The sequence below is a fragment of the Stigmatopora nigra genome, chromosome 2 (assembly GCF_051989575.1).
Source record: "Stigmatopora nigra isolate UIUO_SnigA chromosome 2, RoL_Snig_1.1, whole genome shotgun sequence".
Classification (NCBI taxonomy): domain Eukaryota; kingdom Metazoa; phylum Chordata; class Actinopteri; order Syngnathiformes; family Syngnathidae; genus Stigmatopora; species Stigmatopora nigra.
The window spans coordinates 16,026,256-16,087,203 of NC_135509.1; the positions used below are offsets into that span (position 1 = coordinate 16,026,256).

At 38.0% G+C, this 60,948-nt stretch overlaps 2 protein-coding genes and 1 long non-coding RNA gene across 6 annotated transcripts; 1 reads left to right on the forward strand and 2 right to left on the reverse strand.

The window, feature by feature from the left end:
• Nucleotides 1-737: 737 nt before the first annotated feature.
• trim44 (tripartite motif containing 44) lies at nt 738-33,363 on the reverse strand. Of its 3 annotated transcripts, XM_077710531.1 has the most exons (7): nt 33,200-33,363; nt 32,205-32,353; nt 31,711-31,767; nt 30,439-30,516; nt 23,448-23,735; nt 21,857-21,879; nt 2,015-3,165 (listed from the first exon to the last, which is right to left on the reverse strand). In XM_077710531.1, the coding sequence occupies exons 2-7, from the start codon at nt 32,283-32,285 to the stop codon at nt 3,084-3,086; spliced, it is 609 nt and encodes a 202-aa protein (XP_077566657.1). In that variant the 5' UTR covers nt 32,286-32,353; nt 33,200-33,363; the 3' UTR covers nt 2,015-3,083. The 3 variants fall into 3 exon arrangements, with proteins under 3 accessions (XP_077566655.1, XP_077566657.1, XP_077566654.1); XM_077710529.1 differs by lacking the exon at nt 2,015-3,165 and adding an exon at nt 738-1,292 and having other exon boundaries at nt 31,711-32,353; XM_077710528.1 differs by having other exon boundaries at nt 31,711-32,353.
• On the forward strand, nt 32,975-60,502 carry LOC144186190 (uncharacterized). 2 transcript variants are annotated; one of them, XR_013324818.1, is made up of 3 exons: nt 32,975-33,256; nt 34,721-34,853; nt 59,290-60,502. It is a non-coding gene; the product is annotated as an uncharacterized LOC144186190 (long non-coding RNA). The 2 variants fall into 2 exon arrangements; XR_013324817.1 differs by lacking the exon at nt 59,290-60,502 and adding an exon at nt 42,625-44,083.
• Nucleotides 51,920-54,331, reverse strand: fjx1 (four-jointed box kinase 1). The gene has a single exon (XM_077710527.1). It carries the CDS (start codon nt 53,979-53,981, stop codon nt 52,749-52,751), a length of 1,233 nt encoding a protein of 410 aa, XP_077566653.1. The 5' UTR covers nt 53,982-54,331; the 3' UTR covers nt 51,920-52,748.
• Nucleotides 60,503-60,948: the final 446 nt, after the last annotated feature.

Here is a 60,948-nt window from a genome sequence, read left to right on the forward strand (position 1 = left end):
CACACACACACACATATATATATATATATATATATATATATATATATATATATATATATATATATATATATATATATATATATATATATATATATATATATATATATATATATATATATATATATATATATATATATATATATATATATATATATATATATATATATATATATATATATATATATATATATATATATATATATATATATATATATATATATATGTATATTTATCTATTTATGTCTAAAATGCCTTTCCTGTATGTATCTGCATTCTCACCCTCTTGCTACTGTGACAACGAAGTTTCCCAAATGCGGGATGAATAAAGTTACCCAATCCAACTAACTGAAAAACTGAATTCAATTCCCACTGAAAAATACATTACAACACAAAACAGGTACTGTAAAGAATGTGTTGAGTTCCAGTATGTAGTTAAATCTGAGTGGAGAAATGTGAAAATCCAAAGCACTCTTCCTTGAGTGATGGTGATTTTGTCTTGCCAATGTATGTTTGCATGTGAGGAGGCCATGTGTGTATGTGTTGTGGGCGTATAGAGGAGATGTAGAAGAAAGTGCATTTACTGTGAGACAAGCAATTCAATCTGTTGAATGAAACAAGAACATGCAATCAGAGCAAAATAGAGAGGTGTGGGTCTGTGCAAATGTGTGTCATTTATCACGAGCTAATGCACAGCCACACAAACGCCAAACGCAAAGACACAGACACTCAAATCTTTGGGTATTGGCTTGTTTGAAAGTTTCCTGATTCTGCCAGTTCTTACAGAGTAGCATCATGGCTGTACGTAGAATGCATCTCATTGTACAAAGTATGTACCATATGCATTGATGTACAATGGCAATAAACCTTTCAATTCAATTCAAACAACATCATTACATGCCATCACAGTGAAGTGTGGGGGAATGTTCCATCAATGCAAACTGGTAGTGTTCAAATGTATTGTTAAACTGTACAATCAAAGTGCCACCATTTCTAGTAAGCCTGTCACGTAGCTAATTCAATCACCCAATCCACGAACCAATTAATTTGTGTCAATACAAAAAAATGCCCAGCAGGATGCAAATGTCCCAGGGTTGTTTGTGTGTATGCACGCCTGCCTGTTCCTTGTATTGAACTAGGAAGAGCAGGTGTAATTGGCTGTGGAAAAAAAGGTACCCCGTGGTCTCTGAGGTGAAATGAGATCAGACATCTTCTCTTCTCCATTTTCTGCCAAAATCAACAGGCAGATTGCTACCTTCCTTCATTGTGTCTTTGATGTCGGTGGTCTCAACATCCTGCAGGTGAAAAAAATTAAACGAGTCACTCAAAAATTAGACTGGGTCACACACACCAAATAGAAGTTGATTAAAGAGATGCACTAAACAACACTCAACAATTCCACATCCATTTCCAAACATTCAGTGAATCAACTAAACAGTTCCAAACGACATCCCCATTAGATTTTGATCCCTTACATTCTGGATAATAAAACGCTATTTCTTCAGAAGCAGCTAACAAACACTCTGGAACTCAAAGCCAGTTTAAATGAACATATTTGTGCCTCATCACATGCATTATGACATTTTATGCTGAATATCTAGGGAGCATTTAGACTCTATCCATATCCTTTGTTCCAGAACCCTCTATCCCGACGACTGCCTGGAAATTGCTGCTTTGAATTTTGATAAAGTCAAAGTACAGCGACTTGCAGTGCTTCATTTACTTTCCTGTCCTCAATTACCCCCACCTGCTTAAAAAGTTTAAAGACTTTCCTGAAAAGAAAATGCAGATTCTACCCATCACATCACATCACATCATATCTAAAAGTGTTTATTATTTTATGTCAGACAAAAATAGAAAAAGATGGCATGGTGAAAAAAGCTCCCATCATTTTTTGATGAGCATCGCTGCATGCTGAGTACAGAATCCAGTGTGGTGTCATTAGTGATGGCTAATTAAACTCACGACATGATCAATATGCCAGTGTCATGATGTCAAATCCAATATTGTGAAAAAACAAAGAGAAAATCAAGCACCACAGAATATTGTGCTTTTTGGCTACATGAAAAGAAAAGCTAAAAAAAAAATCAATACTCATATTTGATCATCATAAAAAAAGTTTGTTTTCCGCTGGTTTTATTTATTTATGAGTTTAGCTTCGTCAGGAACATTGTAATTTTAGTTAGTTCATGAAATCCCATCTATCTTCAAACCAACAATCCATGATGGCGAGTTTGCTACTTACAAGTTAAGTCGGGGTGGACATCATATAGAGATAGCACTTAAAAAGAGTTTTGTATTTTCCTTCAATCCCAAATAGCCCTACTTCCAAAAGCATTTTTTTTCTGCCTGTCTGGCCAAAGGGTGTCGCCGTGTGCTTAACGTTGCTGGAGGTGCAACTTTGATATTTCCCAAATCATGGGGCAGTGAGTGTGTCAGGTTAAAAAATAGACATCATCAAAAACATGCATAAATAAAGTGGAAGGAGACCCTTCTGGATTTTACTTTGCCCAGAATGCCTCAGTTGACAGTCCTACAAGCTTTTGCATTTCGACTAAATCTAAGTGTGTCACTGAGTATTTCAGTATGAAGGCTTGTTGTGCAATAAAACATTTAGGGACCATGATGATAGGAAGCAGAAAAGACAAGGGGATAAAAAAGAAGTTAGTTTTTGTCACAAGCAAACTCAAAATTGTTTTCACCACTGCTCTTTTTAAAAATGAAAGAATCTAAAGTAAAAAATCCCAGTATAGAAAAAATGCCCAATTTCTGACATTTGCTGAGCTTAACATGTCCAATCTTCTACTACGAGACCGCAGGCATAGTTGTAGCAAATCCTGGCTGCAACTGCCACTGGAAATTGGACTAGATTAAAATCGATTGGAAAGAACTGCAGTGTTTCCATTATGGTAATTTAATGGTTTAGAAAAATATAAAATTATGGAGTTGGGGGGAAAAGATATTATGACCCCCTCGAGGGGTCATAAACTGCCTTTAAGGTCACTTCATTGTCATTTCAGGAAGGGAGAGACACCATGAGGGTGATAGGGGGTTCAGGCACAAACTCATGAACATAGAGGGTAGGATTATGGGGTGTGGTCCATGGAGGGTCTGGAATCTATGTCAAAGTCCCGCCTATCCACTGGGGCTGCCCTTGGAATCGGTAATCTGAAAGTGGCACAAAAAGAAAATGCATCAACAATCTTTTATTCCTTTAAAAAAAAATACAAATACAGCACAGAAATATTATGAAAAATAATGAAGCTTGGTAAGATGTAATCAGCTTCAATCAATCAACATTTCAAGCAGAAAATTATCCATTGGGTGAATTTTCTTTCAGTAGCTTTCCAATGATGGAGACAAAGTGAATAAAAAACTGCTAAGAGCTGTAGCAATCAGAGGGTGGCTAATAGAATCACTCTAACTAGAGACAGGTCTACTACACATCAAGTTTGCTGTAATTGAGTTCCACACCCATCAGCAGGTTTAATCCACAATTGTGGTTTAATTCCACAATTTTGAAACATTATGGAGGTGCAAGGAAAACAATTGAAAATAAAAATGGTACAACTGCAAAAACAAATTTACTGAAAGAAATAATAACACCCTCTAGATCGTGGAGAGTGAATAGTTCTAGAGTAAAATAAAAAATATAAACCTATAAATTCAAGCGTTGGTAAGAAATCCGCCTAACCACAGTTAGAACCACTGAACTTCATGATCACATGTGTCACTTTATCCCTCATGTTGGATTGCTCTTGTCTAAATTCAGATATAGATAACTACCCAAAGGTAAAGATGGGCAACATAATATTTTATTAATTTTCTGTTTGTACAGTAAACATGTTATGTGAATATATATTGTGTTATATCAACTAAAGGCTTACTGATGAGTGCACACTGTGCATTTTTTACGCAACCATGAACAATTAGATAATTTGACTAAAGCCTAGTGATCATTACAGATTTGCTTTGAATGCAACTAAAAATAACCATTCTGTTACATATAATTTGCTGGATGAATGCAAGAACAAACTGCTAAATGTAACAAACATAGTTCCTTCTATTAACTGGTACCCTAAAGTTAAATTATATCTCTATTAAGCCTCAATACACAGACCAAGACAAGACAATGATAACAGAGGAAGGTCATTGGAAGACAATAGGAGCTCATTACAATGTCTAAGGTTTCTGTATGTCCAGAGGAGCCAAAAAGTTGGAGTAATAAAACCTTACTGTATAAAACGCAGCCGCCTGATGGTGTAGTGTTTCACCCGCTTGACTTGTGTGGGCATGAGTGAGCTTAATTCCTGCAGGTGGCGGTATGATTGCGGTTGAATGGTCGTCTGTCTCTCTGTGTGCCCTATGGCTGACTGGCGACCGGTCTAGGGTGTAGTCTACTGGTCACCCAAAGTCAGATGGGATAGGCCCCCGGGAATCACTGTTACCCTTACAAGGATGTGCCGTATAGAAGATGAATGAATGATTAAATAAAAAGCCTCTAGTTCTGTAAAACTAAGCCCAAACCTAATAATTTCAAATATGGAGTCTTAGTTTTTCATGACCTTGTAATAGAGTTTGGCTGCTGTCCCCGGAATTGCTCTACTTTTGAGTCTTAGAAACGTTAAACCTTCAGACTATAAACTGTGACGCACTTGATAATTGGATGTGCTAAAGGGGTCCCAAGCCTCCAGATTTCTTCCTTTTATTATTGCTCAGCCTTTAATGTTAATAGTAAGTGTGTCTATGCAAACGTTTATGACTAGCGGAACTGGCACAGATTAATTCAACGATTGCCAAAAAGTTGTGCAAGACCATGTCTTTAATTATGTAAGCCACTGTGTGAAAAAATAATGTTTTTAAGGAATGTTATCCTTTCAAGCACCAGATTGATGCGATCTACACAATCCTGTTGGATTTGTGTTGTGTGGCGGCATGATTGTATTATCTGACCTCATCTCCTTTCTCTCCTAAAAGGACACATTTCTAGCATACACAGGCACAGCTCAACAGCGTAGAACCTTTACTGCATTAGTTTTTTCTAACCAATGCTGGGCCCAGTGGGAGCTTTGAGGGAAAGGGAAAAGCAACATCTTTGATATGAGCCAATGATCACTTTGAACACTGCTCCCAGGATATTTGTGTTCGTTCAAACAAAGAGCTGATTTCTCTCCCTTCCTGCAGAGACACCACTCTAAATTCACTACAGCATGAGCCAGAACTACCCTTGTTTCTTTAAAGCTTTTGAGGAAAAGAACAATACAAAAAACAAAACATAACAAAAACAACAACACCGCAGCATTCCAAAAAACACACGTTGGCACCTCTGAAAACAAGTCAGACTATAGAAGGGATGACATGGTGACTAATTTAAACCCATATAAATCCATTGCTAGATTTTTCCCATCTAGCTTTAGTGTACATTCAGTAGATTAACTACGGGATAAAGTGCTGCCCCCGCCCATACAAAATAATTGGCAATAGCACGAAATGTAATTTCATTGACCACAGTAATTTTACTGTATATTTTAAGATTGCTCCAGCATTAGATAGACTGCCCAGGCTTTGTTGCCAGCAGCACACACATGTTCAATGGTAACCTTTCCTATTTAAAACTGCCTTCCAGTATAAAATGTCAACGTTTTATATGCATATATTATTGCCTTATTTTTCAGGATACAAGTCGCACCTGAGTAGAGGTGACAAAAATCGACGCATACCCAATGGAGAGGGGAAGAAAATATAAGTCGCACTGGAATATAAATTATATTTTTGGGATTGCATTTTTTCTTTAAAATCAGAAACCAAGAAGAAACCACATTAAAGTAACAATAGGCTAAATTGACAAATGTTAACATTACAATTTTAAATGTAGCTTTAAAAAAAGGCAATTAATGGTCAGAGAAGAAAAAATGGTCTAACCTGACCCAGCCAAACAATGAAAAATTTAGCTTCATAGTCCAGAAAATACGGTACAAGGAATCAACAGGAAATTGTACAAATGCAATAGAGTTATATGAAGCAAGGCTTTTCTAAGACTTAGGAGATAGGTGTAATAACTTATTCATTCCACCCACAGAGAAATATGGCCTTGGGAGAAATGGGGTGGTGACAGAAAAAGGACAGAGAGAAGCCTTCACATGCAACAAAATGTCAGCAAGTGCTTGATACATTCTTGAGTGCAAAGTTAAAGCCCTTGCTTTGCTCTCCTTCTCTCCTCGTTCATTTATCTTCCATGCCCTATAATAAAAGATCATTTGGCTGTGGGTGTGTGTGTGCGTGCATATGGGTGTGTCATTGCTGTCACCTGGGTTCTCAGCTTACATGACTTATTCATAAGCTTTAATGCAGTCGATGTATTATTGATCAAGACCGATCATTGGCTCTTCCCCTTGATGTGACCGTGGCCCAAAGGATGGGGTTGATATTAGGCAAGGAGATCTAAAACCTTGGTTATGGATAAGCACAAGTACTAAACAGTCTGTCCTCATCAGTGAGGTGTGGGGGGCTTGTGAAAGATAATGTTACCTTCAGGAAACATTGGTGCTTTTATAAATTATGACTCCACAGTCTTTCCATTTTATTTGCTTGGTAGTTGTAAACAAATCTTTTTCCAAGATAATCTTGGTCAATTTTGATGACTATACATTGGAAAACATACCAGGTTGTTGACCTTTATCCAAAGATCGATGTATCCGAACTTTAACAACAAAATGCAGTGCGGTTTTGACTGCTTAAATCCTTGCAACACCGTCCTCATCTAGTGAGCAACTATCCTTTTGCAGACATAATTTCATTTAACTTTTGAAATTATTTTTGTATTCAATATTTTTGGCTTTAATTTAGATCAATATGCAACTATATGTCCGGAGGAATCACACTACTTCACTTCAATATCGTATGCACACTATAATATACCAATGAAGGACATTTAACAGGCCAGATTATCCATTTTTCTAAATATATCTTGCCGGATGCAATGCAAACTACAGTGTTTTCTTTTTTTCCCCAGGAGTGTGGATAGGGATAGTTAATTTTTGTGAGAACAAAGAAAAAAACGATGCAGTTTTCTTGGATTCATACCTTTTGGGAAGAACATTTCCCCAGCAGCCCTATAATAAACCCACCCTCAAGGTTAGCCCAAAATACAAAACAGTTTTAGACATTTGTCTGGATTATTTTGTTCTTTTTTTTATCCCCCAACCCCAGTAGGCATTGAGAGATAGAATGCCGTGCCCTGATTTCCAGCTCCTAGCAAGAGTGCTGCTAGTGTCTTAAGTCATTGTCGAGAAACACTCTCATATCTATGGCAGCTTCACATGCTTGGTCCAGCCAGATATAGCTATATTTGAATCATACTGCAGTAGCTTTGTGGTGTGTGTTGAGGGTGGGATGGGGTGATGTGAGTGAGTAGAGGAACGGGATATCTACAGTAGATACAAAGGTCTCTATACTTCTGTAAAAAAATCCAGGTTTTTATGATGTAAAATAAATAAACTGAGATAAATTAAATTTATTCAAATAAGTTTTCAATTCAACAATTTAACCTCAACTTTGAAAACACATTTAGTTTTGCAAGTAAGAGGCACCATGAGTGAAATTCAGTTTGGAAAAAGGTGCGTTTCGTCCATGTTTAAGGTGAGAATTCTAGAATTCCCTGTGTGACGCTAAGGCAATCCGAGATTTAACGTCTTCCTCGCGTTCTTTTTTTCTGACGTCGTTTTGCTGAAATCTTGCACTTTGAAAATTTGGTCCAATTTTGATCGTTTCTAATTTTTTAAATGATGGTTTAGGATACAGAAAGAGTAGATACAACAACAACAAAAATATTCTTCTTGAAATATTGCATGCTTTTTTTAAAAAATTGCAGCCACAAACATGAACTGCTAGGGCCCCTCCTCAATTCCTTGAGACCTAGCGCAATTTGGGGAGGGGCACGTATTTTCTTATTGAATTATAAATTTGACATCACAGGGAGGAGCGGCCACAGCTGCAGGCAATTACCCAAAATTCGAATTTAAAAGCCAAGTGGATGCACCACCACATTTTCACCCTTTTATTTTTTGCAATATAGCAGAAGCCTTTTCCTTAAGTTTTTGTGCAAATCTTGCCTGCCATTTGGGAGTGTTTCATAGCCTCATCTTGCTTTCGTCAGGTATTTTATTGCAAAGTGTTCATTTTCCTTACCGTCAACGTTCGACCTACATCCCAAAAGTATTTACCGAATGACACGTGCAGGATGGCGATGTTTTATGTATAAATATGAAAAATAGCAGGTTTGGAAAGTCAATTAGTTTTACCATGAACATCTTATATGCCCCACTAGCAAGTGAGTTCTTCAAACAGGCCACTTTTTATATCTTCTGTACATTTTGTAGCAAGTTATTTGAGGAGGATTAAGAAGATATAGATTGGATTAGATTCAGGTTATGTATACAGCATTGTGGCAATCTCCCAAAGAGGGGAGAAAAAAAACGGTGAACTCTCATTTGCATTTCCAACTAGAATGGGTTCAATTGGTATGACTTCAAATAAGGTGGCAATATTCTCAAGCTTCAGGGTCTAGGATGTTTGGTCTAATGAGAGAAGATCCTTAATGGTTATTGACAGAGCCCATGGGGATGAGTGGTACCATTTTTCTTGAGTGAAACAGCACACTCTGCCACAATTTAATGAAGTAAAACCCATCGCTTCTCCTGAGAGATTCAACATAATAGCTTTGTAAGGGTCAGGGTTGGAGAATTACATGAAATAGATGACAGAAAAAGAACTATCCATTTTATTGTATTTTGGAATGCAAAAAATAAAATCTGACAAATACACGTACTGTAATTAACCCGTATTTTGAACAGCACAGTAAAATGTCCATGGGCCTACTTTGTTCCATTTTACTGGCCAGCCTTCCCTCATCCATATAAATTGAATGTATTTTCTTTCAACTGACAAGCCTGGCTTCATCATATTAGGCCACACACACACACCTATGTGTGAGTGTGCCTCTGATCTTTCCAACACCTCGCCATGAACATCCTAGGAGACAGATATGAACTATATATTGTATGTATCCTAATGACGAGAATTTCCACTTCTCTTTCACAAAAGTGAAGAGAGAGGGAAAACATGGAAACTATAGTGGGATTTTACAATAAACAGAACAGTGGCAGTTTCTCCATTGTCAAGAAATAACAGTTGAGATGATCAGTGAGAGGATGGTGAGAATTTTTTTTCATTTTCCTTCCATGGTAACATTACAAAGCCATTCTAATGATTAAAGATTCTAACACTGATCATAAGAGATATGGTAATGATGTTATGATTAAACTGTATTTAACCATATTTAAATGATCCTAATCCTACTCATATTTTATTTCCTGTTTAAATTTCATCGAATTTTGGTAGTCAAAAATATGTGTATCACATGTTGATGGATTAAGGCATCTGCTAGATAGAGAGGATCGCCTCGGTCACTCACCACTATCTTTTCAACTTCATCTGGACCTGCTGGCTTTGGCTTTTCTGGCACCTTGGGGGACGAGCAGAAGGGAATGCTACCTCTTTGGCAAAGATAGCGCCTGGCCGGGGGCAGGACTTGACAATGTGCAAGCCATGACCCCATTTACAGATAGGAAGACATATACACACCAATGGTGTTTCTCTTGGGACTAAGGAAAGGCATGTGCACTTAGCAGAAGTGATGCAAAATTGGGGATACAAATCTCAATAAATGTTTGCTGAAATCAAAGCAACGGTTTTGTAATTTTTTAGTTTGATAAAATTTGACTAAAATAGTAGTCTGACGTGATCCATATTTATTTAGCTGGCTGAGTCATTTATAATGACAGTCTGGTCCTCTCAGACTCACTTTTCACTAGGACAGTGTTTCCCTTGAAAAACAAGACAACAGCCTGGAGTGGTCCATGACTGTTATAGAGACTTAATTAGTCTATGCAGGAATTGAAGTGGCAGGGTAAAATAAAAAGGCAATGCGTCATGGCAGAGACAAAGCTCTAGTGGCTGCTAAGTATGAATCTTTGTGAGTTCTAAAGCTTAGTCATTGTGAAAATTTGAGTTACTGTGAATAAATCTCATCATTCCGCACATGTTTACACATGGTTATGTTTGGGGAGGAAGGATCTCACGAATGAAACACGCTGTCTTTTCCTTAGATTAGTATTCTGACTTGGATTAGTCAAAAATAGGACACAGAATCCTGTATTCATTTATTCATTCATTCATTTTCTGTACCGCTTATCTTTGCATGGATTGTAGGCTGGAGGTTATCCTAGCTGACTTTCAGGCACCAGGCAGGGACAACCTGAATTGGTCGCCAGCCCGTCGCAAGGCACAAGGAGACGCACATCCATTCATGCACACACTCATACCTAGGGGAAATCCTAAATGTTTTGGGGATGTAGGAGGAAATCGGAGGACCCAGAGAAAATCCATGCAAGCCCGGGAGAACATAAAATATTTTCTATTTATTTAAATTTGCCAAGTTTGTTAACAACGGTCTACTTTCTCCCAATCCAAAAATGTATTCATTTTTTCGTTGATTTGTCAGTCCCTTTAAAGAATCACGGGCACACCACTCTGCATGATATATGTATCATCCTGAGGTTACCGGCATTAATAGTGGGCAGCAGGGTGGAAAGGTCAATGAAGCAGAATTCAAGACTGAATTATGCTAATGGGTCACACAGGTTTCTGTACTGCAGCAGGTGTGTTGAGTTAAATTATGGTAGAGCAAAATGAATGAATTCCCAACCCATTTGAACACAGATGCCTACTTCTAATTATAGACTAATTAATGCAGAGACATTATAATCATATCACCAGTTGACTTCCATCTTTGATTGGCTCATTTAGTGATTCAAAAATTATTTTGTCCTGAGAGTCCAAAAGACAAATTATTGAAGGACTGCTGCACTCTAAAACGAATGTGGAAAGAAACTTCCAAACTGAGCACATTTTCTTGCAGACAGTCCCCAGTAAATACCACTTTGAACAGACTCCACTGGTATAAATTGTAGCTGCATAATTGTTCTAGCTCTCTATTCAAATTGGAACGGTTCTTTTTCCTACGTTTCACAGACTACATTTTTGGAAATATCATTATACTCTTCATGTTTCAGTAGTGCAGTCATACTCCTACTTACGAATGCCTCTAGATACGAAATTTTCAGGTTACAGGCTTTCGGCCCTGGTAGAACGAGCCCTTGCCGCTTGCTCTGGCGGACAAAATAGTTTTTCTGAGGATCGTGGAACGAATTAGGGAATTTACATATAAAGTACACCTCTACTTACGAAATGTTCAAGTTAAGAAAACAGTTCTGACCCAATTGATTTCGTAAGTATAAGTACGACTGTATCTTGCACCTAAATTTGCCTTACTATTTATCTTGAGGGAGATCAATTATTTTAGACAATGAAACGTCTAAAGCTGCAGGCAAACCTGCATGAGCAGTGATGCATTCAAGGGCTCATAAAAAGCAGCACTCGTTTGGCATGAAATGTAAGTACAATTGGGTCGTAAACACAAAAACAACAACTAAAACATTCCTTTGTTGTATAAAAATGTATAGAAAAGGGTATATAAGCTATTGAAACATATACAGTATATTAATATGTACATCCAAAAATTCTGATGATGAATATCTTTTATCGTTGAGTGAAGGCCCGGTCGAAAGAGCAGGGTGCACATCTGATTTCTAAGTATTCTATAGTAAGGATTTATGTAGCAAAGGCAATTAAGACTACAGTTTTCTTTCTCAGCAAATTAATTTTAATAAGAGTCTGTTCTTGTTCGCTTGAAATTACTGCCCAGAGGGATAAGCACGAAGGTTGCCAAGCCCCAAGCAGCTTACCAATACAGAACTCTGAGGTAGAAGTTGTATTTACCGCACTTCATTACACAACTCCCTGGTCAGGTAATCAATTCCATTTTTGCAAGAAGAGCAAAATCTGTCTTCTCAAAAGTTAGATGATCAAATAAAGCCAAGGAGTTTAAAGTGAAAACTCTGTAGTATCTAATACTTTGTGAAGTTTGAATTTCATGCCCAAATGAGAGCAAAGAGAAAATGCATTGGGGAGATAAAGCTTTATCTGTTCTTCTGTAGGCACACAGCTTCAGCTTCGAAGTAATGAATACTGAGCACCTACAATGCATGGTCTCCACTCTTGAATTTTCTTTTGACTTGTTATTTGCACACTCTTCCATCAATAATATCACCTAAGCAGATTGTATCTGATATATATAGTCTTTTCCAACCTTCTGTGACTCCACCAATATTTCATCACGGCCCACTCTCAAACTTTTCACAACCAAATACAAGGCATTGTATTTTAAGGGTCACCCTGATTTATGCTCTGTGATGGAGCCAAACGACTATTATCTCAGGGCCAACTGGTCACAGCAGTGCCTACATACTTGGCAGGCTGGCAACCCTGCCCCCTGTTGACTTGCTCTCACAGCCCCTTCTTAAACAGTAGACTGCCGGCGCCATCTTAATCAGCAAAACAGAGGGCTTATCCAACATGTTACTACAAAAACTGGATTGGACTGGAAGGGCTTTGAAATTAAAATGATATTTAGACCCTGTGAAAAACTATACTGGCTCCTCCTCTTTCGGAACCATCCTCTCTAGTAGGATATCAGAGGCACATATGGTGAAGAGGGCACAGAGAAGAAAAAAGGCTGCGGAACAGAGGTCTATGACAGACTGCATATTAGGCAAAGCCTTCTGTCATCTAAAATTGCCCTTTGTCCAATCCTGTCATCCAAGTCAGTGATAAGAAAGACATTTAAGACAGATGGGGGGAAAAAAAATACAAGACCATTTCATTTTAACAACCCACAATTCATTGATAAACAATTCATTGCCACACTCATTCCTATCTGCATGATTTTTTCCCAACACAAACTACTGAAGATACGTTATACCAAAAATTAAGAAATAAAGATGTAAAAAGGTTGTTTTTTTCCTGGTAAAAGAAAAATCTAGTCCACCATTTGCTGTATTTTCTTTACATCAATAAAACAATATTCTTTGTGCCTTGAAAGATAGGTCAAAAGCATGGTAATCTCAGGGTTGTCTATATTTTTTAAATAACAAAAAAATGACTATTTAGCTGAAGCTTTGCATTATATAACTACAGGACACCAAGTGCACTTCTAGTGCATTTTAGAATAAACGTCATTAGGTGGATTTATTGAGGGGAACATTGAGGATTTGGAATAATTGCAGAGGATTCCAGAGAAGTTATTCCCATGCAAAAAAGCTAGTTTTGTTTTGTTATTTGTTAAGTATAAGTTCCATCATAATATACCGACTATAATTCGCCAAACACAGACTTCCTGGGATGATACTAGTCGAGTGCAAATCTGCATTTCAGTGTCTATTACTGTAATTGTATGCCTGATGCGTTGTGCTGTGGCACCTCGAAAAAATAAAAGCCATGCATATTTGATCTGACAGCCACAGTGGACCCGTACGGCAAACCCATTGTGTGCAACGACGCACGATGATGATAATTTACACATATTTGATCCGGCTGCTGTTCCATAACGGTGCACAGCCATTTAGGAAACTGGATTTTAACCTATACTTCACTGATTGTACTCGTCCCCAAAACCCACTTACAAAAATAACTGCCCTGTCAGCTTTTTAATTATGTTATTACAAAAAAAGGCTATAATCTGCTGATTGCTGCCACAACAAAAGAATATTTAAGCCTAAGCATGCGTGGTTGGATAGTTTTAAAAAAATAGTGATATCCAGTGTTCTATGATGAGGCTTCTATGTTAATGTCACTGCTAATCAGGCTTATCAAATGCTAGAGGGATTTTATTACCAAAGAGAATTATGTCCACTGTTTGGCGTCAGAATATGAAAATTGCAGGACAGCTTAGCTTTAACTTAGTTATTTTATGTTTTTCTATCAATCCTGAATTTGAATCAATCAAATCTTTTAAATGTAACATTTGTATTTTGTATTTTGTTGCATTTTAAACACTCTAGCTTATAGTATTTTGCTTTTAAACTGTGCTTTGTCTATCTTAATTTATTTTTTTGGGCATTTCCGGACGTCTTGAGTGTCTTGAAAGGCTTACAATAATTGATTTGAGTTCAGCTAAATTTAGTTACAAGGATGCATTATTTTGATAGAATGTTTTTTGCGCTTTTTCAATAATTTGATAAAAATGTAAACTTTCCAAACATCAAGCCTTCAGCAGCATTAATTCAGATGACTTTCCTGATAGTGCTGATGCTTGGAATTGACCTCAAATACTCACAAATATAGTCTTTACTTCCTGTTCTGTTTAAATAAACTACAGTAATTTCATTAAAAACTCATTCATAGAGCTATACCAGTACCTCTGTGCTAGCCTGCAAAACAGCAGAACATAATCTGAGGCAATATTAATGACATTGATTGACTGCCTAATTAAATACACATGAATCGCATCACATAGTTGGCTGAGCAACGTTAGTTATTGTTTTACATTAATTGGTTCCCAGCTCTCGCTCAATGACACAGTTGTTTTCTTTTGTCTTCTTTGTCTACTGGTGTTGCTGAGGTCGCAGTGGGTTATACTTAAGAATGTTGCGAACAGTTGATTGGGGTGAGCAAGAATCAAAGGAATGGATCAAAGGGAAATTAATTTCACTTTTAAAGTATCCAAATATTGGACAACATTTGGTATTGTTATTCATGTTGACATTTGCCCTACCCAATGAATACATGACAACTATTTTGCACCAGGTAGCCCAATTCAGAACTGGGTCATGACAACAGAATAATAATTATGGTCTCTAATGCTCATGGCAAACAATGCAGCAGATTACTGTAAAATAGTATTGTTTATTTTATATTATTATCGTTCAATGTTATGTTGCCGTGCCAGATGTTGACAGATGTATTATTGTTTGCATACATTTTGTGCATGTCTGCTTTCTAACTACTGTAAAGGTGTCCTTGGGTGCATCCTGCTTCTCAGCTCAAAAGGATCACTGACGTTTCTGCTTCTCCCTGACATTTGTCATTGCAACCCCGCACGGCTGAACGATACCATACTGTCGTCTCATTTAGTAGAGTGTAATATAAAATGCCTATGATGGATTATACTGAGTAAATACAGTAAAAAGGTTTTTAGGCCTTCCTGAGGTCTTAAATGATGACGATGACTGGTGGAAGCAGGCAAGAGAGACAGAAACAAACAGCCAGAGCAATACAGAATGACGAGATACACAGAGAGAGAGACCTCTGACCTGGCCGCCAGAAAAACACTATTTTTGGCTAGGGTGGCTCAGAGAGTCAGTATTAAATCCCAGCTGTCAAGAGAAATTTAATTTAGTGTTTTAATGGCCAAAGTGGGGCTTGGTGTGCTAGGGTGCGAAACCGACTGATTATTCAGCACAAGCTATTATGATCACTTTCAGGCAGTTTTTGGAAGAAAATATAACTCCGTATAACCAGGCACTGGATGCCATTCTCAAGGAAAACCAAGACACACCATTTTCAACTAAATCCTGGTTCTCCAGTGAAATGTAGCATTTTGAAGCAGATTGGTACAATCCCTCTTGTAATGTCAAGTGAAGAAATTGTTACATTGTCATAGTGTGTTGACTTCTAAACAAGGTGGAACAAATATAAATATTCTGTTGATCGTTTACTTTTACAACATATTTGCTGATGACCAAAAAATATACCCCACCTCAATAACGGGAGAAATTCAAAAACATTTCAAAATTGAAGGCAACAAAAAGACACACATTGCATCGCAAAGAGCAAGAAGGAATGGCAAAGAACAATATGCAAGGGGTGATGTAGTTTGCACACAGATTAACAATTCATTATTCATTGGTGCCTCAGATTTCAGTGCATTAACTCAAACACAGTCGTAACCCTATTCTACCATGTCAAAGCCTCCGATGCATTGCACACACATCATGTCTTATCTTTGCACTGCGATCGAGCTTTCTATCTGTCCAGAAAGCAGGTCAATATGAGAAGCACTCGTCAGCCCAACAAAAACATGTACTGCACCACAAGTAGGATCACAAGAAAGGCAGCATTAGAGCATATTGCTATAATTACAATGCAGGCTGTTATTTCTGATTAACAAAGCTAAATAGCTCGTTAGTGTTGCAAGGGTGGTAGAAGAGATCTCTAGGGGAACACACTGGCTTTCTAGTCAATTGCAGTTTAGACGAACAACCATTTACACAAATTGTCACATACAAATAGTTATTTGTTGTTTAATTGAAGCTAACATGTTTGTTTTGGAAACATGCGAAAATCAGAGTACACATGGAAAACTAACTGAAAAATGGGGAGAACATACAATTACATAGCGGAAGAGAGAACTGTGATACACTAGTTTAAACGCACTCGAACAGCATCATACGATTCAACCTCCTGCATACAATTCAAAAATGCATTATTCCAGCTCAAAACCATAGAAGACGTATTTAGAGAATTAAAAAATGTGTACAATGTACAAAGTGTGTGTACAAAGTTCTGCTTAAGCTTTTCTTTTGTCAGTTTAAATGCACGTAAACACACACACAAACCCACACACAATGCCTATCATCACATGAGTGCCTGAATGGCACCTTAGAAAACGTTGACAATATGCAGCATTGATATGAATTATGTATTCTCACAGTATCCTGTTTGCTACCTGTGTGCTAGTGTGTGTCCGTGGGTGTGTGCGCGTGTGTTCTGCTGTGGAATAGAAATGTTTGAGTGAGGCAATAAAAAAATTGAGTAGAAACATGTCACATAGAGATAGAGATAAAATACAAAAAAAGATGTTTTGAGCGCAAACTACACGGATAAGACAGATTCCATATTTGGCCAGCCAAAAAAATCTCGCCAGAGCAAGAACATTTCTATTTAAAACAAATCAATTATTAGAGAACTGAAATTCTTCAGAAAAATGATCCATATTTCTATCAGTGCTATGTTTGAGTTAATTTCTCTCTTCCTGTTATATATGAACCACAATATTTTTCTAATATAGATGTATGCTAATAAACCGAACTTGACAGTAACCAGCAGGCTTCAAAGGTGAGGAAATTAGTAGCTGCTTATTGCCAAAAATTTAGGGTATTATTCTTCATTTTCACTGGAGTATCTGTTGCTGTCATACATTGATGATCCTACAAAGGAGTTTTTCCGGTTAGCGCGTTCATGTCTGGTCTGTATTATCCATGAAATTCAAAGGACTACTGGAGTTGCAATGGTGAATGTCCTTGTTTACTGGATTCGCAAAGATCTGGTTAATAGGTGTTGCATTAAGTGGGCATCAGTGGAACAGTAGGATGGCTACAGTTGTCTTCTATAGACGGTTGTGAAAGGCCCATCATAACATTGACCGTATGAAGGTATAAAATCTCCATGGATTTCAGTACTAAAACAAACTACTACAGGGATGGCAGGAAGTGTTTCATGGTGCTACTTGCGCAAGATACAGTAACCTAGGCCGCATAGAAATCTGTCAAATGTCAGTAGCTTCACGGTAACAAAATTCTGAAGGATCCCTTCATCTTGATAGATGTAGCTTGTGTATTCTGACAGTTTTGTTGCACTCTCGGCCCTCCATCACACCACCTACTGATTCCTTAGGAATAGCAATGACACCTGACTACGTACAACGGTCTTTCAAACCTGGATCTTAGAAGTATTTAGAGAAAATTTTAAGTAAATTACAAATTACACTGGACTTACACCAGCTATGTCCTACTTTTGTGCAGTATCTGCGCCTCTTGCTGCGTCAAGTACGCATGCAAGCAACGGCTACTGAATTTGATCTCTCACATCAATGCACTGAGCACTTACGATATCGACAATTCATGCCAGAACACTTCAACTCAAGTTTTTGAGCAAGCCTGAAAGGCTTAATTTAGGGATGCTATGCTTTCCCAAATGGCAACTAAAGTCTGCTCAAATTTCATTCCAATTATCCATTCAGGGATGCTATGCCCACACAGTTACAAACAGAAGCCACTGTACCACACACAGAGATCTGATGTGTGGATATTTTACAATGTGTATAAGAGTAAAGGGTACATTTATAGCCAATAGCAAATCATGAAAATAGGGCAATTCAAGGGGTAAAAGGATAACACAAAAAAAATATTGAATTCATTTGACTATGACCACTGTCCATCAGAGGTGGAGGAAACGGGATTGCTTTATCCATTCTCTCATTTGGAGTCTTATGTGCTTACCTGAATGTAACTATTTTACAGATATAGCTCTACCAGAGCTGTACAAGACAATTGTCTACTACTAAATCGAAAACTTAATGGGAGTTTCACAGTCTTATATGGATTTGCTTTTTCTTATCCATAGCAAATGCACTTCAATTTCACTTAGGGTGCCATTGTTTTTTTTATTTTTTTTTTATTTTGAGGTGTGGTAGACCATCTTACAGGAATCATTACAAAGGAAATGGACCAATACTACTTTGAATACTAAGCAAGAAAGCCACTATATTGTCTATTTTCACAAAATAACAATACACAAGGTAATTTCTATAAATTGCTGAATACTTTACTGCAATTGAATGCTATGAAACCAGCATTTTACACCTTTTTTTAAATGTGAGATATGATCTAAGCAGTGTCCATCTGCTATTGTGTTTATTTGGTTATTTTACAGCATAGCCTTCTAGTAGAGAATCGGAGTTATTTAGATCTGGTCATGACTGTGTTACTAATCGGTTGATTTTTTAAATCTTTCTGGTTTACTTGTTTTGAATTTTACATTGCATAGTATTTAAAAAAGGTTATATATTTTGTTTAATCCAGAAAATTTTACCCGGGCTAGCTAAAAGCAATAAATATTTTTAACTCACGCATGTGCAATGTGTTGGTTTCGTGATCGGCAGATCTAAATCCATATGACTGGAATTGGAATCCAAAGTATAAATGCCTTATCCGACTACATTCCAAGTTGTTTTCACCAATGCCATGAAAAGCAGTCAGTGTATAAATGGTATCGCTACTGTGCTTGGTAGAATGCAGTTATGCTCGATTTGTTGTCCAGGGACATCCTCCATTGGCAGCATTGCATGGCTTTGGTTCAGTAAACAATTCAAAAGAGGGCATCATTTTTGGCATTCAACTGATGATGTATTGTCCAAAGATTGTTTTTCAGGTACTAATATGATATAGTCTAAGGTGCTGAAATAGTGATGAATGTAAGAGTCCAAAGTGTTTATATTGTATTATTGTTACAGTAATTTTTTTTTAAATTTTGCATTGTACTTTGATTGCTTGCTTTGAATGCAAACACACACACAACACACACACTCACACACATAATCTGAAAAATTCGCCATGTGGGCCCTCTTTTAGGGAAACTCGTGTAAATTTTTTATGAGGAAATGCAGCTCCTTTCCTACCTTCATTTTTTTATGCTACGTCCTCCAACTGTGATTCCCTGACACATCTCTGACTGGCTTTGCTCATTTGTTTGACCGTGTGAAGGGCAAACTACTCCGACAGATAGGCTGATAAGACATTCTCCAATGTCTCCAATTCCTTCTCTGTCAGAGTTGTCCCCTAGGTCTCCACATGCATTTATACCATAAAAAAGGAAGCCAAAAACTGCTATTAATTTCAATGTAATGGAATATGCTTTCAATGACCAATTGAGAGTTAAAACAAACACTAAGGAAAGATTAATTCATTCACTTCCTGAATCACTTATCCTCACAAGGGTAGTGAGGAACAAGGAAACAGTTAATAAATCTGATAAATTGTAATTATTTTTTTAAACTTTAAGATATACTTATCACAAAATAATTCTATGTATTGTAATGGAAATTAGGACAGCCCGGCGATTGAGTTTATTAATCGCAAAAAATTTTGTTCAAAGGCATTTAGTCAAATGCATCTCGTTGGTACACAATAAAAATCGCATAGAGTTGTGAAGTTTAGCTCTTCCCAACCCTGTAGTACTTCTCTGGTAAGCAACTAAATTTTTGTGTAATATGGAGGATGATAGTAGTTATACCTGGGAGTGTGAAAAGTGTAAGGGTTAACCTTGGCCAAGGGCAGTTGCATATCACCTTGCAGTCCAGCCTTGCTGCCATCTGCTCCAAAATGGAGCTCATAATACTGGTTGAACAATAAATGACTTGCCTATAAGTGCAAAGTCGATTAAAATTATTTTATGCAGAATCTATCTAGAATGTGTTTATTTTGACTGTTGTTCCCTATTTTCCTATTACTTTAACAAAGTGGTAGCCAAGTCCTCGTGAGCCCCTATCCTGTCTGTTTTCCATATCTCCCTCTTGTACTACAACTGAATAAAATGATCAACTTATCAGCAAGCTGCCCAGAAGCTTGAAACTGATCCAGATTATTTGATTCAGGTGTGGTGGTGGAGGAAGATATGGAAAACAGACTGGATAGGGGCTCTTGAGGACCAGACTTGGCCACCCCTGCTTTAACATATAATGTTGTATTGGCAGTCCGGTGGGCGAGTGGGAGTAGTGGATAGCGCGTCAGCTTCACAGTTCTAGGGTTCAATGCCAGGTGGGTCACTGTGTGGAATTTGCATGTTCTCTCTGGGCTTACATGGGTTTTCTCCTGGTACTCCGGTTTCATCCCATATTCCAAAAACATGCATAGTAGGCTGGTTGGACAATCCAAATGTTTTAATTTTTTTATTTTTCTTAAGTTTGTTTCCTCGTGCCCTGTGATTTTATGGCCACCAATTCAGGGTGTACCCTCCCTGGTCCCCGGAGTGAGCAAGCATGGGCTCAAACACCTCCATGAAGATAAGCGGTTTGGAAAATAAATGAATTAATGTATCTATAAAATGTATTTTAGTTTTAGACCAAATGCAGCCCAAAAATTGTACTGTTCTAACACGCACATGAGCCTCAATCTGGCCAGATGTGAGCCGTGCGCTAGTTCTATGCATCTTTTGAGTGCAACGTAGTACGCAAGATAAATAATGCAAATGCAAAATGGAAACAAATGTAACCATTTGCTAACACAGTCCTTGTTTAGAACAAATTGCAAGACAACACACAGGAATATGCAAAATATTCACAAATGGTGTTTGGAGCTTTTCTGTGTACTACAGTGTGAAGCCAGTGTACAAATAAAAAAAAAAAAGAGTGCACGCACTAAAAAAAAGATAGACTTCAATCTTGTTCTGTGGGTAAAAGTTGACCTTAAATGGGAGTGAAAAGGCAAGCAATCAAAAGACACAAAGGACCCCTTCCCTTTGACATATAAAGTCACCACTAAGTGTGAGTCATGGAATTTGGAGGATGGTTTTAGGATGGGCAGATATAGACAAAACGAAAAATTGCCTTTTGGTGCAAAAAAAACACCAACAAAAAGTCACTTAAGCAGCTTTTTAAAAAATCATTCAGTGTTTACCATTGTGACTTGCAACTTTGCAGGGATTAAAGGAGAAAATTTGACTGTACAAATGAAAGAACAATCTTTTCCTGGTTTGCACACAAACACACATTCAGAGTAATTTTATATAGATAGTTCGAGACATTTTATGTCGCATAGGGAGCAAAAGATACGATCAATTTTTATGCTTCAATCTGGCACACAAAGATGAGAACGACTAATTGCCTTGCTGAGAAGTCAACGTGACTCAAATGTGAAAACACCTCTTTGCTAGACAAGTATAGCTGAGAATCATGCTGGCAAAGGTGAGTTTGTATTGCTACTGAACCTTGAATGTTCTTTGTTAGTATCTAGTTTGGAGAGGGTGACAACATTTAAGATGGTAGAAGTGAATGGTTGTAAAGAGCCATTAGTTTATTCTTAAATATTGTGCTGCAAAGAAAGTGAACATGGATTTGTATCCTTACCTTCGTCTGGACTCAACTTCATGCTGCAAGCAGAGGGAAAGACAAAGTTAAAATGGGAACAACATGCTAAAAAATATTGTACAGGTGTGCGGGTGAAAATGAAGTAACAACAAATTCATTTTAACTAGGGCCTCATCTGGTTTGGCTTTTAAACCTGATGCGATAATTCTTACTTTTGTTTTGCTTTCAGAGAGAATTATTTTACATACATTCTTATGTTTAACAGCCATTTTACTGTTGATTTTTTTGACTGTTTCATATAAAATACCTACAAGACATTTTTTTCTCAAAGGACAATAGAAAATTAGGGCTGCAACTCATCATTTTAATGATGGCTTAGTGTATTATCATTGTTTGTACTGTTCGATAATTTGGTTTAAAACAATAAAAACTTTTTTGTAATTGCAGAATTTGTTTTTTAGCTACGAAAACAGTGCACAGCTGAGATACAACATCTATTGATATCTCTAGTGCTTCCCCCGCTGCGGCTGCACAAGAACACTTAAGATACCCTCACTGATGGTAACCTACGACCAATACAGCATTATGATGTTTAATTTGCAGCCACGGGGCAGTAAATGAGGCTCTTCAGTTTTTAAATAAGAGGTGAGAGAGTATGTTATGTTCTACTGCGTTTTAAAAAAAATGTATGCAGATATGCTTTGGGCTTCTGGAACAACAAGACTTAGTAAACAAGTGGCAATGTTAAAATGATTATTATGAGTTTGTGGAGTGTTTATTTTGGCTAGCCAATAGCAAGTAATTGCTTATTGACAAGCTTGTCTTTATAGACCCAAATTGCTGGTTGACCATTAATGTTCTTTTACATTTCTAATTAAAACAAAACCAATGGCAATGTTTGCTTCATCCTAAATACCATGAGAGACAAATCAATTTACCCTCGGGGTTAAAAAGTGCTCTTTTTTTTTAATTTGCAGACAGCATTAGTGCCCAATCGCAAAGCAAAGCCAGGGTTGGAAACGAATGAATACAGCTGAACTTTAACCGATAACATTAGATATAAAAGTCAAATGACATTAAGCAACACATCATTTTAAAATCTTTCCTCTGAAAAGAGTGAAATGTGAAGAAGAGGTCTACGTTGTAGCATATAACTGCATGAACTACATCCCCACTGTTACTAGTTGTTGTTAAACAAGAAATTTTAAAGTAGGGCTGCACATTTCTTTTTTAACTTAATTTTTTAATTATTTTATTATAATTTTTTTTTATAATTTCTTTCATGATTGCGCACTAACCATGAGGTAATACATGTGTGATGTGTTTAAATGTTCACAATAGTGAGACATAAATGCTGCCCACGTGGCAATGAAGTGTTATTTAACAACTAGGAAATGTGCAGATAATTAAATGTAATTTGGCAGTAGATCCTGAAAAATGTCTGAGCAAACATCTGATTTGCAGTTTGTGGGCATGGCTGTGCCCACTGACCAATAATACTACTTAAGCAAGAAGCCAGAGAGGTACACAAGGGGCATCTGGGTTAGATTTGAAGCCATTTTGGAGCAAGGGGCATGGCATAATTGGCTGAGTTGTGGAAGTAACATAATGTAGATGGCAGAAAAATTACCGTTAAACTATGACTTGATCCTGATTTGTCTTCGTGGCCCTCTACTGTCAGTATAGGACCCATTGTTGACCTGTCCAACAGGAAAAGCTGATGGCCAATATTGGCCACTTCTTCCTGGAGACGCTCAATTTGGACATTGATGTCTGCAATCTTCTCTGCAGCAGATGCCGTCAGTGATGCCTCCTTCAGATCTAGAAGGTGAAGTGTCTTCTTTTCTTCCAGATTTACCAATCTGTGAAGCATATTGAACTGAGTGCTCATATAGGCCTCCAATTCCAGTGCAGGCATCTGTGTTATAGTTGAGAGAGCAAATAGTACAGGTAATTAATATTTACATAGAAAATAATCGGGGTGCTGAAAATCAAATTAACTTAACAAACAAATACAATTATAAACCCTGGCGTTTTCAAAATGATTCCATCAGTGAATTACTTAGTTCCCATGTAACCCTCAGCTCCACTACCCTGAGGCTCTCAGCCATCCAGTCTGCTCAGAGAGCTGTATTTTTAAAAAGAGAGACGATGTTCGCCCAGTGCCCACACTTAGAAGTAAATGCAACTTCCACTCAGCTCCTCTGTGGCGTGCAGCCGTCTTACCAGCTCAGAGAGCTTTATTTTCGGATAAGAGCGACAGCATATTCCCAGTGCCCGCCAATTTTGTTCTTCGGCGCTGAGTTGAGTGGCGTAAATTTTGACATTTTATGAATTTTTCTTTTATTTGGATACTTAACGTGATATACTCAACAGACTTAAGCTGAAAAGTGGCAAAAGATGACAGTATATCGCACATTGACCTCCAAATAAATAAAACTACCTATATATTATGAAATACATTTGATTTGTTTGTTTTATTTTAGCGGCCCGACGGCTGAATGGTTCGCGCGTCGGACTCACAGCTCTGGGCTTTTGAGTTCAAATGCAGGTTGGTCCACCCATGTGGAGTTTGAATGTGCTGCCCGAGCCTGCGAGGGTTTCCTCCAGGTACTCCGGTTTCCTCCAAGATTTCAAAAACATGCATGGTAGGCTGATTGGACACTCTAAATTGCCCCGAGGTATGGGTGTGAGTATGCATCGTTGTCTGTCTCCTTGTGCCCTGCTATCGGCTGGCTACCGATTCAGTGTGTTCCCTGTTTCTGGCCCGCAGTCAGTCAGGTTTTTTTTTTGTCTTATTTTTTTTTCTTCCCATAACCAACCCCACATAAAGCTGTACAACCCATCACTGCTTGGCATCAATACTACAATGTGTATTGACTGTATTTCAGATTTTCCAATTCCAATCTTCAGTTTGTTTGTGTAGTGGGGCATTTTCTATGGATTTGATCAGATCGTGTAAAGGGCCTAAGAGGCTTGCTTCTCCACTGATTGCTGTGTTTAGACGTGCATCTAACGTCTAGGAAAACCCTAGTGATTCAAAACTGCTTCCATTTAGACGCTAGACTTCACTATGAAGTCAAAACATAGAGCCACATGTATGCGGAAACTTAAAACTTGTACATTTAAATGTTATTTAACAACATAAAAGGCAACAAATATACATTAGACCAGGGGTGGTCAACTGCGGTCCTTGAGAGCCCCTATCCAGTCTGTTTTCCATATCTCCCTCCACCAACACACCTGAATCGAATCATCTTGATCGGTATCAAGCTTCTGGACAGTTTGCTGATAATTTGATTACAGGTGTGGTAGAGCAGGGAGATATAGAAAACAGCCTGGATAGGGACTCTCGGAGACCACATTTGGCCACAGCTGCATTAGACTGTACTTTAACAAGTGAATGATATTTTATAACACTAAGGGCATCCTGATGATGCTGTGGATAATTAATAGTTTGAAGTTAATCCCCTGGAGGTAAACATCATGCATCCCATCTGTATATGGAGACTGAAAAGGCCCTTTCTACCATAACAGGCCATCTGTTTGGCTTTCAAAGAAATTAAATTGCTTACTGCCATTCCTTCTTAATCTACCGACTTTCCCACTGAGGATCTCTTTAGCTATAACTCATTACTTACTTATGTATATGTGTATACCCAGTACCGAGTGGAAGACCCTTATCGGTCTATCTCTCATTAGAGGAAACTCTTACAGGACTTTGGTTCTGGTGGTCCTGAACGCAGCACTTAGCTTTCAGCACTAACACACAGGAGGAAAAGAAATGAAACATTCACCAAGTAAACTGAACCAAACATGCAAAAACCAAAACAGTTAACAATATAACCATGTGAACCATTACCCCTAATATAAGTACCTCCACATCTAATACATACCTACATCTTCCTTCCCTACCTTTACCACAGCGGTCTCTCTAAAGATCATTTTCACTTGATAAGAACTCTGTATGCCAACATACAAACCAAATACAGACTAAAACATAACATTTAAGCATACACCATTATCTTTAATATGTACAAGAAAATGCCAAAAATGGTAAGACACTGAACTAAAGAAGCCTTACAAGATTGGGGTCAGCCTTTACAACCACTCAAGCTCTCTCTTTTCACTTTGGATGAATCTAAGTGGAAAGAAAGCAGTAGACATAAATCTTTGAAGACAACTGCTCCGTCCATTAGCCAAGCCACAACAGGAATCTTAACATAAATCTAATCACCCTTATTATCTTATCTGTCATGATGTGGCACATTCTTTCAGTACTACGACCAATCTCTTAGACCACCTTGACGTACATCGATCTCTCTGCCCTCTCAGCGAGTTTTTGTTGCCTCAGCGACAAATGGATCCTGGGAGGCAGATTTGGCGCTTTAGCAATATTTTCTAAATTATTTTGGGAATCAAACATTTTTATCATCCAAATGCAATGTTTGTGGGAAAAAATCTACATTATTCTTAAAATACACAGTGAAGCTACAATTGATCACAGTTCTTGAATTTTTATTAATGTCATCGAGTAAATCTTTAGAAGCTAAAATAAACATCATTTTTAAGTTTTGGGGTTTTTGTTGTTGTTTTTTGAATAACCATTGATTGGTTTCACTAAAGTTTAAGTGGCCAGCCAAGCCACCACCTTCGGGAAAGATACTGATTCATTCAATTAAAATTCTGTGAGCAGTGCCAGGGCCACAGACCTACAATGCAATGGGAGTTGGGGGGCTGAGAAGGAAACGCAGGAGCAGAGAAGATAGGACAAAGTAAAATAGGAAAATACATTAAAAAAAGGAAGAAAAAACATTTTTCCACTCTTCCTTCCCCTAGTTCTTCTGCAGCCTTCTCTCCAAAAAACAACATGTGTTTTTGCAGCTAGTGGTAGTTTTATAAAGAGGGGGGAAAACATTTTCTGAGCTATACCGGGTTGCCAAATGGGTTGAAAGAAGCTTTGAAATGTACAATTCTCTTTTATGTGAATAAAGTCTAAAACGTTAGCTTGTCTTTTGTTAGAGTCTGTGATAATTAAATACTTCATGCAGCCATTTCCTCCTGAAACTCTTCAACTCATTAATACAATACAACTCCAACTGGTGCAACTTATATCTGGCTCTTTTACAAGCACTCTCACACACAGACCTTTCCTCACTAGGAGCTGTCACTCTAATGCTCTCCTGCCATGCATAACAATTTAAGGCCTGACATTTGAGTGCAGAGAGGACATGCTGACAAATCAACATAATATCGCTACTATTGCCCAGTAAGGAAGCTGGAAAATAAGTTTCAGCCAGCACACTGCACCTTGACAGTACACAGTAAATGCATATGTTTGATTAATGTATAGACAATCTTTGGGGCAGTACTGAGATGTCAGAATGATAAGATGCAAATTTAGCTGTGGTGTCAGCTGCCAGTTACTCAAATTAACCTTCTACAATATTCTGCTGCACTTAGGTCAAATCTCTGCAGGCACTTAACAACGCTCCTATGTTCTCATGATTTCCGTTGGGTTCAGACCCAGTTACCAGAGGTGGCTGACAGAGCGGCTATACAGATGGTCTCAATGATGGATGACACCCTGTGATTGCCATTGCTGTACCTGTCCTTGAAGCTAAACTTGACATTGAGCAACAAGGACACAGGCCCATTTTACTTGCAAAATATGTCCCATGATTAAAATTACACATATTGCAAGGTTATGATTTTTTTTTAAACAGGGTTCCTTTTGTTTTTAAATGGCAAGCCGTTGATAATGTATACAACACAAGAGTCAGAAGCAGGAATAGAAATGAACAAAGATTTTAACAAACAGGGAGAACACACCAAAGAAAATGTGAGTATCACAAAATGGAACGAACACACCAAAGAAAATGCAAGTATGACAAAATAGAACAGACCAAAGAAAATGCTAGTATGACAAAATACAACAAAAGTAGCACGACCGAGTCGGCGATTAAACAAGGAAGAAACACAAATGGCCAGCAAAAGTCTAAACTACGGTATCACTAGATCTATGTGGTTAAATGAGGGGTGAAAAACTAAGGTCTTTGAGGGCCCGATCCAGCCTGTTTTCCATATCTCATTCCTCTAATACACCTAAATCAAATGATCAAGCTGTCCAGAAGCTTGCTAACGATCCTGATAATTTGATTCATGGGTGCTGGTGGCTGGAGACGTGGAAAACAGCCTGGATAGAGGCCCTCAAGAACCAGAGCTGGGCACCCTTAGGTAAATCAAAAACAGCATAACTGAGTCAACGAGTAGATTAAGAATGCAAAGTACCAAAATAATCACAAGTAATACAACCATGTGAAGCCAGGAGTACTCGGAAGGAATATTGGGCGCACACAACGGTAAACAAAGCAGTTGTCTGTCTGACACCTACTGCTCGACACCAGTGAAAATAAAGCCTTTATAAAGACTTTTTAATGTTGTTTCAAATTCAATTTCAGATCAACTTGACAGAAAGACAGATTGAAAAAAATTAAGAAAAATAATCATGGAATCAAGTAATTTGGTCTAGTTGCCGCAAAATGTCCCCGCCTACGGTTGCAGGACAGATGGTACCTAGAAGTGGACCATTTTATTATAGTACCACAAAATAAAATAAACATATATTTTTAAAATCAATAACTCAATGCCTTTTACAGATTATGCAGAAACCCTGTTTATTCTGTGTAAACAGTCTTCACAATATTACTACTACCGTCAATATCCAAATGATTGCATCAATAATTACAGTGTTAAAATCTATTATGGAAAGGTACCCTAAGAGGTTTCGCAGATAAATTTACTCTTAGTTGTAGATTTATGACAGTCACAACAGGATAAAGTGTAGGAAAATCTTTTCATTTAATTTAAAACAATATTGCTCTCCGCTAAGGTTATAAATTAAAAACATTTTGTATTTCAGGAAAAGGATGAAGTATTGTGATTGTCACTCCAATGGCTCTGCATATTGAAACCTAAAACAAGGATATTGCTTCTTGACTGTCTTGGTGTCTGTGTAAATTTGATCTATTCCAGTCATACTTATATTGCATTCATCACTATAGAGCGTGACGTACTGATGAGTTGCAAAAGCTGAAATAATTTTACCTTGACAACTAATGATAAATTGCTGTGCAGCAGCACTCAATTTTCCTAGTGCCATTTTATTCCGTTTTTAAAACAAAAATCTAATTGAGTATACTGATTATATGGTGCCTGATCAAAATAATATCTGTGACCAAAGCGCTTTACAGAGGATGTCATTCACCCTTTAAAGAAAAAAATTCTATTCAAATTAAAGGCTAATGCCAAGCAAAGCTCAAAAAGACTCTGTGAGTTGTAGTGACTGACTTTACGTAGCCAATAATCTGATTCACACTTGGTAACCACTATAAAGCAGGGTATTCCGATCAAAATTTTCTTTATAGTCGTATTGGGCATCTAAACTAGTACTGAAGTAGAACATGAATGGTCAAATTCTATGTTTGTTTGTATATATATACTAATTTTTAACAACATCTTTAAAAAAAAGATAGATAGATCAGACGCTATGAGAAACCTAAGAAGTCTGAAATAGCAGTAATACACAAAAAGGGTACACATCCTACAGTCGAGTCATAAATAAGAACTGTGTAAATTGCCCCTGTTGTAAGAATAGGGAACATAAGGTACTACATAATATCAAAACTTTCAGTCCATCCATTCTATTTACGATTGAATTCAATATTCTGCTTTTAAGCACTGTTTAAAATACATAACACACACTCCGCTAATTATGTGATTCAATTAACTGATTTTGGTCCACAAGGGTTTAAGACACGGCTCGAGAAAATCAGGTTAAATGTGTTCTCTTCTATTCTATCTAAGACAATGTCAGAATATATCTTAATGTGGACGTCTAAGGGTGAAGTCAGTAATCAAATATTAACCCCCCAGTTCTTTTATGAAATTACATTTGCATGGAAGAAATTCAGACATGTGCTAGTTCATTGATGGTGTACCAAGATAAATATATAAACCAGGGGGTAAAATATGGCTCTGCACACTATTGTGACATAATCCATCCCTAATTACTAACTCTCCATTGTGGTTGTCTTTGCCACTGATTCCCAAATGAGAAATAGCTTGATCAAGACACACCATTTACATGATGGAAAAATGATATGAGCGTAATCTCACTCAAAATAAAAGCCTTATTACTCCAAGCCCTTAATATGAGTCTAACAGAAATACATTCATTATCCATACCACTTATCCTCATGAGGGTCATGGAGGTTGCTGGAGTCTATTCTATCTAACTACACTAAATTTGTGTAATGATTTATTTACCTGATAAAAAACAAACTATGCTAGATATTTCTCATTTCCATGACACATGGCATTAATATGCATTGTGTAATGCTGCTTAAGCCGCATTTTTGTACAGCGCAAGTATACTCAAGAGGAGGATTCTTTTTTCATTTCCTCAATTGCTCATATAACCTTTTTAATTTCACAAAGCTAAAGCCAAAAAGTGATGCTGAAGTATCATAACCTTGTTTTCCCTCTCTGCATAAGCTCTAAAGACACAAATAAAATTGGCTTTTTGTTCACTATTTATTTATTAAGATATTTGGACTCACCTCTGGATTCGTCCATTTTTTTGACATTTTTTCTTCCACCTTTTGTGTGCAGTCAAGCAGGTCACATCCCGGTCTATTCTACATCGTAAGCACAAACAGCAGATGCAACAACTTATGAATTGGTTGCTATTATCCATAGTATTATTACATATAATACAAACTGAGATCTGTGAAACTCAATTTTAGGATCACTAAAATTTCACTTACTGCAATTGTTTCTACAATACATTTAACAGCATAATGTGGAAGGTCAGAAGAGTTTAAGACCCGATACAGAAAAACTGCAAAAAAAAAAAATGCAAACAGAATCCATATCACAACTCCCACGTTTTTGTCACGGGAATACACAGAGAGGATAAAGAGATTGAGTGGTTTTCGCATAAATAATACAGCTTTGGGCCATGAGTGACCCCCTTTGTCTCGCACCAATCTATATGCGGCCCTGATGGAAGAGAACGTGTTGTAGCTAATGTCAGAGACTCTGTTTTTCAGAGGCCTAGCCGCAGGCCAGAGGACATCACTGTTTCTACAGCAACACTGCAATACTCCACGATAGCCATTGCCACTATGTTCTTTTATTATATATTTTAATGCTAATGAGTTTTGAGTACTAAGATTGGGACATTTTTAACAGAGCTAAAAGATGTTTTATCAATGAAACAGTATGTTAGTCATTTTAGTTTTTCAGATAGCAGTACAGTCCCCTTTTTCACTCACCAGGTTCTCCAATTTAAAGCACTACTCTGCATTGCTCACCCCATACATTTGTGTTAGTGATTTCTAACTGGGGATCTTAAACAACAACAAAAAACAAACAAAAAAACCCACAATATTTTGTAAAAGTGTCTCAAAAATTCCAAATTGTTGTCTGCGTGTGTGTATGTATACATATGTATTTTATAAAAGGAAATACGCTAACAGATAACTGACAAAAAAATATTTGACCATTTGTTAGGAAAATATATACGTGTATATCTTATTGACTCCCCAATCGCCAAAAAAAATCTAGAGACACATCGATTGTTGAGCTATTGTGAGGCTGGGAATCAAAAATGAATTATTGATTCCTAGCCTAAAAATAGTCTTCACATTGTATTCTATTTTTGAAGCAGTGCGCATCAACTGACTTTGGTGATATTGGACAGGAGTGAAAATCTAACTTAAACCAAAGAATACTTGACATAATTTGATTGTATTGAGAATTTTGGTCCTAAACACCAGTGTGACTATGGTTTGCATCATAATCAGTCAGGTTCTATGTTAGAGACTCACCTTCTGCCATTTGTAAGCATCATGAAGGGTAATGATCTCATGTCCCTGGTGCTCACCCTGCACAGCACAGACAACACAGATAATCTTTTCATCCTGTTTACAGTAGAGGGTGCCTTCCTGTCCATGCTCCTTGCATCGTAGTCTTTCTACTGTCACTGTGTCCCTCTTCACATCCTCTTTAGCAGCTATGTGATTCTGCCCATTTTGTGAACCCTGAGTTCCCAACACAGCACCCTGCATCAGCATGTGATTCTTGGATTCATGGCCATTCATGTGCTCACCACTCCTATCTTCATTCGCTGCTTGCCTCGGATTTACATTCTGTTCATTTGGCAAGACCTTCAAACATTCTTCCTCGACCCCAATTCCGAATCCAGATAATAGGTTTGAGTTATTTCCTTTGGCGTGGTTGCCCACATGTTTGAAAGGTGTTAGCAAGTGATGTGTACTGGAGGCATGTCTGTCACCATGTAAACAACAGAAGGCAAACCTACAGGTGTGGCACACCTGGGTGGCCAGTAGAGGCTCATCGGGTTCGCATGCATCACATGTTCCATCCATCTGTGGCAGCGCATCCATTTTCATGACTCCCTCCAAAGGCTCTCCATTGCACTCCATGAATATTGGAATATTGATCATATACCTGTGTGACAGATGACAATGCCTTTTAATATAATACAATATTGGATAACTTTATTCATCGCGTATTCAGTAAATTTCGTTGTCACAGTAGCAAGAGGGTGAGGCTGCAGAAATAGGAAAGGTATTTTAGACATAAATTGATAGTTAATAAGTAAGTTAATAAGTAAATACATGAATAAATATATAAATAAATAAGTGTGTTGCTGAAATACATATATATAAGCACAGATGTACATGTATGCATAATACAATATATAACATTATATATATATATATATATATATATATATATATATATATATATATATATATATATATATATATATATATATATATATATATATATATATATATATATATATATATATATATATATATATATATATATATATATATATATATATATATATATATATATATATATATATATATATATATATATATATATATATATATATATATATATATATATATATATATATATATATATATATATATAATTGTTGTTGTTATTATTATTGTTATTATTATTTGCGATCACTGTATTCTTAATTCTATATTTCTGACATAAATATAGTCAGTCCACTCCACTCCAGTGTGATTTTCATCTGCGTCTGCGTGTCTGCGCGTCCGTGCGTCCGAGGTGCGGCAATGTAGGATCTCGCAAAAAGTGACATTCCTCAGACCACCATTGCCGTTCCTCATGACACCAGAAAACTTCTGATAAAATCCAATCTATCTTACCAGCGTTCATCGAATTATCACAATGGCATCTGTCATTTTTGCAGGGTGCTTCCTCACGTGAACACACGCACCAACGATTCTGAGACAAAGTTTGCATACTTACCGGTTGGGATCTGCTTGCTTCAACCTTTGTAGAACTGCTCACCAGAAGTCAGGAGAGGTATTATATTGTTATCTTTCTTCGTATTTCGTAAGTGTAGGAGAAATTGTATTACTGAGCTGATATTTTGATCAAGCGACGTCACCTGGCGAAATTCACTTCCTAGGTTTCCATTTCCCGGAATGACGTCATGTGTAAACGCGTATTGTAAAAAATTAAAATTATTAATCTCATTCTAAACTCTTGATCGTTTTTACGATGTAAAATCTTTGTAAAAATTGCCCTCGATGCAAAAATGTCTTGTTTTGTTTGTAGTAGAATATCTCAATATATATATATAGATATTTCAATTTATGTTGAAAATGTACTTTAAGGTCTGTAAAATGTGCCAAATATTCTAAATAACCTTATTAGCCATATATTATTTATTGCAAGATTACATTTTCACAAATGTAATGTTTCTTAAGGGCAGCGTGTGTTGACATAATTAACACAAACAGTATGTCATGTCAATATCAGGTGCAAAGGGTTAGAGTTAGAATTTAGGGTAATTTATTATTTTTTAATATATATTTATGTATATATAATTTAGGGTTAGGTTTAGTATTAGTATTTCGGGTTTGAATTTAGGGTTAGGGTTATAATTTAGGGTCAGAATATAGGGTTAGTGTTAGAATTTAGGGTCAGAATATAGGGTTAGTGTTAGAATTTAGGGTCAGAATATAGGGTTAGAGTTAGAATTTCGTGTTAGGTTTGGAATTTGGTATTAGGGTTAGAATTTAGGGTCAGAATATAGGGTTAGTGTTAGAATTTAGGGTCAGAATATTGGGTTAGAGTTAGAATTTAGGGTCAGAATATAGGGTTAGAGTTAGAATTTCGTGTTAGGTTTAGAATTTCGTATTAGGGTTAGATTTTAGGGTTAGAGTTAGAATTTAGGGTTAGGGTTAGAATTTAGGGTTAGTATTCAGGTTAGTCTGGAGGGCCGCTGCACGTGCAGCTTTTTTTTTCCACAGACACATTAACTAACTCGTAGGATCAGTGATGGTGTGACTAAGTATTGTTGTCCATGTTTTTATATGCCCTACATTTGATCGATTTCCAGTTCACCTCGCAGGGGCTTTCCAAAACATTAACTTCAGAAAGACTCATCGCTCAAACATCTGTGTTAGGAACTGCATATGCTGTTTAATTTTTCCTCACAGCCTCAAACTGACAAGACCACAGCCTTTTGAGGCATCCACAAAGGAGCATGTGTATGATAATTGACACCACATTGTCCTATAGTGTAATGGCAGCACATATGGATCTTGTCATATTCTGTTCCTCAAACATTACTTTCTTCATTACCAGTCTTCCAAGGAATCTGTGGTTTTCATTTGAGTTTCTTTGATCACCCATTTTTCACATGAAGGTCATATATACTAGATTCCTTTTTTTAAAATTCTGAATAAAAAAAGCTGAGACTGGTAGGGGAGTTGCTAACATGTCAGCCTCCCAGTTCTGAGATTGATTTTTCATTCCCAGGTTTTGACCTTTCGGTGTGGAGTTAGCATGATCCAAAAGTGAGCTGGGATAGGCTCCAGCACCCCCTGTGAGGATAAGCGGTTCAGAAAATGAATGAATTCTCCTCAGACTGTTCACAAAATGTCTATTGCAGGTGAGATATTCTTCTTTTCTAAAATGTTTTCCATCAGCCTAATAAATCTGCCAAATCAAACCAAATATTAAGCAGCACTGGATGACAATGAATGATATCTCACACTTTGGACAGCGATAGATGTCTAATTTTGGGTAGATCATGTTTATGCAAAGCCAGCCAATGAATTAAAATGTATTGTTAAACATTTCAATGGAATAGCCCTTTTATTTTTTGCAGAGTCTTGGATCATTTGAGTTTGTGCATGAAAAATAGAGTGAAACCAAAAGTATCTATAATTATGATCATAATATCAAGCTTACCCGATTATTTTTATGAACATGTGCGTTTTTTCTTGTCCACCATCAAAAATAAATTATTCCAAGTAGAAAACTACATCCTGAAATTTCATTTATTTCTTTATCTCTTTTATTTAAACACTCAAAACGGCAAGATGACAACAATAGGATGCGGCAAAATCATAGACGTTGACCATGACTTGCACCAAATCAGGATTTATGGTTAAGAAATTCAAGAGCAAGATTTTTTTCTAAATTATTTTTAGACAAATGGACCACTTCGAGATGGCTTATCTGATTTTTCCCATTATAACTCCTTTTGCTTTCTGTTGCCTCGCTTTATCATCCACCCCTGAGTGACATTTGAAAAAATTAGATGTATGACCTGGAAGAGAATATTTCTCTGCATAGTGTCCTAAAGAGTCTTCGCATAAACAGTATCTAGCCGATAATTGTTGCTCCTTCTCTGATTTAAATGTCATGCAATAAACAACCATAAATAATTGTCCAGGAAAGATTGCAGTCTTAACTGCAAGTGGAGAATGGTGCCGTTATTATCGAAGTAAAGTGGATTGCTTCCAAAGATAGATTGCTGCAAGTCATATTTTTATAGTGTTGGTGGGAGGACAAAAATATATGAAATAATACGAATGTATTTAACTAAAACTTTCCTGTGTCTGTTTTATCATTGGCAGTAAGAATTGTGGTCAAAATGGCATAACTAAGGGTCTCATTTTGAAAATAATTTGTGATTAAATTATGGATTTGATAAGATCATGTTGGAAGAAACATCTAAAATATGTTTTGGGGAGAATAAACTAAATCTAAATGTAAGTTGTAATAATACTTCACTCACCAATTTAATCACTATTGACACTTCTTAATCAATTGATCTGAATCTAGCATATTGGGAATGGGGTGAACATACACTCTGTTTCATTTGCATATAAATAACACCATGAACTATAAAACAGTCCAATCTGCCAAACAGGAGAGAAGGCAGTCTGAGGTTTGTGGTGTTTTTGACAAGGAGACCGGATGCAAAACACATGCCCTATGAATCAATTTTATATCATTTTATTACCATTGGGTATGTTGTTTGTCTTGAGATAAGACGTCCTTCAGAGCATCATGAATTGATTTAACACTCTTTTTTTGTTGTTGCTGCACCTATCACAATTATCTTTGTCACTTTCCTTGCACAGCATTTTACTTGGTAATCGCTTTGTGGATGCTGTTGATTTTTTTTTCCAATTATCTTGTTGTCAACTATAATGCTACAATTGTTTTATTTTCTGGACTTCATATTTCGGTATATCACAAGAAACTAAGTTGTTTAAATTTTCTTTATCAAATCTGCTGCCTGGTTAAGTACCATAAATTGTTTTGTAGTTCATATCGGAATGTATTAACAATCCCATTTTTTTTGGCATATTAGATGCATCCATCCATTTCTACCCCTTAACTGAACCTGAGTTGCAGGGGCAGCAGCTTTAGCAATGAAAGCCAGACTTCCCTTTCCTTAGCCACTTCATTCAGGTCTTCCGGCTGGATCCCAAGGTGTATACCTGGGCCAGCTGGTAGACATAGTCTCCCCAGTGTGTCCTGGATTAGCCCCATGGCCTCCTTCCAGTGGGACTTGCCCAGAACACTCCTGTAAGAGACCTAGGAGGATGTGGTTGAAATAGTTGACATACTTATCATGCTTCAAATAGAATGCATTTGTAAACCCAGACAACAAATTATCTTCCGGACATCATAGTTATACATGTGTGTAATGTGATTGGGAGTAAGCACCTAATCAGAATTTGCACTGTATGACATGAATTGCAAGCGTATTTGAGCTGTATATCATTAGCATACGCTCCAAACACATTTTATGCAGGCAATATTTCAAATTTTGCTTATGGAATTCTGGCATGCATCTAACGCTATAGCTAAAAGGTTAAAAATAAATATTATTGTTTGTATTACAATAAAGGGATTCATGTTTCTTAAATAAATATGTCAATTGTTTTTGTCTTGTTACATGAAACTTCAATTCCTAAAATAGTCAACTATGTATAATCAAAGAGAACTTCTAGGGCTGGGCAGAAAAATAAACAGGCTTTCTAACAATAGCACATTTACAGTATTTTTAGAGTAGTTGACAAACACATGCATTTGACCTGATTTTTTTTAATCATTACAATACAGTTGAAAAGTTCACCTTGTTAAGAAATCTACACTTCTGTTTCAAAACTCTACCATTCAAATGCATTTTATTTCATTCTGCCATACTCCTTATTTCCCAATTCGTACCATCAATGCATTATTGCTGTTTTCATGTGTCTCATGCAAGTCATATCATTACAGTCTGCTTGTAGCAAAGATTTATGGACTACACTCTTGAGCCTTTTTGCCTTACTACTGATAAATAAATAAAAAAACATCTGAAAGTTACTCTATCAGAGTAAGATTCCTAATTTAGGAAGAGACTATTGAGGTTACCAAGAGTTTCAGATGCTTAAATTATAGATCCAATAAATCTATCCCAAAATAGATATTCATTCATTATAGTTAAACTTGTGAATCAGAACCCTTGCAGGTTCTGTACTGCATTTGCGGCCGGGCGCTGATTGCACCAGCGTTGCCTATCTTGTTTGATCCTAACTTTCTATCAGGCTTTTTTACATGCTATGTGATCTGGGAAATTCGCTTTTTCGCTTACACCACTAATTGTAGGGCAGTGAGATAGAACGAGTGGTTTTCAGTTGTTTAATGGTTGCCTCCTTTTTCAAAAAGGCAAAAATTGCTTTTCTGGGGATGACTGTATATTATTAATTATTAAAAGCAATTGACTATGAGTGTGGGAGGCTTGAATGTGATGCTCTGTCAGCCAATTGGTGTCAAAATAGTTTGAGGAATGGACTCCACATGGGTTATTCTGGTATTTGACATCAAGACAGTAATTTAAGTGATAAACCGTCCATTGAAAAAACCTTTGCTGTCCTGACTGAAGACGTGAAGAGATTTTTCTGTCCGACTGGAGTACTTTTTAAAAAACTAGAGCTCACCTGTTGCATAAATAGTTTAGATAAAAGTGGGGCTCGCTATATAGCTAAAATAAAATAAAAACTCACGGACACACAAAATACCTATAGACATGCGTGTATCAAGTCAAGTACCAACATTGAAAGCTTCACATTTTTCAACTGTCTTCCAGACTTTGACACCCATCTGTCATTTTTGATGGGCCAGGACATGAAGCATGATATCTCTGTTTTTGCAGTTATGACATTCAGTATTTGTCCCAAGGTTGATCTCAGGAGCCTCTTAAATGTGGCCAAATCTCCTGTGCCTCAAATGTATGGCCTCTAGGCACTGATGTGGATTTAAAACATTCACAAGATGCTTGCAACTTTGAAATCCCTATAATCTTTGTAGGGTTAAGGTTTCATTGTCTGAACACGCATCATTAAGGGAGTAGAGTCAAATTCTTAGCCTTATAAACTGCCAATGACAGTGGGCCCCAATCCATCCCATTGCATGAGACGTGTGAGCATGGGGAAAATGATGATGAAAATGAGGGGGTGGAGTTATGTTTAATTTTTAAAGCCATTTTCAGTTAGAGTGCTGCTGCTTCAGCCACACTATCTGTTTCTAAAAATGGCTAATGCTCAGCCATTGTTCGCCAAGGCTGTACTTCATAGTGGCTATGTTTGCTGTATTAGTAATAAAGTTTGTGTAAACCACAGTGGAGGTTTGCCATTGTTATTCCAGACAAGGAAATATTATTAGGTTACAAAAAGTCACAAGGCTAAAATACTGTAAACAATTCATTTTTGATACATGTAAAATTATTATTAATATAAGTGTCTATTTAGCAGCCTTTTCTTTGTCATAAACAAACCCCAACCTCTTTTCTAATGAAATACCAGGCTCATTTTGGCTCCTAATTGTTTTAAATGAAGTAAAATCCAAATGGCATTCAAGGTTTATGCAACAAAACATTTATTTTTAGCAAATTTTACAAAATATTTTTATTTTGCAGGGGTAGAAAATGCAACATAATAGTCAGTCTGAAAGGAAGGTTGCCTTACTCTCTTTTTTTATTTTTTTATTTTGAATTCTTCAAATATTCCCACTCAAATTTACAAAATCAGAGGCTGGTTTCATATCATTTGTTTTAAATGGAGTAATTCTTAAAGGACATCACATCAATTATTTTGAAATCATATAGTTCTTTCTTTATACATTGAAGATCATCTATCATTAACCATATCCTATAGTCTAGCAGTGAACTGAAGACAGCACTGCACCTTCCAATAAAAAAGGTATAATTCTTCCAGCTCTGAGAGAAATAGGAACATAAAAGATAAGTAACTGCCAATGCATTTGCCTTAATCACCAAGGTAATTAGACATTTAAAGGTGGGTATTCAGTGTTCAATTGAATAACCTTTCCTGAAAGGTTATTTCAATGCCTCTGATGCTGATGTTACAGCAAGGAGGCAACAACACAAAGAAGATTGAAAATGAGAAGAAAAAATGAGGAACCGGTTTGAGGAGGAACAAAGCGATGACGGATCGAACAAAACTGTTATGAGGATCCAAAAGGAAACAGTATAAAAGGATGGGTATAGAATTTCGTCTTAGCAGATGGAAAAATGGTCTGTGAGCAAACAAGAGGACCAAAAGATGACCGTCATCTTTCCTCCGATTGACAGTTGAAGAGGCTCCCATTTTGCCGCAGCCTCGTCCCTTTTTCTATTCTTGCGATCCGACTGTGAATCTCCACCATCGACTCCTAAAGCAATGATTGGCTTGCTAGAGGGCGGACACACTGCTGTGTCAGCAAACATTAATAGAAAAGTACCTGTCAAAGCAGGTGGTGGGGGAAGAGGGGAGGCTATGAAACCCAGAGGGTGGAACTGAAAGGGTGGCAATGAAAGGGTGGGCGGAGAAAAACGTAAGGATTATTCATTTGAAGGATGGAATCTAATGATTGTTAAAATGGTTATTAAGGTGCCGACTTTGTGAATCTGTAGGTGTGTGTCTGTGTGCACGGGTGGCCTTATGTTTATGCCTTACGGTCTATACATTTTTGTCTTTACTCACTGAAAAAAATCGACATGAGTCATCCAAAAAAAGATTATAAGATTAAGCAGTGTATTTCTGGGGGAACAAAAGATCGTACAATTTTTGAATGTACGTGAAAAATGGAAGAATGCCATTACTGAGCCATTCAGTCTCATTCTTATGTATAGTGCACTATATACATGCAATAGGTCGTGCAACGTAAGGAAGTATTACAAGAGAAAATAGGAAGAGAAAGGTTAAACTGACTTCGCACAGGTTGAGGGAAAGCAGAGTATTGCGTCACAAAACCATTAGCATTGGCTTTGGTTGAGGAATAACCTGCAGAGAATCACAATGAGTGCTTTTATCTCTCAGAGTTGCAAACCTTTTCAAAATTGCCTTGCAAATACACTGGTTAATCCCAAAGGATTAACTTGTATTTGCATGCATGTGTAGCTCCCTAAGGAAGAATTTGTTCACAAATGTAAATATAACATCAGGATTTCAATTACTGGAGGGGGGACACATATCCTTTCAACTACCCTCACCCTTTTCTCTTCATTCCTATTCCACTTGCTACCCTCTCGAGTTTCCACTCGATGTTTTGAAATAAGATCTTGTTTCCTCAAAAAGGAATGGGGTCCTTTCCACAACACTCAACACATGGCAACAGATGTGTATCAGAACGTGTGAAGGAGGTGGGCAAAGGGGCACTAAGACAGAAACTGGAGAATTGAATGTGATGAAGAAAGGGAGAGGGGGGAAAAATACCAGGAAGACCCAAAGAGACAAATGGAAAGGAGGCGGGGCTGAGGGTTGAATCAATTGAAAGAATGAAAGGTGAGGGGGGAGGGGTGTGAAATGGAGAGGAGGTTTTCAAACACTGCACAGCAGATGCCACATTCTGTCTGGCACAATAATATGTGGGTCGCCTCTATTTTTACCCTCCCTGTGTCACTTCGGGGTAAGCACACATGTCCAGAATTTGTGCTCTTTATGTTGATTTGCAGACATGACACATTGGGCCATTTGGTTCACCCTAGTTCATGGAAACACTAACATTCAGATTTGGAAAAACGATCATCCCTTTAAAGATGACAACCAAAAGGAAAGTAAAACAAAACATAAGTCTTGTTTCTTTTGGTATTAGTCACACAGCTTTCTGGAAGAAATTCTTGGCAGTTTAAGAAGAGAAAATCAAGCAAAACGTTCGTGTCTATATTTGGGGATTTTATGTACTTTGCAGAGGCGGCTCGACTGCTGAGTGGTTAGGTTCAAATCCAGGTTGGTCTATCTGTGTGGAGTTTGGAAGTTCTCCTGTGTGGGTTTTCTCAGGGTACTGTGGTTTCCTCCCACAGTCCAGAAACATGCATGATAGGTATGTTGGACAGTCTAAATTCCCCCTAGGTCTGAGTGTGAGCTTGACAGTTTTTTTTTTTTTGTCTCCTTGTGCCCTGCAATTGGCTGGCCACCAATTCACACATGCCCAGTCAGCTCGGATAAGCTCCAGCACCGCGCGTGAAAATTGTGAGCATAAAGCAGTTCAGAAAATGAATGATGAATGTACTTCACATTTTATCTGGGTTTGTTTAGATCGAGGGTTCAATTTCTGGTGTGATCGGCCTTCCTTTTCTTGCTCTCCCTGTTTTCTCAGGGTGCTTTGGTTTCTTCCCACATGCCAAAAAAATATTGCCCGAAGGCATGAGTGTCTATGTGTGTGGTTGTTTTTCTTGTTGTGCCCTGCGATTGGCTCACAATCAATTCAAGGTCTGCCCTGACTACAGCCCGTTATCAGATGGACTCGGGCGCCCCATGACCCCTGTGAGCTTCAGTGGACAATGAATGAAGAAAGGTCTTTACACAATTCAAAAGTAACATTAAAAATGACTACATTTTACAGAGGCAGACATTAGGGAAAAAAAGAACTCAGCACAGAACAAAAGCCGCTGCATTATAAAATGAGCAAGTTGAGCACAGATGGTTATGCCCTGCATACATGCAAATGCAAATCTCCACAGACATGCTCAAATAGGGTAGGATAGACATTTCTATACGACCTTGGATTTCATAATCAAAGTCACAAGCTAAGAAGCAACATTTTAAAGCGGGGAAATATTGTATCCAGTGCCAATAAAAGAAGCAATCTACAAAGGGTCACCTTTAAAATCATTGAAAATGAAAAGCTAAACCTTGTCTCAAATAATTATATACATTAGACGAAGCTAGAAAATCCTCAAATGGGCCATGAGGTGAGCTGTGCGCCACTTTTTTAGAGTGTGCAAAGAAATGATTTAGCACTGCAGCTGTACAAAGTGCAGCATATATGAGAAATGTTTCTCACTAAGTAAAATTTAGAGGACACTACAACAAACATTGCTTATTCTTGCTACGTCTCATACCAACTGCACTCTCACTTTCACTGTCCATCAGCAGGTTATAAATCTTCCCTTTCATCTGCTGGTGTGCCTCTGAAGTTCACAAATGTCGTCATGGTATGTGAGGCCTTGTGAATTATGGGAACACCTGGACTGGATAAAGGCGTGTTAAAGTACTATTGAAATGGGATGTATAAAAATCCATGAAAAACAATATGATAGCTAGCTGTATGGGTTTAACAAATTGTGGTTATTATTTTATTATTCAAATTATGGAATAAACACAGAAAGTTGATGGGTTTTTCCAAATTGCATCATTAAATGGATAGATAACGTTCTGTCAATTCAAGGGTGTTGAGAATGGATTTGTTTTTGTTGTTTATAACACTCAACGTGTCTGGGTTCAGTCACTAGACTTGCTTATTCAGTGTTGTGTAATAGGATCAACATGCCCAAAGGAACTCAACCATTCGACCCCAAAAATGGACAGTTGTGGCAAGTTTGAATTTAAATGTTTGTGCCTTTGCTTTCCTCTTTCAGTATATTATTCATATGTTGGCCATTATTTACAGTGAAAATTGATTGTATGCTAATATATCGAATGAGTCTCTTGAGTGATAAAATACGAAACATTTTTTTCCAAACACAACTGTTTTATTGCACCTACAAAACAACTACGGAAACGAAATCAAAGCTCTTTATTGAAACAATTTTGGAACATTTTATACATATATGTTTTGTTGAATGAAAATATTTGCAAACTTCAAACGAGAAGTTTGCCTCTTAAAGTTAACTAATAGGAAATGATCCACCTACTTTTCACATTTGTCTACTTTGAATTACTTCATTTTTGTATAAAAATGTGAACAATCAAAATGTACTGTTTATAATGTTTTTGAGGAGTGTAAATAACTTCTTGATTTCCCTCATGCCAATGTACACATACTTATATGCATATCCTTTTTCTGCACGCAAGAGAATTGGTCCTCCTAAAGAAAAAAGAAGGCATTGTTTTGCTGTATGTTGTTTGTTTTTGCTCAAGGGCAACTCAGCAGTGTTCAGTGTTCAGAGACTCACAGTTTCCCATCATTCAAATTTGGATTTGGATCATACACAGTTATTCATTGTACTGGTTTTCCAAAAATGCATTTGTTTTAAATCAACTTTACAGGACCTGTAAAGAAGTACACTTGATCGCTTTAAAACTGATGGCCAAAACTCTGCTGTGCAGTTTTACTAAATGACACATCATGTTGGGAAACGGGCCATTGTCCTTGCTGTTTCTAGAAATTTGGAACCATGTCCTAATTGAACAATTCAAATTCAAATAGCGAAGACTCTTTGCCAGCAAATGATTGTTTAATTAACTGATGTACGTAATTATGTTGTGTCCCAACCATTTACATGCTAAAAGGCATTCAATACTATCAGCATTTCTTTACAATGTCTGGAGTGCAGTCCTGCAGATGGCAAACCTTATTATTAAATGAAATCTAAAAGGTTTTTTAGATTTATTTCTCAACACTGTATTTTTGGGTTATGGAAAGATAAATAATATTATGGGATGAGGTTTCAAATAAAAACAAAAAGCAAAACAGCAGACAAAATGACTGTCAATGTGGATGAAATATCTGAGTTAAAAAGGCACATATGGCAATGATAAAGTGAATACTCATCTTCCATCAAAACTCACTTGTCTTTGTAGTTTGCCGATGGCCAATGTTTGCAAAATGGAAATATTTACACAGGACTGGAAGCTGTATGTAACCAGATAAAATAAACAGGTAAAAAATAAACCGGAAAAGGACACAGCGTTACTATATTGAATCTATACTTCCTGAAAATGTTTTTAAATTGTTCTCTGTGTACTAAAGGGTCATTAAAATTTCCTCTGTTGTGGGTTAGGAAGTGAGTAAGACTACCCACCCTTCTTTCCTTTGTTTAAGGTAATGCTAGGTTGCACTAAAGCAGCAAACAGCCGGTTTGAAAGGCTGAGACTGGATGACTTCCTTTTTGAGACAAGTCAGTAAAGCATGTGACATAATATAAACGCATCTCCACACGAGTGGGGGAAACTCAAGCGAACAGTATTATGCATGAAAAAATCTTCACAAAGGAGCAAGTGTGCCACAGACCTCATGACCACAGCCATGAATTCTGCAACAGAATAATCCAGTGTTCTGTGGATGAGTCAATGTGGTTGGATGGAAAGACTTGGTGAGACCCAGTGAGCATCTTACCTGATCCAATCATATTTTAAGAAACTCATGCTTGATTAACTATCTGAATAATGTTTCTGATTTCAAAATATCGCTTCAGTATCAACAACGGTCAACATAATTCACAAAAATACATAAATATATTCATATTCATATTCATAGCCTCATAAGGGTCGAGGGGAGGGGTGATGGACCGTATCTCAGCTGACTTTTGTCACGAGGCAAGGGACAGCCTTTCACGCTTACACTCATACCTAACGGCAATTAAGTGTTCAAGCAGCCTGCCTCACAGCTCTGGGGTCCTGGGTTTAAATCCAGGTCGGTTCACCTGTGTTGAGTTGGCATGTTCCCCCAGGGCCTGCTTGGGTTTTCTCCCGGTACTCTGGTTTCCTCCCGCATTCTGAAAACGTGCATGATAGGCTGAATTGCCCCTTTTCCTCTGAACCAAAGTCAGCTGGGATAGGCTCCAGCACCCCTCGTGACCCTAATGAGGCTGAAGCGGTTCAGAAAATGGAAAAAAAGCACCCTACCATGCATATTATTTTGGAATGTGGGAGGAAAACAGAGTGCCCGGAAAACATGCCAACTCTACACAGGAGGCCTGACCTGGGATCAAACACAGGACCCCAGGACTGTGAGACCAACACGTTAGCCACTCGTTCTCCGGACCGCCCTGGAGGAGAATATTGAATGTTAAACAAATTTTCTGAAGAATGTAGAAAATAGTGTTTGTATTTTAAATGTTTTTTGTGTGAATCAAAGCAGTAAAAGGAACTAGATCACAAGCCATGATTGTTCATTCAGAAGTACTGTTGGGGCTTGTTTTTAATGTTGGTGGTTCAGAGAAAAAATTATGAAAGTTATACCTCGCACATCGTCATTGACTAGATGAAAGTTTTTTTTCACTACTGTGATTTTAGTCGTTGGTCTATGGCCTTTGAAGGCAATGCTATGCTTTGAAGTCTTGACTTTGGTATTTTGGTTGTCACTGCTTTGTTTAATGTTTTGCCAAAGTGGTGAGTGAGGAGGAGTGAGAGTATGATTTTGATGTCAAATAGACTACAATTTGTTTCATTATTATAAAAACTTAAAATTTTAGGACACTGACAAAGACAATGCACAATGTTTTATTTTCTTCGACTGCAATTGGGACCATTTTCAAAAGGACATTTTAACCTTGTTATACTGAGGTAATGAATCATTTCAAGAACAAGGCAGATTTTCGAGCCAACTTGTTGACCTTTAGTAACAAAGTGTCTCTGTTGTTTTCCCCTCGAGACAAGTAGGCTACATCCATTCTTGTTTATGGTCTGTTTTTGCATGCATGCCAAAAGCAGATTATCCATCAACTCACATCAGCTTCATTAAGCTATATTTGTATTATCATGTCACACTTATGACAGATTGCCTCCAGTCTTCTGTATTCAGCACTAGGTGGTCTCATCGCACCATCAGTAAGGCACATCAAATTTTATTCAAATGCCAATAAAACTACATAGTCAGCTATAAGGCTACTATTGTTTTATTTGGTTGAGTTGTTGCATTATCTCACTGATACTGGGGGAGAGTTATCAGGACCTGGATCCAACCCAAAAAAAACCCACCTGTCCCCACTCCTGCATGCTCGAGTGCCCCCTGCTTCATTCCCTACAATCTCTGTCACATACTTACTTAACTGATTGACTCTTTTGACACCTTCCAGCAGCTTCAATCATTTCGAGGAGAAAACAGCATAGAAAGATGTAGTGCTTTTGCGGTACAACAGACTACGATGGTCTCACAAACACACAATTTACATACAAATTACCAAATTACAGAGTTCCCGCACTGTCAGTGATAGGTATAATTCAAGAACACCACCTTGGATAGGTTACAATCTGAAACTGGCAGAACAAGTGAGGCAGGAACGGATCAAGTCAGCCTGGAGGAATGTGCTTTTTCAGCAGGGTCGAAGAATTTTGTCATCACACGTCCTCTTGCCCTTCTATGTATTGATTCTCTCTACACTTCAGGCATGTCTGGCACAAAGCCTGTATGACTTTGTCACAGCAAACTGAGCTAATCGCAAAAGCTGAAATTCTTCTGTCAAGCAAGCACTAAAGGGCCAATATCATTTTTTGACTTTAGATTTACAGCAATATTGCTGGCAATTGTTAGTTTAGTACAAGTACCACAGTGAAGGCTATGCCAGTTTCTCTAGTTGAGTGGTGCATGAACACTTAATTACAGGAATAGAAGTAACATACATTTGAAGCATTAAAATTACAACGTAACTGGTGCGGTTAAAAAAAAAACATTGTTAGGGTACAATTTCTAATGATAGTCATTTCCTATTAGTGAGCCAAACGACAGCAATGTTCAAATTTTGCAGACAATATGAGAAATTACACTTTTAAGTGTTATTTCTTACTTTTGTTGAACACTTGGTCCTCCATTTCAATAATTCCCTGTTGTTATGACACAGACTAAGGATGGAAATTAGCTTTTGTTCAATAAATGTCAACTCAAACTAGCAAGTATGAAAATAATTGTCTTCACTTGTGAATAAAATAATTCCATCGTGTTATTGTCGGATTTGTGATAGTTTCACATCAAGCATCAATTGTAAGCTCAAGTAAACAATGCTTTAAGCTTAATACTTGAGGAACTTACTTGTTTTGCTTCTGAAATTGGATAGCATGTTTTGAATTGGAATGGAAAACCACTCCAAAAAGATCCCTGCTAATTAGTGTGGATGAGTGATTATGGCTTTTAACAACGCTTCCCACTGACATTCCAAAGTGCAAGCTTTCGCCAGTCTACAAAATGCACCTTTGAAGGAAATAATTTTATCATATTTGTGCTACCTCAGAAATGGGCAGGTGCTGGTCTTTATGTACCTTCTACGTACAGTGAAATGTGTTTGACAAGCTAGAGTGAAAAAAAAACCTCAAAGTAATTTCCATAAATACACTAATACTCATTTACATAAAGATGAACGTCATGCAAATGAGTATGCTCTACAAAGTTTTACCTTTGCTGCAGCTAAGCATAACTGAAAGTTCATGAGTGCCTAAACACGTCAATCAAATCCCATTCAATATTTTCTTTGTAATCTGGAGATGAAGAGCAAAACCGGCAACCACACTAAGTATCCCTATTAAAAATTATAAATCATCCTAAAACAAAACAGTAGAAATACTTAGTATGGACGAACATAAACTGAACATCGTGAATTTTTCTTATAGACAGCAATTCAGTTTTACTGAACTTTCCAGGGTTTTGCTAGTGTACATTGGGATTTGGTACTATTTCCACAGCTCTTATGTCACTCAATAATATTACAAGTAGCAGGGGCAGAGTTTTGGGTTGCTGAGGGTGCGGCTACACCTGGATCTGGTCCTCTAGGGGGCCTGGTTTGCGGGCATAGAGTGTACATGGTTGGGCGAGGGTGGGGTAAAAACCAAACAGAAGATGATGCACAGACCTATAATGTAGTGTTTAAATGTTAAAAGATCCCTGCCTGAAGGGCCCTATGAGTCAATAACCCCTATTACCCTCCCACACTCATCCACTTCATCCAAATGGCCTGTTGATACTCATCACACCCTGGCTCTGTACACTTTTGTTCCGCCACTGACCTTTTAAATGTTATAAGTAAATATTTTAACTGTAAACAGAGTATATATGCTTTTCCACTTTCCATAAGCCATTAAAATGACACATTTCTCAACCAATTTAACTGTTTTACATGTAAACAAATATTTCTTTACTCTACTTTTCCTGCTTCAGCATAAGAGAAAATAGCTTAGTATTGACTATTTAAGTAGTAGTTATTTCTGGGGAATAAAAGGTGACTCACCAAAGAAATGTAATTACTACAGCAAAATCTTTTGTTAGCTACCTTTCTTCAAAAAGTGTTCCTTTCAGTGAGCTGAATGTTAATTTATTGTGACGTAACACTGCACTGAATTGCAGAATATTGTCTTACCTATCTGCTAGGTTGAGAAAAGGACTATTTTTTGTGTACTAAATGAAAGCACAGTCTTGTCAAAGACCAAATGTATGGAGAGTTGAAATTTTGTCTCAATCATTGGTCTCTGATAATCAACCAATGAAATGTTCTGAAAAGTTTAAAATATGGGGTGTTGTGCTTGATACAAGTCACAGTATAGTTATATACTGTAAGAATAGATTTATATTATGTCCCTGTTTTACATCCAATTAAACTGAAATTACAAAAGTCTGAAAAAAAATCTACTACCTTACGTAAGCCTGGTGCCCATAGGTAGCCGGGATGGGCTCCAGCATCCCCTGCGACCCTTGTGAGGATGTTTCAGAGAATGATTGAATGAATGAATGAAGCGCTCTTAATGCGATTGCACATGGATTTTTCTTGACGTGTATATACAACATACAATATATTGTAAAAAGAATATACATCTAATTGCTTTAGTGTTTACATCAAAACAATAAGAATGGACTCAACTACCTAGAGAATCGATGCATGACATGAAAGGAGCAAAACTTATGAAAGGAGGAATGATAAAGCAGTGAGCAATATTTTCTTTAATTTACAAGCATGTCATCACTGAGGGATTGGACAACAGCAGTTTATATATTTTCTCTGATATACAGCAGTCTTTAATCATTTTCATTTTGCCCCTAAGAGCTCTAGAAAATGCAAAATCACAATTTGAGGTTGAGTTAAATACATCCAAGCCCAAAGTTAAACTTGAATGACATGTCGAAATGTCGACCAAAAAGTATTTGTATAATTTTGTAGTTAATTGATGGGAAATTTTGCATTTCACACATTTTTTTGCTGAGAAAGTAATTGTTCTCTAGCCTGAATACAACTTCCATGCTTTTAAAGGAACAAACCCCAAATCCATGACCTCATGTTTGTACCCCTGGTTTGAACACAGACAGGCTTTGTGTCAGCTCTCCTTGTACACCAGTGCCTGGATGTCCAGCTGACAGTGTGAAAGCCCCTCTAGGCGTTGCCCCAGCACCCATCCCAACCCCCCGCTTGACCCCTTATGGACGGTATCCACTCAGCTGTGACTAAGTGACTCTCTTCCTATGTGTTTTATAATGAAATCATTCAACCATGTGCAGGAAGTCCCCTGCACTATGTAACCTCGAAAGAATTCCAGTTACGTCTAACCACTCACACACAGCAGGGCCACTGAGGAGAGACCCTAATTAGTGACTTGTTGTTGCATGGGAAACTAGCTAGACCTTCCTTTATCCACTTTATTTTTTTTAATAATCTATATAGGTTGTCTGCGCCCCCCACAAGTAGTAAGTGATCACAAAAATGTCAACTCTTTCCATATTTTATAATATTTTCTTGTTAGCCTACTCGCTTTGGATATGGTTGCTCGTAAGTCGACAGAGTTAAAAAAATCAATAAAATAAGCATTTGTTCTTTATATTTGTTTTAATGTAACAATTTTTATTTTTAATTTTAAAATGGATTAAAATGGATCATCACAAAATTAAAACATAAATGTCCATGTTGCATGAATCACACCATTTTATAGGGAGATTAATCTATATATGTATGTGTGTATATATATATATATATATATATATATATATATATATATATATATATATATATATATATATATATATATATATATATATATATATATATATATATATATATATATATATATATATATATATATATATATATATATATGCAATGTTTTCCATATTTATATTAAAACCAATCATTGCATTCTGGTGGGAGTCATTTAAAGTCAGGGGAAAGAGATCAGGGTTAAAACCTTGAACATTAAAGACAGTCTGTATGCACAGCTGGTTCCTGTTTCATTTTCCTGGTGGGGAAATCACTGCGTGTGTGTGCGTGTCCATGGAGATGATCCTCCCTCTGCTCCACTGGAATGTTTGCAATGTGGACATAAAAAGGAAGATCAGTTGAAGTACCTGAAGATCAGTGCTGGGACCAGCTGCATCTCAGCCGGCATGATGGTCACAGCCTGCAACTCATTGTACCCACACAGAAAAGTACCACATGTAAAGAGAAACAGCACACTAGCAGTTAGAAGGGTGTAATTAAGCACCACGCACAGCTTTCAAGCTGTGAGCTATAGGAAAAGTTTAATTCATTGGGCTGCGTCACACAGGAATTTGTTGCTTATGGATGAGAATAAATTGGGTGTGGACTTGAACCAACTCAAACAGAATGTGTGAGTAATTTAGAAACGGTTAATTCTAAACTGTCTTCAAAGCAAATACATTTCTTGACGTCATTATACATATAAGATGTTTACATGGCTAACAAATAAAATGAAAGGGTGATGTGAACAGTGGATACAGCCACGTGGATCCGAGTGCAAAGTGTGAGAGGCAGTGAAGCAGGAAGGTTGTGAGTCTGGTTTACACATGTAGACCACAGTTAAACATTGTGTTTAATCCCTGGTGTCTGCATTTCGTCGTAAATCTCTTTGCAGGATCCAACACGACCAGGCATGCCTAGAAGGTGCCCAGCTGCACGTGGTCCAAATAACCACCCCAACCCCCTCCTCACCTCAGTGAAACTCAAGTCGGCATATTAAATGTAGAACTAGAGGGCAACCCATTACCATGACCTCCTTTTCCTACAGTTAGTCCACACATTGAGCTATCAAGCTTCAGAAGCAGGTGGTTGCACCGGATGAAAATGCTTATAATGCCTGCTTCACCCTCCACATGATGCTACTGTCATTGCGACCCACCAAGAAAAACAACATATTGCAACTACCCAAGATAAGAAATGATGGAAAATTCACTCATGGAATATCACCAGCTAACCCTCTCATCCCAGAGCTCCCCAAATTAAGATGTGCCTGGGAGTTGGCGGAACATACCAAAGTAGTAAAAGAAACCAGCTGCAGAATAGCGAGAGGCTGAAAATATGACTTTCCGAAGCTTACTGCACTGTATATCATTGGCTTTTTTTCTCAGAAGTCCAATATGGAACCAATAAACTCTCGTTGTTGGCAGAAGGTTGACGAAATTAACCTTTAAAAAACAGTAAACAAAACCGTCCGCTGGTAGAAAAAAAAAATCATTAATCAAGGGGAGATGCTTTAAATCAACAGATGAAACAATTTAATTAAGCCCTTGATTCAGGTGGAAGATGGGAACTCATTTCAATTTAGTTGGAAAACAGCAAATCCTTTATAAAATGTATTAAATGATGTCACTTGTCTCCTCCTTCATAAATCCTAGTAAGATTATAAAGGATTAGCATGTTGTAGCGTGCCTTTGGCTGACAGGGCAGCTCAGAGGGAACATTCATGCCATTTATACAACAATGAAAGCAGTGTTATGATCGACATAGCAGCTTGTTCATGCTGCTAAATGTTTGACACACCGAAATAAAAGTCAAACTGCACACACTGTTTTAACATAAATTATTGTGTATTAAGAGAAAAATGATGGTTGGGGTGGGGGCAAGACATTTTGGAATGTTACAAAGCTCATTAAATTAGTAGACCACTGACTTGCCAAAACAAGTTGGTGAAGAATATTTACAACATGTACAATGCAAATGATACATTTTAAGGCATAATACAACAATAACAATACAAATGCCATGCTGCCTATAGGACAACTGACTGTGCAAAAAGATTTTCTAAAGAAAATGACCAGATATATAACAGAGTATTAAATACTGTACACTGTAAGGCTTGGGAGTTCATCTTATCTAGATTACAGACCATATGGCAATAATCCATATATATTTAGAGAGCATGAGGGCCTACATTATGTTAACCCATGCAGTCACTATTAGAGTTTTAACATTTGATCCTAATCAAATACAGTATGTACAAAGTGGGCTTCATAGTGTGAAATAAATCAGCAGGGATTAAAGATGGCACAGATAGTTATATAGTAGGCGTCACATTCTATCCATAAGAGGTAGTTCCGTTGGATATTCGAGACAAAAGTGACACGCTCATCTTCAGACTTCCACGTATTTCTCTTTACAGCGTAAAATATGTTTGTATACTCTGTCTATTCTGTCCTGGAGGATAGTTGCGTGCTCTTCCGAGAGGAAACCCAACTCGCCCGCCAAAGGTTCGCTTTCTCTGTAAAGCTCCAGGAGCCTTTTGCTGACGTCTCTGCGTCGGTGGAGCTCGGCCACGCGTTGCACCGTCTTCTCCCTGAATACGCAGACGGAGCTCAGTACTGTCTGATGATATTGCTCCCACATACCCAACACCCGGAATCCGTGCACCAGCCCGGCCTCGTTGTCGATAAAGACGAGGTCCCCACGGGGGGTTTTCAAGAGATTGTTGGTGTCCCTCTCCATGATGCGCGCATCCCATTGCAGGCTGAACAGATTGCTCACCAGCCGGTCAAAATTGGCTGACAAGTAGTCGAATAGAATCAAGTCACTCCACTGCACGAGATCTACCAGCTCCTCTGCCGTCTTGTTCCGGAGCTCGGGATGCAGACCGCTTCGGTCCGGTCGAAGCGGGGCAGGTGTGACGACCCCGCTCAGATTGGAGACCCACTGGGCGAGAGAAACAACAGTGTGCTCGCTCCATTGTAACGCCCCGATGCGTGCCCTCACCTCCCCCCATTGCTCGCTGTAGCTGTTCATCTGGGAGAGAACCAAAGGGGGAAGGTTGGGGATCCCCAATAAACAAGCGAGGTAATAGGTCAAAGTTTCCCCTTGCACCTGGTCAGCATTGATCCCATAGCGAACACACGCTTTGGAACCATCAGAGAAAGTGGCGAGCTGATTGGACACCCTCCCACATCCAGGCTCCAGCTTCACAACCCGGGATGCTCTCGCCCTGTCCCGCCAAGCCCGGGCGTATTCCTCAGTGAAGCCCACTGGAACTAGATCCTCCAGCCAGGTGCTCCAAAATATGCCACCCCTCACTGGGGAGTCCGACTCGAGCGACCCCCCTCGTGCGCTCCTATTATCTCCATTCACGTGGTCATGGCGACTTCCATTGTGAGCCTTGATTTGGGTTCGTTGTGCCGCCGGGACAGCGAGCAGAGTACGAAAAGTTTTTGCTGAAAGATCCACGGGGAGTTTGGGGTAGAATGACCCCCCGACCGGTACCGCGAAGCCCCGTTTGTGTCGTTCCAAGCGCTCCTCGAGTGAGCTCCAAACGTAGAAAACGCCGGCGAATGCGCACAGGAAGAGCAGTGCGAACAAGTTGGATGTCAGGATCCTCATGGCGAAGCCTAAAATAAAAGATCCACTTCTATTCAAGCCACGGCTGAGCTGAGAACCACCTTCGCCCCTCGTTCCCAGTGTCTGCCAGGCTGGATGAGAACGGGACTCCAAACATGCGCGTCGCACATCTCTCCGGTCCGTTTTCAAAAGTCTTCTTTTTGCAGAAAAAATGTTTGAATCTGTCCTTTAATGAACCCTTTTCGTCTTTTCTTTCTGGTGATGGAGTGGCTATCCGTCCGTGAACACCTCACTGCTTCTCCTCATCCTCTCAGTCGCTCTCTCCTCAGCTAAACTAGTGAGTGCTGTGTTAGTTTGATTTGTGGCGGTGTTGGCTCGTTGAGAAGCGAGGCGGTGAGGCACGTGACTCTGGTCCCGGGTTGGTGGGCGGAGGGTCGTGCGGAGGAGGGCTCAGGGAGGAGCGAAGCAAGTGCACTATGTGCTCAGTGTGTGTGCTCAGTGTGTGTGCTCAGTTTGTGTGCTGGAGGGGCTTAATTTTAATCTTTTCATTTGAAAGCAGAGGAAAGAGTCTAGAAATTTTCAGAAACAGATTAATTACTAATCTATCTCGTATTTCCGGCCAACTATTCCACACCAGTTCACATATTTTAGTTCAACAATGCATTCACATTTTGACAAATGTATTGACTCAAATGCAGAGGGAATGACTCAAACTGCCTTTAAAGTGCAAGACAACATTGATTCATTCATTTTCTGAGCCACTTATCCTCAGCCTTACCCAGCCAACTATGGGCCCCAGGCGGGGGACACCTTAAATCGGTGGACAGCCAATCGCAGGACACAAGGAGAGGGACAACCATTCATGCTCACACTCATAGTTAGGAGCAATTTAGAGTGTTCAGACTCTGCATTTTTATAGAATTTGGGAGGAAACTGGAGTACACTGAAAAAATCAAGGCAAGCCCAGGAGAACATAAAACCTCACACAGTGAGGACAGACCTGGGATTTAAACCACAATCCCTCAACAGTGAGAAGCCGTGCCAACCACTCGGCCGCTTGGCCACCATGCAAGACACCAACTGAGCACAAATAATCTTCATATAAAAGACTGTAGGCCGCCTGATGGTGTCGTGGTTCTCTCGCCTGACTTCGGTGCAGGCTTGATTCATGTTGGTGGCATTGTGATAATGAGTGTGAATGGTCTCTTTGTAATCAAAATATCCAACTCTATGTACATTTGTTAGTTTGTTAGTAGTTTTTTTGTGAAACAAAACACATTTCTACAACATGGCTAGTTCCAAATTACAATAAAATCAAACAATCACCGGTATAGGAACATTAATGACCATCAGGCATGATGGTGATAACTGAAATCCCAGACATTAGGTTTGTCTTGAAGTTTATAGAACCTAAAATGCAGCTGGATCGAAAGAAGGCTCTTCAACCTGTGATGAAACTCATGGATGGTATGACACTCGAGCGATTAGTTTGTCTTAGTCCTCGGATTGTTCTGCACATACAAGCCAGTCCTTGAAATTCACCCTCAGAAAAATTGCAATAGGAGTGGTACATTAAAGAAATTATCCTACGTCTCAATTTGGAGTCTATATTACTGACGTTGGGTGCAGTGTACCAATTAAAGATATCTGCCCAGATGCTTGCGGTTTTATGTTCCACTGCTACTATATGGAGCACTCCCAGTAAGAGGACCCTATAGAGACACTTTGCAGTACACACTAATGGATTCAAGCAAGGATGCATGCACTAAAGGGTAATAATACATAAAGAGGATGGGCAGATAACTGAGGATACTCATATTTGAGTGGTTAAAATAGTAGTAGCATTGACGAAAGGCCCTTATATCAAACCACTCCTTCCTGGAAAGACTGGATTTTTTATTTTTTCATCTTTATTCCACCCAAGAAAAATCTGATTGCGTTTTTTTCTAATTTATAAAAGTTCTGCTGGGGTAAACATGAAAAAGGTGTGGTATTTTGGTTTTACCTATAAGTATATACTGTCTTACTTTGCTAAGAAAAATAACAACAACAACCACCGGCTCACTGCAGCTATTTTGTAGTTCTTTCAGGTATCAGTTGGTCAGCTGTGAGACCATCAATATTTGATGGCTTGGCAGTTTATGCCTTTTATTTGCTTTCCCGTGGCTCACCAATGGCCACTGAAGCAGCTGCAAAATTGCTGCCAAGCACCAATTATTAGGGTTGTACCAGCTTCAGCTTGTTGAACATTGTAATCTTTTTCCTCAAGCCTTTGAATATCCTGAAGTGGTCATAAGTGAAGTTTTATCACTCTGTGATGCCTCCATGGAACTCCGCATTTGCGGATGCAGAGCTCTAGTAGAGCCAGAAAGATTAACCCAGACTTTTTGTGAAAAATTCTAAGACTTTAATATTGGGATTCAAATACGCATGATCAGAGGACACGAGCAGAAACTTAAACACACGTAACATGAAAAAAACCCACACAATTATAGGATTTTCTTTTATTCAGTAGCCTTTGTTTCAAATTTATTTTCTTTTATTGTCCAATACTATTCACATTTCAATGTTAAAACTGATCATTTGCATTTTTCCTGTACAAAGAAAGGCAGAACGGAGGTCTAGTGTTAGCACATCTGCCTCACAGTTTCTTTACTATTGTGCATAGTTGGCTGTGATAGCCGTATTGGCAACCCTTGCGAGCTTAAGCATAACAAAAAAGAATGTGCCAGCAAACAACCAGCTTCACTTCAAAGCCTTAACAAATGCCAAAATAGTAAAATGCAACAGCACCTTCTATTGGTAAAAGTATTTCTTCTGCAAAATCAGGCCATCTCTTTACATCTTGACACCAGGTGTGCAGGGGGTTTTTATTAATAGGAAGGCTCAGCTGCCAGGAGATGCACAGATTATGAGCAAACGTATTCAGAAGCACAACGTTCTACAAAAGGCTAATAGACCAAGAAGTTTATAAAACTAATTCATTAATTCCTAGCCTGGTGGTGTGTGGTTAATATGCATGGTAGGCTGACTGAACACTCTAAACTCTATTGTGAATGGTGGTTTTTGTACATGTGCCCTGCGATTGGTTAGCAACCGGTTTCCTTCATGCCATACCTTCATGAGGATAAGCAAAAAAGAAAATGAATGAATGAATAATTTAACAAGCACAGACAACTAAGTTTGACATTGTATACATACAAAAATCTATTGTTATGTAAGCTCAATGGAGGCTTATGCAAAGTATAACATCTACATTATTTCAAAAGCTATTGAAGATTAGGGAGAGCTTCTTTATAAAGAAAAAAATACATTAGATAAGCAAAATATCACCAGTGCATTTGCCTTAGGAGCGGGTAATCTTACAAATTTTTGTTAAACACAGAATCCTGTTTCAAGTAACTTGCATTGGATAGTGTTGGCAGTGGGTGAGGACAAAGAAGCTTCTGAAACTGGCGTGAACAGTATTATTGAATACATAGACTTTTTGCCAAGAACAATTTTGAAACTAACTTTGAATTGGCAAGCAATGGACAATGTGGTTACAAACAATACAAAGCCTTAACATGAATCGGAAAAAGGGAATTCAAGGCCCACTTTCACGGATTTTTACACACCAATTAATTGATAGAATCCTTTCAAAGAGTATTAAAAAAATAATCCATCAAGACTCACAAACTTCCATCATTCGTGAAACTGTGGGAAAAAAACTGTAAATTCTTCTCGGTTTTATCATCCATTTGTTTTCCCTACTGCTTATCATCACAAGATTCACGGTTGGTGCGACTATGGGCACTCACCGTGACTCTTGGGATGTGGGAGGAAAATACCCGGAGAAAACACACACAGGGGGAGAATATGCAAACTCAACAAAGGAAGGTTGGAACCCAGCTGGGATTGAAATTCTTGATCTCAGAACTGTGTTGATGTTCTAAGGCACTCGCCCACCGGGGATGCTCGTTTTATCATCTTGGTCTTATTATTATTGTAGTGGATTTAATTAGTCAGGCTGTATCCTGCACCCTAGGCCATGTCACTAATGTGAAATGTATATACTTGTTATGTGTTGAGTGGAATATTCGTAGTTGAATATAGTTTAGTGCTATGTGTTCTTGTTATGTTTGACACAGAGTTTTGAGATTTTTTTTGTGCTTATTCTTTCAAGTGTGCAAAAGCGTTGGAGCTTAAGGTGAAAGACTGGGAAAAGATTATAGGCAACAGGGAACATTTTCAAAGGTGAAACACTCGGTGTGTGAAATAGCATGATTGTTCTGTTTGTTTTTGTTTCTCAAGCTGGTGAGAACCTCCAAGGAGAGACAGAGACACATCTCCACAAATCAGCCATCTGTTACCCAAAATATTAGACTGCATCATTTCTAATTTACATACATCAAAAACTTACCAAATGTTACTGTTTTTGTTTGAATTCTTTTCTTCACCCTTTGTAGATTTGGCACGGTGATTTTGTGGTTAGCATGTCCACCTCACATTTCTAAGAATACTTATAGGTTTCAATCATGGCTCCGGCTTTACTGTGTATGGGTTTATGTCCCCTGTGCCTGTGTGGGTTTTCTTCTGCTACTTCAGTTTTCTGCCACCTCCCCAAAACATGCACCATAGGCCGATTGAACACGCCCAATTGTCTTTATAGATGTGAATGTAGTAGGCACAAATGCTTGTTTTTCTCATTGTGACCTGCAATAAGCTGGTAACCAATTCAGGGTGTGTCCCTCCAGGACCTCAATGACCCTTGTGAGGATACGCAGCATGAAAAATGATTGAATGTTTTTCCTTGTAATGTTGTGATCCTCATTTGACACCAAACCTGAAAGTCCACCGCCATAGAAAATGTACTTCAGTAGGTCCCACAACACCATTTTCCCAATTTAATGTTTAAAGCTGTTTTAGCTAAAATATTTTATGCAATGTGTCTGCATTCAAACCAAGTAGATAGCAAAGCACCTAAATGGTCTAAATAAGTTAAGACAAGGTCACTAAAGTACCCCAATTCACATATAGGAGATGTGGTTTATTTTTTTTCCGCCCTCCAAAATCCAGTTTTTCATTTGTTGAGACCTACTTTACTTAGCTTTCACTTGAAGCTAAATAAGTGGCTAAATAACAGCAACAGTCTCTTGGGGTCTAGACACGAAAAATGAACAAGGCTTAAGTGCATTGCTGGAATTCCATCTGGGTTATGTTGACTTTTCAGAGTAAGGAGTATACATGTAAAAACTGGATCAGTGAGCAGCAGTGGCAGCCAAGCTTTTGGTGTCTCTTTCCCTCAGCACAAGTGTCGGCATGTTCACAAATCAAACCTGTCTGCTTCTTGCCATGTGTTATCTTGCAGGTCAGCAAACCTTGGAGCCACCACCCCTCCTGCCACATTCCTCCCCTTCACATCCTCATAAAACCCCCAGTGCTCCCTAGAGGACCGTAATGCTTGTCTGGCTTCTCTCAACCAGTCATGGCCGCCTGTGGTCAAGCGATGCAGTGACACAAGAGAGCCCTCACCGTCTGTCATTCTGTCTGCAAAGACGCAGTGCGCTCATCAGCCGCCGCCGCCTGAACGCGCCACAGCTGCGACGCAGTCTCAAGTTCTCTGCATGGTGCCACTCTGCCTCTGCAGATGGCCAGAGGTGGGGGACACACGAGCTATTGGGGATCAGGACAGAGGAAGAGAGAGTGAACAAGGCCTGTGCTGCTTCCTTTTTAGTCTGAGTTTAGTTCACACTTAGCAATAACTCATGGGTCCCCTGACATTGTGGAGCACTTTGTCTTCTGGACTGAATAATAAATGTGCACGTTTCCCATTAGCGTTGAAAGCAACAATTATTTCTCAAGCTCAGACAATTATTCATTCTCTCGGATTTAGAACAGGGTGGTTGGAGATCTATTGGGATGAATCCATCGTCTTGAAGTTTTTATGCAAGTTTAAAAATGTGGTTCTCATAGTTCAAAGTGGTCTTGCATCTCTTTTGCAGGGTTAAATGCAGGTTTGAATATGAAGTAAGGTCAGCTGAAATAAAAGGTGCTGTTTAGTGTTTGTTCCTTCTGACATGTTTGAGTAGCAAGTACATATACAGCCAGAAATATAATACATTTTCTGTTGATTTGGTCTGTTTGATTCACTTCAGGAAACCTTTGAACCCAGTGAGGATATATGGTGACGAGAATGCATTAATCTTTGATTGACTTGGCATAGGCATTCAATTGCTCTGATATTCTCAAATATCATAGGAATTTCGGTGAAGATTTGTGTTTGATTACTGTAAACTGTAGCTGCTGTGTGATCTGATCATCTGAAAATCTGTTTTCGATTGCCATGTACAAAAATTAACAATTAAACAAGGTAGATAAATCAGTAAATTCCTAGACCACGAGACCTGACTGGAATGAGATAAGTACAACCTAGAAGGAAGAGCCTTTCTCTGAGAGGTTAACCACCTCTAGCGATGAACCAACAGCAATGTTTAAGAATACTGGCCCCACGACTCTTATTTGTCGGATGCCTGCTGAAAGCACGACACTCTCTAGCTTTAAATCATTAGCCAATTAGTAGGCATCTCTGCTCCTGTTGACTAATTTTACAGAGCAGTATATAGATATATAAATCTACATTACGGCTTTGGTTCAGATATTTGCTAATGTTTATTTCTCGATACAAAAATGGCATTTTAAAACAGTTTTTTTGCCTGGTTGTACCTAGATAGAATCAGTATTTGATACTCAGTGGAATGAGGCAGGCAACCCCACATGAAGAATGAAAGAAACTACTATCTTGTTCTTCTGGAACTTGGCAAAGTGCCATGAAAAAAAAACATGTTCTTCTATTCAGTGCCCTGTCATTGCCAATGTGCTCAAACTCAAGATTAATGACAAATCAATCAATGGCCACAAATGAAAATAGAGATGTCACTGAATGGTGCATTACTCTCTTAGCCATGGTTGAAAAAGCAAGATGCATTTGGTTTGCATGTGGTTACAGTAAAAATGGTTAGCAGATGAT

Bases quoted from the DNA above. Each gene is read 5' to 3' on its own strand.
- trim44 (XM_077710528.1), bottom strand. From the start codon at position 32,349: ATGATCAATATTCCAATATTCATGGAGTGCAATGGAGAGCCTTTGGAG. The intron at 23,736-30,438 runs GTGAGTCCAAAT...ACTATAACACAG, and splicing joins AAAAATGGACGAATCCAGAG to ATGCCTGCACTGGAATTGGA. The intron at 21,880-23,447 runs GTAATTTTTCTG...CTCTGCTTGCAG, and splicing joins GATCAAGTCATAGTTTAACG to CATGAAGTTGAGTCCAGACG.
- fjx1 (XM_077710527.1), bottom strand. From the start codon at position 53,981: ATGAGGATCCTGACATCCAACTTGTTCGCACTGCTCTTCCTGTGCGCA.